The sequence below is a fragment of the Puccinia triticina genome, chromosome 7A (genome assembly GCF_026914185.1).
Source record: "Puccinia triticina chromosome 7A, complete sequence".
NCBI lineage: Eukaryota > Fungi > Basidiomycota > Pucciniomycetes > Pucciniales > Pucciniaceae > Puccinia > Puccinia triticina.
In genome coordinates this window covers 1999070-2069612 of record NC_070564.1, presented here as the reverse complement: position 1 = coordinate 2069612, position 70543 = coordinate 1999070, and the positions used below count along the sequence as shown (strand labels likewise).

The window sequence follows — 70543 nt, the reverse complement described above, 5'->3', positions numbered from 1 at the left end:
GTTGACTCTAAGGCTGACAATGCACCGCTGTAACTTCCAGGGAAAAATATATACCACAAGCCAGCACGAAAACATTGTATTTGTTAGCTCAAATGCAGACCTTTTTGGATCACATGATGTGGTAGCTTTACCTGCACCCTGAGAAGAGTATAAGCAATGGTAGGTGCACTGCAAAAAAAAACTGGATCAACTTTTTGCAGTTTAAATGTAGGATACTCAAGCCAAGCTGCCATTTTATCTCCACCTGAATGCACATGTGCCTTTGTTGGCACAGTCACTGCGCATTGAATCTTGGTTTGAGTCAAACTTTCAATAAGGCTGACGTAACTTTCCGTAACACCAGAAGCTTCCTCAAAGTTACCACATGCCAACTGCTCATGGTGGACACAATTTTTTCTGCAGTGGTGGATATTGCTTTGGTAATCCTTAAAGTAACAAGAACATAATGTATTTGGCTGTCACCATTGTTGTTACTGGTAATGGTGGTCCAACACTGATATCACTGAACACCAAGAGGAGTCTGAGGAGAGCTTATCTTTCATTAAGTCATCATTCAGGTTTCTCAAAGTTGAAAACATACAAATGTGACATACTGCCATACACACCGTTTTTGCAGGGAAGCATTTGACAGTCCCCACAAATAAGGTTGTATGTTTTCATGACATATGCCACTATGTGGCAACTTTGAGAACCCCCATTATATCTGTGACTGGAGGATCATATGTACATTTAGGCTTCTCAAATTTGGGTGACATGCAATCTTTTCATCATTTACTCTGTAACTAAGAGTAACTAGCTGCAAGCGCACTAAAGAAGTTGAACTGGACGATGTCGACGCCGAAGACGTTCACCCGACATTGCAGACAGAGGTTTGCAAAGCCGGAGGTGGTCGTCGCCGAGACTTGCCCCCAGACGTTGGTTTCCAAGCCGCAGCCGGCAGAGGCCTGTGAGGTACCGGCAGAGAACTGCCCGGCCGAATGTTCGCCGGCGGAGAGCTGTCCCGGGAAGAATTGCCCAGGATTGAACTGCCGAGAATGTAGCTGGGTACCCGTCGCTGAGGGGGCCATCGTCTTGAAGGCTGAGACGGCAACAAGCAAAGCGACCAGGTTGAGGGTCTGGATGGCTAACATATTTTCCGTTATTTAAGATTTATAAGGAGAAGCGCTGCAGAGTGTAAGAATAAAAGTTCTTTTGATACTGGGGAAATACTGCTGGAGGAAAAACTGCTAGGGGAATATGGAATATATGGTGGCTTTACTTCTGAGAGATGAATGGGTGTAGATTTGGGCGAGGATGGAGAGATGAAAGAGAGCTGAAAGCTGGTGAATTTATACCCACAATTTTCACCCCCCATTTGTCTTTCGAGCGTCCGGCCAGCGTTGGTGAGAGGGCCCTCCTGTCTCTGACCGAACCCAGTCCAAAGAAAGCATTGAATTCTAGGAAGGGCCGGCCAGGGAATCCAGCCTAGCCAAGCTAGGCCCTGTGTGCCAACCAAGCCTCGAGAGAGCGGGCATCAGGATGGCAGGTTCAAGAAGCCCTTCCAGCCTCCTCATCGTCGAAAGTAAGGCCAGCCCGACATTTAAACTGGGGACCCAGAGAGCGCGAAACAAGTGTGTGGGGTGGAGCGACTCAGATCATCCAACAAAGCCTAATCCACGAGACCTCTCTTATGGATTCGACGCCCCTTCATAAATGGGGAATCCTGCAATGTTGTGGTGACGATGCAACATCACGCCAAATTACTCCCCATTCGTAGGAATTATTTCTCTAGATCAGCTCTGGTTTAAGGTCGCCCCAGGCCCACCTTCCGGGCAGTTTGGGTAAAGATTCGCACCGAACTTGCTGAAGTAGCGCCTGGAGGTCACTGTTGTGAGTGCGAGGGAACACAATTGAAGCTATGTTTTCCATCCGTAAGCAAAACTTGATTTCTTAACAGGGAGTTGATAGGGCATCCTGCCAACTTCGAGTTCAACCTGACTGCTCTAGCACGCGCAAGTGCTATTTGTATCAGATTTTTTCGCATCAATTCAGACCTTGAGTCTGACTCAACTCACTATTAATACCTCCCGAAGAATATTTCTTTCGGATAATGATTTGGACATCAAAGAAGCGGCAATCTTGGCTACTCCCTTTGTCTACCAATTTATAATGATTGGTCTATGAAGCGCGCCATCCTTGTGGGAGGAACCCGGGCCAGTCATTAGGATGCCCAGGCACGCGAGGGTCCCGAGGGCGGCTCCAAGACTTGTACCGACCCAGTTTCGGTCATGGGGGCGGTGGGGGGGCGGTGGCTCTTGTATGCGCCACGCCGTGGCAATTATGGGTCACAAGGGCGCCGATTTGGCGTGGCTGTTTTTTCAAAGGTGGTGGCGCCCCGCCCCCTCTCGATTGGCCCCGCGGTGTAGTTTCCCATGCGGGGTCAATGGGGCGCCACGGTCGCCGCCAATTTGACGCCCCACTCGTCCCGCGGTCTATTGTGCCGTGGTTGGAGGTGACGACCGTTGTGGAAGTGTGGGGGCAAATGCGGCGTGTCTGAGGTGACAAAGATTTGGATACAAGGATGGCTGTATTGGGGGAGAGCCCGTACGCCTTGTCATACCTCTGTTGAATGTTTGGGAGGTGGCGTCGGTTGGGGTGGCTTCGGGCATTGTATTGGGGACGGTGTGGCGGGATGGGTTGCGGTTGTGTACACTCGTCGCTTGGATATGGTGTGGTTTGCATCAAGCTTGGCGGGGTGGAACGCCTATAAGAAGGGCAGTGAGTTTGAGGTGTGAGTTCCTCAGGCAACTCACGGGCTGTAATTCCAGCTCGGGGGTCGCCTCACCCCCGTCCGCTGTTGCATTTGCACAGTCTGGCGGGGGATATTCGTGGGCCCCCCTTGTGCTTTAGGGCTGGGGGCCTTCCTCCCAACGCTTTTTAACCCTGCTAGACAGGGATGGGCGTTGGGCCACGGTGCGTCAGCTTGCTGCGCTGGGTGGCAGGGAGCGGGGTTTTTTTTCTCTTGTTTTTGGTTATTTGAATTTTATTTTTAGCTTTTTTTGTGTGTTGTGCGTGAATTGTGAGGTCAATTAGAGCCTGTATTTGCTTGTTTTTTAAAACTGGGAAACCATGGCATTTTTTTTTTTGTAATTGCTTCATGTATAGGGGAAACCCTTGATTTTTTTTTTCATTTTTTTTGTAATTTGCTCATGTGCAGGGGAAACCCTTGAATTTTTTTTCTGCAAACCTGAAGCTTTAATATACTTGGATTTTAAGCCTATTTGTGTTGCATAGAAATGAGTAGAAAAAAACCGGGTACGCACGCGGAAAAGGGGGTACGCAAAAACCGGGTACAAACGCGGAAAAACCGGGTACGTTTAGTAACCCCCTATTTTTAGCAAATTTTATGATTTTTTTACAAGAGAGTTGGAAGTCTGGGCTAAGTTCAGGGGAGCCCCAGATTATCCAGGGTTTCTTAATCACTTCAGAAAATCCCGACAAAAGAATGTGTGTACATATAGGTGAAAATATATATAACTCTTTTAAATATCCAAGTTTATTAAATTCACAGTTTTGCCAAAAAAAAATTCAAGGGTTTACCCTCATCTCTTTCCAAATTGCCAAAAAAACACAATTGATCTAAAATTTTGCCAAAAAAAAAATTCAAGGGTTTACCCTGATCTCTTTTCAAATGGGCAAAAAAAAACAATTGGTTTTTGCAGCACCATCCCCCCATCCCTTTAGCCCCCAAACTACAGCAAAGCTGCGCCTCGGGCTCAGCTTCCAGCCTGCGTCCCCGCGCAGGTCAAAAAAGCTGGGAAGATTAGCCCCCAGCCCAATGCGAAGGCATCAGACCCATGGGGGGCTAATTATTTAACCACTCAAACCGTGAACATGCAACAGCGGAGGGTGTGAGGACAAGTCTTGGCTGGAAGTGCAGCTTCGAAATTGCCTGGGGGAAACATTGTTCCTTATTGCGCCTTCATATATATGTAACTTCACTCCGACACGAACGATATTGACACGTGTACTTGTGACAGACTCGTCAATCTGTTTCCGCCCCTTCACACAATACAATACAGGAATATTTATATACAGCTTCTGCGGCCTCGCCCAAATTAGACCGTCGAGCAGATTGTTGCCCAGTCCGCACGATCCTTGCCATACACTTTCCGCAACCCTAACCCGCAACACGCATTCAAAAATACATTCTCGCTCACTGGACCCTCACCCCCGACTTATCTCAATCTGTCAACTAACACCTTCGAAATATCCGTTCCGACCCCGATGAGAAGCTATGCCAACGCGGCTGGCCTACAATCGTCAATGAAGCAGACCTCCATACGCCTGAGTATTCACCGCCTTCAGGGTTTATTACTCCGAAAATACAATTCCGCTCACCGGACCCTCACCCCTGACTTATTTCAATTCGTCAACTAACCCCTTACAAATATCCGCCCCGACCCCGATGAGAAGCTATGCCAACGCGCCTGGCCTACAACCGTCAATGAAGCAGGCCTCCTACGCCTGAGTATTCACCGCCCTCAGGGTCTCTTACTCAATTCAGCCTTGCCAGGCGCTCACAGGTTTTGCAACCACTGATACCTCAAAAAAACATTCCGCCAGCTTACCGCGCTTTGTATTGTTACACAGTAAGCACTTTACCAATCTCTGACAACTTCTGATTCTCAAACCCTGACAGAGCTGCGTGCTCCCTACTTATATGGGCTAAAGTCTTTTTTTTTTCAACCCTGACAACCAACTCAATTTTATTCTCATTTCAGGTACCGTCTTCCGCCTCTTCCAGCCCAATTCACGACCTACCTATCGATATAACTCTTGACACATGGGTATTTAAACATACCCTTTTGCGGTCTTTCCTTTTGCTCGTCAGTCCACCTAACCCAATAGCTAGCTTCATCTTACTATTAAGTCAACAATCTACTCCAAACTAAACCTTACTTTTTTCAATATCTCTGACTAGCTCAATCTAAACTCAATTTCGTTCCACACTTTAACTTCCCGTCAACTTTCATCGCACAGCGCAATGTCTATCACTCAAACCCCAAATCATCCTGCTGCGTTCTCTGGACACTTCAAGCCACTTGCCGAGGTAAGTCGATAAGACTTATATCTGTAGAGTATCTTAATGACTTTGCTCCATTTATGTTATAGTCCACCTGTGAATCAACCCGCGCCAACCAGTACGGTTATGTCAAGACCGCAAGTTATGTAAAGTGCGGAGGAAGTCTTGACGAAAAGCGGGAAAATTTTGAGGTTCAATTGGTTACTAACACCGCTCTCAACAATATCCTCGAGCCAAATTCTGTTTATTTCCTAATTGGCAAGCTTATTGCGACAAAAAATGGGACCACTCCGATCATAGTGTACAATCAAGAGTCTTTAATTCGAACTGGCGACGCAGGGACTGAATCACCTGACTTTACGAACAAAGCCGTTGTTACTGGCCTTGGCCTCGTATCCAATAGACAAGAGGTAGTCTCTGATAATCCTGACGTTGGTTCACGTCTAGAGGTGGTAGTTTCACATTGCGATTGGGATGGAGAGGTGTGTTTATAGCATTCACCATTCACCCAACTCGTTAGGCTAATTTCTTTTTTTTATATATTAGGAGCGAGCACACAAACGTTTCAACATAAAATATATTGTCCCTGGCACGAAGAACTTAATCAAAACCCACTCACTTTATCAAGTGGGACGCGAGGTCAGTATTACTGGCCGATTAGTTGATTTTGATATGGATACGCATATGGCGGTCGTGCTGGTAAGAGAATTATCGCAATCCCCGCTGCATATACAATAGTTCTGACACCGTGATGTCCAGGTTTCGTCAGTTAGTGTCACGAATGGTCATCAGATCGGGCGAGCCAACACCAATCACTCAAGTAACCCTTCGTCGGCATCTGGTGTGAAATTGTGAGCAAACTTATCAATTCAGCCCTGTCTATCGCCGACGAGCGCGCTATATTAACAGATTTAATTAGCACAAAATTCACACCTAGCCCCAACAAACAGTCTAACATTCCAAAAGCGTCAGCTCACACACCATCCGCCTCACCCTCGGCGAAAGCCCTACACGAAGCAGAGGCTAAGGTCAACTTCAGCAAGAAAAACGACTCAAACACAATCCTGTCTCGCGCGTCTTCTTCAAAGGGTAAGGCAAAAGAGGTCGAAGTGTCTGATAACGAAGATGATGAATACTCAGATGAAGAACAAGACGAGGAAGACGAACCAGAGCCAGTGGTCAAAGAAGCCCCCAAGGTCAAGCGAGGACGTCCCCGCAAGCAAATCCTCAAAGAAGCTGCAAAGAGGATGAAAAAATTCTAGGTTTGGTTTGTGCTTTGCCGTTACAAACCAGTTCATCAACTTTTATTATTGTCTACATGATGATAAATTGTCAACACCTACCTTTGTCTACAACTCCAATTAACCGCTTTGTCATTCTCAAGCACTCACCGCATCTATCATAGGAAAGATTCAGATAAAAATTAAAAATTTGTTACCTCTTACGCCCACACTTCTACTAATTAGTCATGATTACTATCCCCTTTTTTTCCCTTTTTTTGTCTTTTTGTTGAAATTTAGTTCTTGCATTCACTCACACGAAGCCTAAGCACTGCTGTCTGATTCTCGCGAGCGTTACATTTACCAGAACACCTTGCTTTGTGTTTATGAGGTGTTAAGGATGAGAAGCGGAGGCTTGTTGATGAGTTGAGATAAGGTAGTGTTAACAGTTCTGTCACGTAACACTCTTTCAGTTAGCTTGAAAATGGTCATGCAAGTTGTGTCCAATTGTATTCATTTGAACAAACACTTATTTTAAGATTACAGGGTCTAATCGTCAACATGTATTCAAATAAGTGAATCATGAATGGAGTTTAAAAAAAATCCTGGTTGTGTCAGATGGTACAATCCGTGAAATATTCAATTGCGCAAAACAGCCAATAGGAAATGATCATCATATGAAAGAAAGCAATGAAGTATTAAGGCATTAAAAGTCGTTGTTCAATTCGCTTGAAGACGATTCTGAATCAGTTACTAAGATGCTGGCAAAAGAGACAGTTGCCTCGGCGACCTGGTCAAACATGAAACAATGATTAGCCTTTTGGTGAAAACATTTACAAGAGGAGACAACTAACCTCAATTATCATTCTTTTTGAGGTTCGGCCCGTCCCATCAAGTACACCTTTGTAGTAAATTCTACTCCCAATAAATAGGGTTATATCTTCAGGGATAACACAGAAGCTTGGGCCAAACAGACATCTAACCCGGAACGTCCCTCCTGGCATGACCTTTTTCAAACGCTTATTGTCAGTTGTAGGAATAGCATTGAATGAGGTGTTTTAAACTTACGTGTTCAATGGTGAGTAAACAAGTTATGACTGTTCATCAGGCGTGAAGTCTTGACTATATGGCCTGAGCTTAATCAGGCACTTTGGGATGAAGAGACGTAACAATTAACATTAAATTGTTAAGATGTGTTGATTTATTGATTACATAAGACAAGGTGTTCACGTTTTGCAAAATATAGATTTGCGTGCACGGGATCTTTGCCTTTTGAGATTAGAAAAACCAATATTCTTCAGCGCCGTAGTTTTTGAAGCAGAACTTTAGCCAACCATCAAGAATACGCTTGAAACTTTTTCCGCAAGTGAATCCTCATAGGCTCCATCCTGGGTAAGTTTCCATGTAGATCACATTTGGTTCCAAGTTCATGACGGGTAGAATACTTATGAGGAAATCAGATTACACCTAGGCAGGACCGGAGGGAGTATCAATCACCAGACTTTAGGACGCACGCCTTAATGTTTATTCCTTCGGTGGCAAAAGTAACAACAAGCACTCAACCGGATTATGAGGCAAGATTACCATTGATTATTGATTATGTTATGCCGAATTCTTTGGGACGGTGCAATTTCTTATGCAATGGATGTGGTGCACTCCACTGGAAAGACAAGTCAACCCTTGTCGATAGAAACAAGTCGACAAAGCTCTATACGATGTGTTGCCAAAAAAATAAAGTAACTTTGCCGTTCATGGCCGCCACGGCACCCAGGTATCCGTCGAAGGTCTTGAGGAAGTTGTTTACTGGGACTGATGACCGTGAGTTATTCTCTCAAGCTAAACTCGAGCGCTTTTAAACTTAAGTGACATGAGTTATGTAGGCTCTTTGAATTTCCAACAATCAACGCGAATGTACAATAACGCGCTATCCTTCACTTCGTTGGGAGCAAAGATTGATCACACGGTTGCAGGACAGATGGGTATCAATGTTTTCAAGGTCTCTGGGGGCCTCACTCATCGTATCTCAAGCGTGCTCCCGACAGGCGACAAGCCAGGCTTTTCTCAAATCTATGTTGTAGGCGACAAAGGCCTAGGAGAGGCGCAATATAGGGTTGACCAAGCTCGAGGCAAAGGTGGGGCGGCAGGTCGCGGAGGGTTAATTCAATCGGAAATCGTCCTCGAGCTTATGAACTTGTTAGCAGCAATTAACCCCTACGCTAAGGTTTTCCGTTCAGCGTTTGATGTCCTGAAAAGGACCACGTCAAGAACACTCAAACTCATCGGTGTGCCGACAGCTGGTGGAGATCCTAAGCGATACAATTGTCCAACTGTCAATGAGGTCGCCGTGGTAATTAAAGGCAGCAGTGATATAATTGGCGAGCGACAGATAATGCTTCATCGCTGTGATGAAGGACTTGATTTTATCTCAGACATGCATTTGTCTTATATGGCATTACGATATCCATTACTCTTCCCATACGGCGAGCAACAATGGGACGACCTGTTTGAGGCCAGCACAGAAAGAGGTGAATCTTATATTAAATTTAATTTCTGCCCGCGTTAACATTTTGTCATCATTCCTTTTAGTAATGTGCCGGAAGGTCGGTTCCTTGGAATGGTTTGCCTATATACTATTTCGGCGTCAAAAAAAAATCTGTCCCATTTTAGCCGGCCGCGCGCTCCTTCAAGAAATCCTTGTTGATATGTATATTTGTGTAGAGTGGCAAAGACTTAAATTTGTTACAGCAAACCAAGCAAAGCTGAAGGCAAACCAGTACAATCGGTTAATAAAGTCGTTAGAAAACGAAGGCACGCCAACTGGCCGTCGCGTGATTCTCCCGTCTACGTTTATTGGAAGTCCGCGGTGTATGCAACAGCTTTACCACGATGCAATGGCAATTGTAAGACGCTACGGCCCGCCTTCCTATTTCATCACTATGACTGCAAACCCAAACTGGACCAACATCATAAATGAAACCCCGGTTGGAGAGCAATCATTTGACCATCCAACAGTAGTCGCACGAGTATTCTATTTGAAGATGAAAGAATTGATCTCACAGTTGGTAAAATTGGAGCAATTTGGGCGCGTTATTGCGTACATTTACACAGTTGAGTTTTAAAAGCGTGTCCTACCACACCTTCACTTGATGCTCACCGTCGACGAAAAGGATCGGCCTGTCACCCCAGAAGATATCGACAAAATGATTACTTCTGAATTGCCTGACCCGGAAACTTCGCCTGTACTACACGCTCTTGTCAGCGAATTCATGCTCCATGGCCCGTGTGAAAGACGCCCATGCTGGAACGGCAAGACCTGTAAATTAGGTTTTCCAAAACCTTTCTCAGACCGGACGATAAACGTTGATGGCGCCTATCCGGTTTATAGGAGGCGAGATGATGGGAAGAAAGTCAAGAAACACACATCAACATTTGATAACGGTTCAGTGGTCCCATATAATCCCTATCTAACAATGATGTTCCAATGTCATATAAACGTGGAAGTTCCAGTTAACACAACAGCTATCAAATATTTATATAAATATATAACAAAGGGTCACGATAGACTCTCTTTAGGTGTCGACTCAAATGAGAACGACGAAGTGAAGACTTTTGTTGAGGGACGGTACATAAGCCCGGTAGAAGGTACTTCTTTCGTCATTTTGAAATCAATATTTATGAGACTGACAAGTCCAATCTTGGGAAAAAGCCGCTTGGAGGCTATTGAAATTTCCGTTGTCTGACAGATGGCCGCCGGTTACAAGATTGGCAGTCCATGATAAGGACGAGCAAGTCGTGTATTTTGAAGCACAAGAAGATTTGGAAGGGCAAATCAACAATGGAAAGGCGAGCATGACGAGTCTAACAGGTTTCATGCAGCTTAACATTGACGATGCAGTGGGAGCCAATGGGCGCCGGGCAAGGGATCTCTACTATGAAGAAATTCCGACCTATTTCTGGTGGAATAAGGCAAAGAAGGTCTGGGTTGCTTGCAAGACAAAGGACGAATGCGTTGGGCGTATCTTCTCCGTTTCGTACTTAGCCGGGGAAAAGTTTTACCTGCGAGTCCTGCTGCTCCATAGGAAGAACATTCAATCCTTTTGTGACTTGAAGACTGTCGACGGGGACGTCTACGCGAATTATCAGGACGCTTGCAACGCGCTTGGACTTTTAGTCAATGACTTTTTATACGATGAGGCATTGGCGGAGGCTTCGCTTATCCGGCCAGGTTTTCAGCTAGCGTTGATGTTCGCGATGATTTGTATCCATTCGCCGCCCTCGGAGCCGTTGGTCCTCTTCAATAATCATTATATGGCGTTTACGGATGACGCAAGCCGTGTTGACATGCGCAAGCGGTGGAGCCAACGTTTAAATGAGGACGAACGGAAGGCAATGGCTCTCTTTCGCTTGCAAGGGATTTTAGAAGGGATGGGGGGGTCACTCAACTCATGTGGTCTCATTCCGACGAAGCGTCAGTCAAAAATGTTGGCTTTTATGAAAGATGATGATGAAGAATCCGAAGATCCTTCAACAACAAATCAACGGCTGTCGTCAAATGTGAAGATATTTAACCTTCGCCAACGGGTGTTTTACAATAAATTGAAGAATGCATTACGAAAATCTGGTGGCAAATTGTTTTATCTCAATGGTCCCGGCGGGACTGGGAAGACGTTTTTGCTAAATTCCATCATCGACTTAGCAAGTATCACAAATGTTCCGATGACGGTCGTTGCGTTGTCAGGCGTTGCAGCCCTCCTCTTACGCCACGGGCAAACAGCGCACTTGGCCTTCAAAATACCTATAGACGCAGGCGAGGATGTTGAATGTCCAATCAATCACGATACCCTTTTAGGCATTCAATTAAGAGCTACAAGATTGATCATATGGGATGAAATTGTGATGATTCACAAAAATTCAATTGATGCCGTCAACAGAACTCTCAAGAGATTATGTAACTCTACTGATGATTTCGGAGGAAAAGTCGTTGTCTTCTCTGGCAATTTCCGGCAAATTTTGCCTGTCGTTAGATACAACGAATACCCCCCTGCCTACAGCTCAACCATCAAGTCGTCTCAAATTTGGGATTCAGTTAAGCCTTTTTGTTTGGATGAAAACATGCGACTGGCTAAGGCTCTCGAAGGTCCAAATATCATCAAAAATATCAACTTCACGAAGTTCCTGCTTGCTCTCGGCGAAGGAAAACGTCAAAAGAAAGACTACTCTGTTGTAAAAGTTGACGGTATAAACATGATGAGCCTTGCCTCACGTGCGGAAATGCGAGAGGCTCTCATTAGCTTTGTTTACGAAGGACTTAATGTAGTTCGCCCAGATGCCGACGCAAACAACTACCTAAATGAGAGGTGTATCCTCGCTCCACTCAATAAGGATGTCAACAAGCTTAACCAGGAAATACTCGACAAACTGCCAGGGAAGAGTATTATATTAAAATCGATTGATACTCCAGACCCTGATGGTGTGGCAAGTTTACCGGAGGAATGCTTGAACAAGCTTTCATTTTCAGGTTTTCCAGAACACGAGATAACCGTCAAAGTTGGGATGCCACTTGTGGTCATAAGAAATATGGCCATCGAGAAGGGTGTGTGTAATGGGTCGCGGATACGGGTTATTGATGTCGGCCTTTCCTTTATTGTTGGGAAACTGATGTCTGGGCCCCTCCGAGGAAACGAGATAACGCTCCCTCGAGTCAAACTTCAAAATAAGGCAAACACGCGGTCAGGTTTATCATTTTTTTGTTACCAATTCCCAGTTGCACCTGCCTATGCAATGTCGGTCAATAAATCGCAAGGCCAAACCCTTAACCGAGTCGGGGTATATCTCGAATCAGACATCTTCTCTCACGGACAGCTCTACGTGGCACTTTCACGTGTATCTGATGTTCAGAATCTGCTTGTTGTTAAGCAAGAGGGCCGGCTCGGTCTGATAAATGTTGTTCACAAGAAGATTTTTACAACTAAACGTAAAAGGTGGGAGCGACTTTGTCTTCATGACTTTAGTGCCTATGCTAACAATATTCTCATCTTCGCTTTCAGGAGTCCAGTTTTGGGGGCTGACCTCGTCCATCTTGCCTCTTTGAGCAGTAACGTTGACTCAAGTGTTTGAGGATTACCTTTTTCACGCAGTCATATTTATGACGACCATTTTTTCATTCTTGCTCCCAACCAATTTGTATTCCCATTTAACTCAAGACAAGTTAAAATTGACTTGCTTTATCTTAAGTGTGATTAACAATACCTCCTTTCCCAGACTCAACAAATGGCGTAGCTCTTAGCACCATTCACTAATAGTGATGCTCGTGCAATGATAAGATGCGGGCCACGTCTGTTATTAACACGATTTTATAAACTCATAATAAAGCTTAGTAAAAGGCCTGATATGTAATAAATGTGGACGATGGTCAATGGGCAGTTTATTGACGATGAATTGCTCGTGATTTTTGGTCATTTATAGCTGGGCAGATCTGTGGGCGTTGAGGAATAGCGGGAAAGTGCGTAGGTTCTCGTCGACGGTGACCCCGGCGGCGGAAAAGCAGTCTTGTAACTCACTGTGGCTTCGCTAAGCTTGAGTTTATCATTTGTGATCAATGATACTTGTGACAATAGGTTTTCTCAAGTGTTTCGGAACACTGTTGTTGTCAATGCTTGACCTGAGAAGCGACTTAGCTTCCTGTGCATGTGACGCTCGTGCGTTTAAGCGTTTGAGGAAAATTGTGCCTAGGTCGGCGAGCCCCCTGTCTTTGGCAATGCGAACCAATACATATATGTTTAATTAAATAATGCAGATGCCCCATTAATTAAGAGGGTTAACATGAGATTTGATTTTTTGAAAGTTCATCGTTTGTTCAACCAAACGTAACTCCTCGCTTTGAGCCATTTTTGTCGTGTTTAACAATCATCACCGCGCCGCCTGATAACTACTTCTCGGCATACTTAATCTCATCTTCAATGTCTCAAAGACTTGACATTGCTGTTACTTACGACGAATTCACGGCTCCTGATCGTGTCAAGTTTGAAGGCGATTTTTTCTCGATTGCAAGTGTGAGTCCAACTCAGTTTAGCCTTTGTCACCATACAACAATTGTCTAATAATGATTAGTTTGACAAGCCTGTCTCCCCTGGGAAGGAGGACGGACGTAACATTGCACGCTGTACTCGTATTGTCTCAGGTGAATCAACACTGTTGGCGCACGCGTATAGCGTTGATCTCTCCCCGGTTGATTCCGCAAGTGACGCCCTTAATTTCGGATCAACTTACCAAGCATCGGGATACGTAACCTACAACGATAGCCGGATCCCTGTGTTTTGTTACGATCGAGCAGAACTCGCGGCAAACCAAATGGAAGATATGAATAGTATTCATCCGGCTGTCACAATTGACGCGGTTGGGGTCATATGTGATGTCAAGACGTATAGGTCAAGGTTTTTGGGGGTGTGGTGTTACGACTGAGATCACATTGGCGCATGAGAATACAGTAAGGGTTTTTGCTGGCTACAAACATCAACGGTTAGACTAACGCATTAAATTAGGTTGGCGAAATAAAAACCTTTCTCGGCCGTTACTTAGTCGACGAATCGGTTTGTCACATATCTTCGAGGGATATTTTCCAAAACGGTTGCCGGACGTCTTTTATTGGTGAATTGGACGGAATAAGCCCAGTTACCGGCGAGATGATTGTGAAGGTGAGGAAAATGTTTAACCTTAAGTTGAAATACCTGCTAACGCAACAATTTAGGTTAAATCAGGTCTTGTGGTAGGTGGAAACTCGACTGGAGCAGAGAATTCCTTATGAGTCTTACCAGTACTCTTGCTCCGGGCGGCGATGGATTGTTTTGATATTAGTTTGAGGAATCTCAAACTCTGTTTTAACATGAGCTGAATTCTGCAAATCTATTTGATTCTTTATGAATTGGAGTCAATCACACTCAGTTCACACTCAGTTGTATGGTGGCTTGCGTTGAAAGCACTTACGCGAATGTCACGCTGGGGAAGTTAAGGCTGGTAAGTTGATGGTTGCGGGGGGCTTAGCGCTTTTGATGTTGAAATCAAGGGGGGCTCGGAGCTTTCTTGTCTTCCGCGACGCGCATGCTCTGGCGTACATATTAAGGGGGGTTGGACCTTGGCCCTCAAACAGAACCACAACTTTCTTAGTGGTAACAAGGCCCATCCGCGTGGGGATGGGTGATTTTCAAAGGGGTCACAAGTGGTTTGCCGGGTGTGAGAGTTTTTGAGTTGGGGGATGGTTGGGGAACCCAATTTTACAGCGGCGCAGCCGCCTTGGCCTCTAGTTTCATCTAATATTCCGGTGTTGTGTGGGCACTCAGCTCAGCATTGCTTGGCTGTGTGGTAATATAGGTGTCACACAAACGTACGGGTGTACGTTTGTGTGACAAATACTTCCAGCTAGCCCCTCAGAAAAGGCACACTAAATTCAAACCAGATTAAAATCATGATTTAAGGAAAACCGGCATATTTTTGGCAAGGATAAGATACCTTCTCCATATTATACCTTGGCCCAAGGGGACCAAGTTCAAGCAGCATTGATAATGACTCTGTCACCTCACACACCTCCTTTTGAATTCTGTGTGCTCTGAAAATTATAAAAAGAATGTTCCAGAGCAGCCTGTAGGATATGGGTTTACACAGAGGTTTAAAATCATCATGGTCAAAAAATTCTTATCTTTGGTCAAAATTATAGATTGAGTACAACTGATCATAAATTTGGGCTGGGTTTCAACATAGTTATTGTGTACATTATACGGTTACATTACACAAAAAATCTGGCATGATTCCAGGTAACATCAGTATAGATTGTGCATTACATGACCTGGTCTTCAAACCAAGATCAGACCAACTTCAAACCGACTTTGAACCAGTAACTAACAAGGATCGGACCAAACCTCGGCATGAATTGTGCAAAGGCACTCGTAAATAGGTGCTGAGCAAACATCCGTGGTGGATTGATGATAGCATTCCAGATTTCTCCTGGTTTGTCTTCATTTTCAATCGTCACGACAGCCTGTAATGTGACTTCGCTAAGGTGGCTGATCAAGATGTTTGTGGTGGTCTTGATCTTTTTGTTGCTCGGAGGGTTGGTTCCCTTGCCCATGACAACTTCCCAGAGGTCCTTACTTTGAAGATAAGTTCTCATTCTTACTGACCACGACGGATAGTTGAGGTCGTCAAGTTTCCCAATGGAAGATTGGCTTGATTTATCTTCAACATCAACGTCCAACGTTTTTTTGGTTTGTTCCTGTTCTTTGGAGCAACCGTACTGATAATGTGAGAAGATTTGGCTAATGAAACATTTGTTTTAGTAAAAAGAAAATAAAATAAAGAAATACAATAGAAACAATTTTACCTAATAAAACAGGAAATAAGATCAAGGATGAGAACAATATATACCAGAACCAAGAATACACACTAATACTTTCAAGCTGTGAACAGCTGGCCTAGACTGAGGACCTCAACAAGCAAACCGCTGACACAACAATGGATAAAGTTGAATGGTTGCGGGTTGAAGAGTGGTGGTTGAGATAAGGAAGGAAAGATTGACAGTGAGGAACTCTGGCCGGTGCTAGGCTGGCAGCAGTTGGCGGAGGGGAATGAGAAAAGAGAATCTGAGATATGTATGCCCTCCGGGGTGATTGGCCGTGAATGAGCGCAGTGAGGTTGTGTAGCGTTCGGGAGGGGGGGGTGATTGTCTGACGGCTGGAGTTGCACGTCGGCGGTTTTTGTTTGAGAGAGAGCCGGGGATACTGCCGGCGGGGTTGTGATCTAAACCAGAGAGTTGGAGGAGATTGGCGTTGCAGGGAAAATGAACCTTAAAGACGTCAGAGTGCTGGTGTAACTATGCCAGGAAAAATAACCTTTAGATTGATGGATCACTAAAATTTTGGTTCAGAGTGGGTCCATGCCGCTCCAAAGCCTGAGTTCGAACTGAACTCAAACCTTGGAGTTTGTGAAATGTAGCAGACATCTCATCACAACCTAGCGTGCACACGCGCGCTACAACAACACAAGACAAGAGACAGAAACAAAACAAAAACAAAAACACAAACCAACCCTCCTCATCCAAGAACCTAACCAAACGCTGTTAGGATCAGCTCTAAGGGAGAAGGACCGGGTCGTGCCTCTAGCGGCAAACTATGTAGATTGCTAGATGAGGAGAGTTTGGGGATCTCTCCTCCGCTCCCCCTTAGGGTGGAGAGCTGTGACATGTACTAACTACAACATGTCCCAGGCGTGACATAGCGTACGGCGCGCGTGCAGCTCATAACACTATCCCGCCCTTAACGCCCAAGCCCCCGGCTCTGCGTTCTCTTCCCCGGGCAGCATTAAAAAAACCTCATGGGTAAAAAAGCTTAACCCTCATAATCTCCTCCTTGTCCTATGTCGCGCCGCCGCCTGTGGAAAATTTTTGTTGAAGTCGTCCAATAGTTGCTTTGAATTTTCCAGATGATCTTCCGGTTCCCACGAGTTATGTTGCGGTTCATATCCCTTCCAGCTAATTAGATACTCCCGTCTCTTTCCCTTTTTTCTGCAGTCCAATATCTCTTCCACTTCCCATTCCTCCTCGCCTTCCACAACCACCGGCGTTGGATGTGCCACTTGTCGGCCCGCGATTTCGTCCTGTTCCTGTTTCCTAAGGACAGAAACATGAAACACTGGGTGTACCCCTCTCATTGAGGGGGGTAGCGTTAGTTTGTACACCGCAGACGATATCTTCTTGAGTATAGGAAAGGGGCCTAGCCATCTGTGAGCCAATTTTGGGCTAGGTCTCGTTGTCGAGATATTCCGGCTGTTGAGCCACACTGAGTCGCCGACTCTCCATTGCGGTGTGTCGCGGACACCCCGGTCGAATTGAGTCTTCATAGCCTCCTGAGCGCTTTCCAACCCGGCGGCCAGTTCTCCCTGAACCTTTGCTAGTTCCCTCAGACGCATCTCCACTTGTGGCAGGCATTGCTCCGGAGAAGGTATCCCCGCGAAGGACGGCTCGAACCCGTAGTTGGCTTTGAAGGGGGACATCCCTATTGACACGTGCTCGCTGTTATTGTAGGCGAATTCAGCTGTTGGCAGTAGGTCGTCCCAGTTGTCCTGCCGGTAGGTGACAAAGTGTCGTAAATACTGCTCTACCGCCTTGTTGACTATCTCCGACTGACCATTGGTTCGCGGGTGATAGGCCGTTGAAGGACAAAGCCGTATGCCGAGGCGTCTATTGAGTTCTCTCGTAATCTGGGACACAAATATGCTTCCCCTGTCGGACACTATTGTTTTGGGTGTACCGTGTAACTTCCATACGTGCCGAGTCATGAGGTCCGCCAGTTGGATTGCCGTTGTCGACTTCTTGCACGCAATGAAATGTGCCATCTTAGTTAATCGGTCGACCACCGTAAGGATGCAATCGTTGCCTTTTGACTCCGGTAGATCTGTGATCAGGTCGTAAGAAATGTCGGTCCACGGGCCCGCGGGTATGGGCAAAGGCTCTAGGGTCCCGTACGGTTTCAGCAGAGATGGCTTCACACGCTGGCATGAGCTACAACCGTCCACGTAGCGGTTGACGAATCGCTTTACCGACGGCCAGTTGAAACAGCGTCTAACCAGTGCTAGTGTTTTGGCCCTTCCCGGATGGCCTGCTAGTAGGCTGTCGTGCCGGCTCCGAAGTATTGCCGTCTTGATGCCCTCGTCTGCCGGTACTTCAATTCGCCCATGACGATACACCAGGCCCTCCACCGTAGTGAATCCGCGCTGATCCGGGCGGGTCGTCAGATCATTCATCAGCCCCGTTAATCGTGGGTCATTGGGGTTAGCAAGTCTGATAAGACTTATCAATTCCGTGTCCGACGGTATGGGGTTCTCTTCCTCCACTGATTCGTCTTGATCCGCAAACCCTACCACATCAATTTCAAACCACCTCGCCGCATCCTCAGCCTCAAACGACTCGTCCACGAACCAACCGTCGAATTCCGCAACCTCCACGAATGTTTTAGGTGTGATGTTATCCGGTCGTAGTAATTGTCCAAAGGACAACTTGTCCTCCTTCGCCGGGGCAAGATCCGGGCGTCTGGACAGCGCGTCTGGTTTGGCGGCCTGTCTGCCGGGTCTGAAAACAATCTCGAAGTCAAAGCATCCCAGCGTCTCTGCCCATCGAGCTTGGCGCCTAGTGAGTTTCTTTGTTGTCATGAAACTCTCCAGATTACGGTGGTCAGTGTACACTATTGCCTCTAGTCTGTGGGGGTTGCCCTCCAGGTAGTGCCTCCATTCCTTGAAAGATGCCACGATTGCCAGTAATTCCTTATTGAAAATCTCGTAATTACGCTCCGCCTGGATTAAGGACCTGGATAGGAACGCTACAGGGTGTAGCTCGCCGTCTTTTGCGCACACCTGCGACAACACAGCTCCTAGCGCAAAATCCGAACAGTCACACTCTAGTATAAACGGCCGGTATGGGTCGGCGATTTTCAACACTGGCGCCGTAGTGAATGCCGTTTTTAAACGCTCGAACGCCAGTTGGCATCGGTGGTCCCAATGGAAGGTTCGATCCCCTTTTGTCAAGTCGTGTAGCGGCCGGGTAGTCCCCGAGAAATGGTCGATGAACCGTCTGTAGAAGTTGGCAAACCCAATAAAACGTTGGAGTTCGGTGACGTTGGTGGGTGCCGGCCAGTCAGTCACGGCGGTGACCTTTGCCGGGTCCATGCGCAGTCGGTTGCATGAAATCAGAAGTCCCAAGTACTCGACCTCGTCTCTCCCAAATTCACATTTTTCGGGTTTGAGCCATAAGTGATGCTTGCCCAATGTCTCGAGGACTCCGTTGACCGCTTCTTCATGATTGGATCCCTTCTGGGTGTAGATCATGATGTCGTCCAAGTAGGCCGCCACGTCCTTCCCGATGCGTCCAAGTAGTATGTCCTGGATAAAAAATTGAAAGAATCCTGGTGCCCCAGTTGGGCCGAACGGCATAGTCAACGGTGCGAACTGTCCAGCCTTGCACACGAATGCAAGTTTGTCTTCATCCCCTTCAGCGACGCGCAAGTTGCCGTACGCGTTTCGTAGGTCAAGCTTGGTGAATCTGTCCGCGTCGAGGAGGCTGTCGACGAGATCCATGGTCAACGGCAGCGGGTACTTATTCTTGACGGTAACCGCGTTAAGCTTCCGGTAGTCAAAACAAGGCCTCAAGTTCCCGTCCTTTTTTCCCGTGAACAGCACAGGAGCCGCCCACGGAGATGTCGTCCGTCTGATGGTCCCATGTTGAAGGCCTTCGCGGATCAGGGTGTCCATTGCCTCATTCTCTGCGGGTGATAAAGGAATGATCCTGCTGGCCTGCGGGGTGGCGCCCGGTATTAGATCCACCCGGAAGTCGTATTGGCGCCTCGGTGGCAGTCGCTGAGCGCCAACCTTCTGGAACAAATGTAGGTACCGATGGTAGTGCTGTGGTACCATCTCCTCCACCGTCCTCGTTGGCCCCACGCGTCGTGCCTCAGCCGCCAATCGGGCCGATGTGGACCAAGACGTCTTAGCCGTATCGATGATTGCTTCTGTTGGATGTCCTAGTATGGGCAGACGCTTGCTAGCTGCTTCACTGGGGTTAAGGGATAGGTGTGCTGGGGACTCACATCGCGGGGGCGTTATCCCACTAAAAGTGCGCACCCCCTCGTCAAATATCCTCACTTGCCTCACGGGCCCTCCCCCGTCTAACGAGGCTTTTGTCGGATAAGACGACGTTGCATCAGCAACTGCGATGTTCCCGACCCGGTTCGACCCGCCCGAGGTGATGGTGTGGTTCGTCGGTGTCCTGTCATTGCGGCTTTCTAGGAGAGGATCCTGCTTGCCAGTTGATTCTCTCGGAATGTCAAGGGATGGGAAATCGAGCTTACATTGCGGGAGTGCTAACGTGCTCGAAGCACACACCCCCTCGTCAACTATCCTCACTTGCCTCACGGGCTCCTCCCCGTCTGGCGAGGCTTTTGTCGGATAAGACGATACCGCCACCGCGGTCGCAATGCAGCCTTTGTCCCGTCGTAATGAGTCTCCCGATGTCCTGTGGGATTGGCTTTCTAGGAGAGGATCCTGCTTGCCAGTTGATTCTAACGGGGTAAGGATCAAAGGGAAATCGAGCTTACATTGCGGGGGCGTCAACGTGCTTGAAGCACACACCCCCTCGTCAAATATCCTCGCTTGCCTCACGGGCTCCTCCCCGTCTGTCGAGGCTTTTGTCGGATATGACGAAACCGCTTGTCAGCTGGCTACTATGGCAGAGCCACCGTGACATAAAAATATACAAATAAAATATGAAAAGTAGTTTTACATATGAAAGAGACATTATTACTCTTACATATGTAAAACTACGCAAAAAACATTAAAAACACTTATAAATAATTAATTACTTAGCTTTGTGTAATTAATAAGTAAAATATTATGAAAGATTCTGATTCTACGGGTAAAATAACCTAGGGTACCTCACTTACATGTACCCTTAATTATTATCCCTTCCTTGTGTAAACTAACTTCAAAGTTTACGCAAGTGCATCACGCCCCGCGTGGATGCACTTGTATGCACATATATATATAAGTACATATATTTACAACCATTTTCAGTGACATAACTGAGGTGTTGTGTACAGTTCAAAAGATAGCTTTATTTGTTGCGTGGCGCACCCAAGCCCGCGTGCTTTGTTGCCTAGAGCTCAAGCCCGCGCTCCTAGTGTAAATATATGCATAATGCATAAACTAGCCCGCAACCAAAGCGCTCAGGTTACCAATAAGTAAGAATGGACCAGAATACGCCCCAATAACAATATTACATGTGTTATAGGGCTTGTACACATGTAATTAATCACCAAACAAGATGTAATTACCACGTCATTCAATATAAAAACATTCTAGACTGAAAAGAGCTCTTGCAGCGTGCACAGGAGACACTAGAAAGCGCCCCAGCTTCTCCCAAGCCTCACTACACGTAAATTACAACTGTAGTAAATATGTAGAAGGGGTCAAATGAACTGGAGCAATCAATAAGCGCCTCCAGAACATGTATAAAGCACTGCTTACACGTGTACTAGTACACAGAAGCCAGTTCTAGTACCTTCTGTGGCACATTTTCACGGAAATGAGCGTCACAGAACCCCCAAACCAGCCCCCATGACGTGTAAGGCACGTGTAAAATCACGCAGAACCTCTGTAAAAGGTCCTTGGCAACCCTTGTATCCAAGCCCCAAGGTTCCACGACCCACAGCGCCTTCTAGCGCAACCAAATTGCCTCAGAATGCGCCCACAAGTGTCCCCATGTCCCCTGGGCGCCCCTGGAGGCCTGCCTAGGCTATATAAAGGGCCCTTTCTCCGCCCAAAAGGAGATTCCCCAGCTTTACATTACCTATTAGAATTTTACCCGCCTTCAACAGCCTCATTAGCCTGTGATTTGCCAGGTAAAATACCTACTTTCGTGATTTTTAGCCCCAATTTCCGCCCTGAAGCTGCCCAGTAACCACCCTGCCCTCAAGATTACCTCCTCTGAGCGCCTCCAACTGCCCAACTTCACGCCTGAAGAACCTCAAGTGCCTCTAGGGTCTTATACTAGTAAGTTTAAGCCCCTTCTCTTGAGATTCTCTGCCATTTCTTTCTGGGATTTAAACCACACCTGTTTACAGGCCCCAGTTCTTCATTCTAGAGGGATTAAACACCCCTGATTTATCAGGCCCCTCTTTAAAATTAATTATATTCATTTCATTACGTCAAATTGGCCCAAATTGGCCCAAATTGCCTTATTCTTACGCCATAATTCCCAACAATTACGTTGGAATTAACCCTTATAACCTTGTCTTAGAGTTTTATAACTCTAATCTTTTGCTTTGCACCACGTGTAGCTAGAAGGATAATATCCTTGGCATCACGTAGGCTGACAATTGGGGGTCTGGCCGGGAAATTTCCTTCAAATTCATTTGAAAGAAAGAGCCCTTATAAATCTTAAATTTTCTACGTCAAAAATTTCCAAAATATACTCTAAAAAATACCTAAAAATATTTTCACTACTCTCTGAATTTTTTTACGCCTTTAAAAACATTAAAACTGACAAAAAAGTCACCTTTTTTTCTACCTTCTACGCCAAAACCAAACCAAAAACCCTAAAAATTCATCCAAGTTAGTCTTTTTCTTCGTCAAAAATTCAACTAAAATTACAAAAATATATAAACAAAATTTTAAGTCTAATTTCTGACTTTTGTAGCGTGTTTTTTTCCAGTGAATTTACAGGAAAACGCCGAATTAATTCAGTATTACCTGAAATTGCTGCGCCTGCGCAAAGAAGCCGCACTCCGCGACTACCAACCCACCCCGTGGGAACAGCTCACCCCCGAGGAACAAATCATCCTCGCCGCCTACCACGCCCATATTCGCGAAGAAGAGGATCTCGATACCCTCCTCAAGATCCAACGCTACCGCCGAGCAGCCAAAGCTAAAAAGAAAGCTTTCTACGACGCCAAATACCGCGCCAAAAGTAAGTTCCTTTTTTCTACAGCTCTCAATTCTCCCGATCAACTTATTTACTCAAAGCTGATCTCACCATCTAATCTCATCTACCCTACAGTGTCTGCTAGCATAGCCGCCGAGACTACTGTCGATAACCCGACTCCCGCCCCGACAGCTTCAACCGCTGACAAGACTACCACTAGTAAGTTCCAACCTTCCCTTTCAAAAAAAAAAAACCAAACCTCTCCTCAAACCAAGTACAGTAGCTGACAATGGTCAACAACAAAACTAGGTCAACTCGTCCCGAACTACGAGGCCCACTCCCGCCTCCAACGCGAGCTCGCGGCGGCAAAGGAGCTACAAGATCGGGTCAAGAATATGCAGGTGACCACGATCGCCCGCAAGGATCCGATGCCCGCTACCCCGGCTTCCACCCCGGCTCCATCCGACACCCCTCCTCAATCCAAGGACGGCCCTTGTCCGACCGAGCCGAACGAGTCCGCTATGGAGATCGACGAGATCGACGAGCTTTCCCCCAGCTTATCGGTTCCTACCCGTACACGCCCTATCACTCCCGAAATCAAGACCCTTTCGAAGGAGGAGCAGATCGAACTCCGGGCCAGAGAGCACGTGAGTACTTGGAAGCAGTACCTAGCGATCGCGAACGACGGAGCGACAGCCGGGCTGCGAGCTTTGCTCACTACGGCTCAAGAATCCCAGAAGGCCCTCCAGAAACTCATGGAGAACCACGAAATCGAGGCCCTCGTCAAGGGCTGGAACCCCTGGGAAGCGAAAAACTTCCACTTCCCAGCCCCGCCGAAGAAGACGGTGATGAAATTCAAGAAGATAGAAGGCGGCAAGAATCGCAGTTCGAGCTCGAGTTCGATCAACTTCGACGACCCGGCTCGGTGGAAGAGAACGACCGACCTCCTTCAAATCGCAGCGAATCTCTACAAGAACATCGATTAGATCTTGGTATACTCACTTCTCTTTTTGACTCCCTCGACGCTATCAACGTCAACCTTTCCACTTTAGATCATAATAGCAAAACCAATTTAAAATCTATTGTAAATAGTATTGATAACAGCTTAAAAGAAATTAAAGAAGCTGTTAACTCGAGAACTTTATCTGTCCTCCAAAAACTGGAGAGGCCACTGCCCCTTGAGTTGCCAAATAAGCATTGTGAGCTTATTGTTGAGATTGGAAAAGATTGTGAGAGCCTCAAAAATACCACCCATGACACTAAGTATGATGTGTCTGAGATCTTACAGTACTCCAGGAATTCTGCTGCCGTGCTCAATTCTACCGCTGATCAGATAGTGACCAGATTGGAAAAGGAACACTTTGCCAAACAAAAAGCAGAGAACTTTGAGATTAAGGAATTAATCTTACAGCTCAATGTTAACATGGATGGGAAAATTCAGGCTCTCACTGAGAATTTTACGTCTCAGATTTCTACGCTTTCTGCGGAAATCAAGAATTTGAAATCAACATCTGACATCAAAGTCCAAACCCCTTGTAATATTCCCCATATTGCGGAAAATTACGCTCCCGTACCTGAGTTGAGATGCAGTGATGGTACTCAGAGAGACATTCCTCCACATCTGAAGGGTGCCAATAATTATCTTAGTGATAATCAGTCTCCTCCCCCAGTGGCCCAGGAGTGTGGCAAAAATGCCTCATATGGCAGCCAAGCTTATCAAGAGAGAAAACAACAGTGTGAACCACACTACACTCCTCAAGCAGAGGTTCCCAGACATAACAACCCCTTTATGCGTAACTCTGTTCCTCCCCAGAATAATAATCCACGCCAGAACACTCCTTACAGAACCCTTGACATGGTTGAGATAAATAAGTTAATGCCTCCAATCAAAGATTGGCCCAAGTTTGACGGCAAAGGAGAGTATGATCATATGAACTTTATCAGGACCATTGATCATATGTTAAGATCCTACCGCGCAGATGAGGAAGCTGTTATTTCCAGGATGCCTAGACTCTTTGAGGGTGTGGCGGCAGATTGGTTTATCACCAAAGGAGAAGAGGTAGGTGAACAAAGCTGGAAGGCATGGAAAGAGCTTATCAAAGAGGAATGGGGAACCAGAATCTGGAGAACTGAAAAGCGCCAAGCTTTTGAAACAGACTACTTTGACCCAACCAAAGAAGCTGCCACAGAATGGTGCTTGCGCCAGAAAAAGAGGATAGATTGCATGTACAACAACCCATCTAAAGAAGAAGTTAATGATAGACTACTTAATCAATGTAGAGGACAAATTGAGAGCTTAATGAGATGCAGACTCAGTGATATGAATGTAGACCTAGCCAAATTTATAGGTATATTGCATGAAACTGTAGTACTGAATGGTCTTAACAAAAAGTACGTGAGAAATGGTGTTCCGGAAAAAAGAGATCTCCCCAAATCTGAAACACCCAAGCCTCCTACAGGAGATCCCCCTGTGAAGAGGACTGCAATCCCTGAATGCTACAATTGCGGGGAAAAGGGCCACAAAAAACCTGAATGTCCTAATCCACGCAAAAGGATTAACAATGTGGAAGTAGAAGAGGACTGTGACAGTGAAGAAGATACTCAATCTCAATTTGAGGTTGTTACTACTGAACCTGCAGACGAAGACCAGCCTAGGATACACGTAATCCAAGCTGATATTGGTGATGAATTGTCCATTAATTCCATTCATGGAGACTCCAATTTACCTCAAAAATGGGACTCTTCTATGAAAGTTGGCCATGTTTCTGACGCCAAATTACTAACCAACAAACCTGAATCAGGGATGAGTTATACTATGGGTAAAACCAGCTATACCACGGTCTTGTTCCGTGACTCAGAGTTGAGAGCTCTGCTAGATATAGGCGCCTTCTGCTCCTGTGTCAGTAGTACCTTCTTGGATGATTGTTATCCAGAATGGGGAAATCACTTGCTCCCCATGCCAAAAGCCAAGTTCAGCAGCTGCAATTCTGCTATGAAACCAGTAGGAGTAGTAGTTATGCCACTAATCTTCCCGCACTCCAAGGGCTCCCTTAGACTAAATGTGGAGTTTGTTGTTTTACAAGATGCTGTGTGTAATTACTTGATCTTGGGTAATGATACATTCTGCATGTATGGAATAGACATATTTCAAAGTAAAGACAGATTCTACACCATAGGTGGAGACTGGAAAAGAAAGTTCCAGATTTGCAATATTAATATTAAGCTCCTGGACCAGCTTAATACTAATAACGTAAAGTATCAAGAGGAACTACACTCTTTTAAAGAAGAGTACTTGTCCCAAGCTGCTGTTAGTGAAATCCTGACGGAAGATCAAAAACTTGATGTTCTGAAATCTTGTTTCAAGCACAAAGAAGCCTTTTGTACTACTGAAGAACCCATTGGTAATATTAAAGGTCATGACATGAAACTAGAACTCACGGTGAGCAAACCTTATCCGCCTCAGCTACGGAGGCCTCCCTATCCTTCAAGCCCCAAGTCCAGAGAAGCTCTTGAAACTCACATCAAAGAGCTCCAGGAATTAGGTGTCTTAAGGAAAGTAGGACATAATGAGCAAGTTGAAGTTACAACACCTGTAATAATTGCGTGGCATAATGAGAAATCTAGAATGGTTGGAGACTTCCGTGCTCTTAATAATTACACTAGACCTGACTATTATCCCATTCCCCGCATAGATCACTCCTTGCACAACCTGTCCAAAGCTAAGTACATCACCACTATGGATGTGCTTAAAGGTTTCCACCAGATCCCTATAGACCCAGAAAGCAGAAAATACCTCAGGATTATCTGCCACCTAGGAATCTTTGAATACCTAAGAATGCCCTTTGGTATCAAAAATGCGCCCTCACATTTCCAGAGGATGATGGACTCTGTATTTGGATCCTTCATCAGACAAAGTTGGATGATGGTGTACATAGATGACATTATAATTTACTCTGATGATTGGGAAACTCATTTGGAGAAAATTAACCTAGTGCTGTCCAAGGCCATAGAAGCAGGTTTAAAGATGTCCATTAAAAAGTGTAACTTTGGATATGGGGAACTTAAAGCCTTGGGACGTGTAGTTTCCGGACTATCCTTAGCCATTGATCAGAACAGAGTAGCTTCTGTCTTACTTAACTCTATGCCACAGAATAAATTAGAAATGATGTCATTTCTAGGTTTCTGCAGCTATTACCGCCAACATGTACCAAGCTTTGCCCATGTAAGTAAAAGTCTTTATGCACTATGTAATAATGACACCATCTTTGAGATGACATATGACAGAGTGCAAGATTATGAAGAGCTTAAAAGGCTTGTCACATCTGCCCCCGTACTGTCCCAACCAGACTACAATAAACCCTTTATATTGTACATTGATGCTTGCTTGGATGGTCTGGGTGCCGCATTACACCAAGAATTTGTCATAGATGATAAACCTGTTGAAAAACCTGTTCTGTTTATATCAAGACAAATAAAAAACTCAGAAAAGAGATATGGCGCCAGTCAAATGGAATGCCTAGCACTGGTGTGGGCCTTAGAAAAACTTCATTACTACTTGGAGGGGTCTAACTTCGTAGTAGTCACTGATTGTACCGCTGTAAGGACCCTCATGAATATGAAAACTCCTAATAGACATATGCTTAGATGGCAAATTGCAATACAACAGTACAGAGGACATATGACTATAATCCATAAAGCAGGAGCCAAACATAAGAATGCAGATGGTCTAAGTAGATGGGCTTTGCCAAATAACCCAGATAATCCAGCATATGACCCTGAGGATGAAGACATTTTTCCAATCTTAGGGATACATGCCTGTGACTTAGATAATGCTTTCTATGACTTGGTCCAGAAAAGCTATGACGAGAACAGTGAACTCCTCCAATTGGTTGAAATCTTGAGAAATGACAATAGCCCACCAGAACTGATTGCTAGCTTACCAGATAATTTAGCCCAACACTATAAACTGGGAAAATTCACGTTGCTAGATGGACTTCTTTACTTCAGACATAAACACTCTAGTGTTTTGGTACTAAGTAATAAAGATCAAATCAAAGACATCCTGAAGGAATGCCATGATAATGTGAACTCTGGCCACTTCTCTGAAGAGAGAACAGTGGAAAGAATCAAACAAACTGCGTGGTGGATTGACTGGAAAGGACAAGTACATGATTATATCCAATCTTGTGATGCGTGCCAGAAAGGAAACAAACAGACTGGTAAAAGATTTGGATTACTCCAGAAAATTGCAGAACCCACAGAGAAATGGGAAATAGTCAATATGGATTTTGTTACAGGCCTGCCCCCAGGAGGACCCTATTCTTACAACTCAGTCCTGGTTGTTGTAGACAGGTTTTCCAAGAGGGCCAGATTCATCCCTAATCACAAAGATGACACAGCTATGGAAGTAGCTATGCTATTTTGGAATAGAATCATGGCTGACGTAGGAATTCCAAAGATTATCATTAGTGACAGAGATCCTAAATTCACTTCAGAATTTTGGAGGAACCTTCACGACATGCTAGGCACTAAACTGGCATTCTCTACAGCTTATCACCCCCAGACGGATGGATTAGCAGAGAGAATGATCCAGACTCTGGAGGATATGTTGCGCAGATTCTGCTCCTTTGGTTTTGAATTTAAAAATCATGATGGATACACTCACGACTGGGTAAGCCTATTACCAGCCCTTGAAATTGCATACAATAGTAGCAAACACTCCTCTACTAAAGTAGCTCCATATGTACTAGAAAGAGGATGGATCCCACGTATGCCCAAAGACAATCTTAATGACAAATTACCTCATCTGCACCCTACCGCTCTTGACTTCAAAAAGATGCTGGACTCAACTCACCAACATGCCAGGAAGTGTGTAGATGATGCTGTTGAATATAACAAAGGAAGATGGGATAAAAGCCATAAGGAACCGGAGTTCAAGATTGGAGAAAAAGTTCTATTATCCACGGTGAATTTTAATAATTTAGGTGGTAGCAGAAAACTTAAGCCTCCATTCATAGGACCATTCACCATTAAGCAATTGCATGGTAAAAACGCAGTGGAAGTCATTCTTAGTGAAGAACTATCTAGGAAACATCCTGTCTTTCCTGTGAGCCTGATCAAACCTTACAAAGTCAGGCCGGAAGAAGAATTACCCCCCCCGCAACCTGTCCCAATAGAAGAAACTCCACCCTCAGGACAGTTAAGAGTACATAAAATCTTGAAGGACAAGAAAGAAAGAATACAAGGTAAAGACACCAGACTCTACTTGGTCAGATATAAAAACTTATCCGCGGATAGAGATGAATGGCTACCAGAAAGTAATATACCAGATGGACCTATTCACCTGAGAAACTACAGAGCAAGTAAGAGATCAACCTGAGATGGCCAAAAATTTTTCTAGACCTTTCTTTTTCTGAGCAGAGACTCATCTTAGGGGTAGGGAATGTCAGCTGGCTACTATGGCAGAGCCACCGTGACATAAAAATATACAAATAAAATATGAAAAGTAGTTTTACATATGAAAGAGACATTATTACTCTTACATATGTAAAACTACGCAAAAAACATTAAAAACACTTATAAATAATTAATTACTTAGCTTTGTGTAATTAATAAGTAAAATATTATGAAAGATTCTGATTCTACGGGTAAAATAACCTAGGGTACCTCACTTACATGTACCCTTAATTATTATCCCTTCCTTGTGTAAACTAACTTCAAAGTTTACGCAAGTGCATCACGCCCCGCGTGGATGCACTTGTATGCACATATATATATAAGTACATATATTTACAACCATTTTCAGTGACATAACTGAGGTGTTGTGTACAGTTCAAAAGATAGCTTTATTTGTTGCGTGGCGCACCCAAGCCCGCGTGCTTTGTTGCCTAGAGCTCAAGCCCGCGCTCCTAGTGTAAATATATGCATAATGCATAAACTAGCCCGCAACCAAAGCGCTCAGGTTACCAATAAGTAAGAATGGACCAGAATACGCCCCAATAACAATATTACATGTGTTATAGGGCTTGTACACATGTAATTAATCACCAAACAAGATGTAATTACCACGTCATTCAATATAAAAACATTCTAGACTGAAAAGAGCTCTTGCAGCGTGCACAGGAGACACTAGAAAGCGCCCCAGCTTCTCCCAAGCCTCACTACACGTAAATTACAACTGTAGTAAATATGTAGAAGGGGTCAAATGAACTGGAGCAATCAATAAGCGCCTCCAGAACATGTATAAAGCACTGCTTACACGTGTACTAGTACACAGAAGCCAGTTCTAGTACCTTCTGTGGCACATTTTCACGGAAATGAGCGTCACAGAACCCCCAAACCAGCCCCCATGACGTGTAAGGCACGTGTAAAATCACGCAGAACCTCTGTAAAAGGTCCTTGGCAACCCTTGTATCCAAGCCCCAAGGTTCCACGACCCACAGCGCCTTCTAGCGCAACCAAATTGCCTCAGAATGCGCCCACAAGTGTCCCCATGTCCCCTGGGCGCCCCTGGAGGCCTGCCTAGGCTATATAAAGGGCCCTTTCTCCGCCCAAAAGGAGATTCCCCAGCTTTACATTACCTATTAGAATTTTACCCGCCTTCAACAGCCTCATTAGCCTGTGATTTGCCAGGTAAAATACCTACTTTCGTGATTTTTAGCCCCAATTTCCGCCCTGAAGCTGCCCAGTAACCACCCTGCCCTCAAGATTACCTCCTCTGAGCGCCTCCAACTGCCCAACTTCACGCCTGAAGAACCTCAAGTGCCTCTAGGGTCTTATACTAGTAAGTTTAAGCCCCTTCTCTTGAGATTCTCTGCCATTTCTTTCTGGGATTTAAACCACACCTGTTTACAGGCCCCAGTTCTTCATTCTAGAGGGATTAAACACCCCTGATTTATCAGGCCCCTCTTTAAAATTAATTATATTCATTTTATTACGTCAAATTGGCCCAAATTGGCCCAAATTGCCTTATTCTTACGCCATAATTCCCAACAATTACGTTGGAATTAACCCTTATAACCTTGTCTTAGAGTTTTATAACTCTAATCTTTTGCTTTGCACCACGTGTAGCTAGAAGGATAATATCCTTGGCATCACGTAGGCTGACACCGCTTCCACGGTCGCAGTGCAGCCATCCCCCCGTCGGAATGAGCACGTCCTCCAATCAATAAGGTGCCCAAACAGTTTGATCCACGGCATCCCTAATATTCCGTCGTAGGTATCCTTCAGTTGAGTGACGATGAACCGAGAGGGTCGGGTCATCCCCTCGAGCTGGAGTTCCAGCTCGTACGAAGATTTCTTTGTCGATCCATCAAAGCCCGCGATCGTCCTTGTGCACGAGGACGCCAGGCCTAATAGCCCATATTTAGCCGTAAAAGAGAGGCTCAACACATTATGCGTGGCCCCCGAATCCACCAGGAATTTGGCCGGACGAGGGGTGGTAGTCGTGGTATGCTCAAGGAGGGTGTGCGGCGCGAGGTTAAGAGGAATAAACAATCGGGGGTCGAATGCATTACTATCAACCAAATCGCTAACGCCAACACTAACTAACAACTCCTTGTTTGAGCTCGGGAGGGGCATACCCATCAGTCCCGAGCTCCGCCTTTTTTTGACCCCTCCGCAGTGCCCTCCTCTCCAAACCGCTTCGCTCCGCTCCTCCACTGGTCCAGTTCCTCCATTGCGGCCACTCGTACCGCTCCCTTCCCTTTGCCCTTGTCCGGGCACTCGCGTGATCGATTTCCTTGCTTCCCGCATCGAAAGCACAAGCCCTCTCTCATCATACGGCTCCTCTCGGATTCGGACAATTGACCTCGTATCGCCGAAATGTCCATCGCATCCGGGTCCGCTGCCGAGGTCGAGGGGACGTTGTTGGACTCGACCCCATTCAACTCGTTATCGATCTTGAGCGCCAAGTTCGAAACCGCAGCCAGGGTATCGAACTGAGTGCGGGACAGGACCAGGGCCACCCGGACTTCCTTTTTTAGGCCCTGGGTGTAGAGGCCGACCAGGGTTCGCGGTTCCCATCCCGTGTCGTGAGCATAGAGGAGGAATTGGTGGGTGTAGTGGCCCACCGTTTTGGTCTGCTTCAAGTGTCGTAGGGATCGTTCGGCCTTGCTTTGCTTCTCGGTGTCGTAGAACATGCTCTCAAACGCCGCCGTGAATTCGGCGTAGGTGGCCGCTTGGTTGTCGCAAATCTTGTGCATCCAAGGTTGAGCCCAACTACTCGCCTGTCCAGTCAGATACGAGAGCGCAAAGATGATCCTCGACCTGTCGTCCGGAAAGGCGGCAACGTTCGCAAGGATGTACAGGCTGACTTGGCTTGCATAGACCTCCGCTTTAACGCCACAAGAGCCGTCGTATTTGTCTGGCACGCCGATCTTCGGCGCTCGAATAGGTTGCTGGGCTCCTGGTATGTTGGCTGCTGCCTGGGCGTCCGGAGGAGGTTGGGCGTTCTCGGCTTGCTGGCGGGCGGCTTCGGCTGCTTGGCGGGCGTTCTCGGCCTCTTGTCTGGCGGCTTCGGCTCGTTGACGGAGGCCGCGTTCTTCATTGACGACGGCCATCAAGTCGGCCAGTTGTTGTTGTAGTGCGGCGACGGCGGCGGCGTCCATCTTGATTACAGGGGTTCAGGTTGGTTTCTTGGTTCGTGTCTGTTCGGTTGGTTCTGTCTGGGTCCAGCGAGTCGGTCTCTTCTGGTTCGGTTTCTGGTTCGGTTTTCGGTTCTAGTCGGTCCTCGTTCCTTATTTATAATGGGATCTAGCAATATGTTAGGATCAGCTCTAAGGGAGAAGGACCGGGTCGTGCCTCTAGCGGCAAACTATGTAGATTGCTAGATGAGGAGAGTTTGGGGATCTCTCCTCCGCTCCCCCTTAGGGTGGAGAGCTGTGACATGTACTAACTACAACATGTCCCAGGCGTGACATAGCGTACGGCGCGCGTGCAGCTCATAACAAACGCGCGCAAAGTGAAAGAAGAAAATAACCAAACATGATGAAAAAGAAACTGACAGGAGAACAAAACCTTCAACACAGAAAGGAGAGAAAAGAAGGGAAAAAAAGACCTGAAACGCCTTGAGGATGCGCGCCATGCCGCGCCATTGCAACTGAGAAAGCCTTGAGGTTTGAGAGCTTGAGGTCTTGATGTCTTGAACCTTGACGTCCTCCGGCGCGCCGCGCGCAAAAAAGAAATCCTCAGTTTGCCGCCTGTACTGATCTGTCCACCACAACGGACGGTCAACAGAGTCCTAAGGAGGACGGTCAACTGCTCTAGAAATGGATTATGAGCACTTGTGGCTCTCTTGAATTCATTGCACTTGCTGCGCACCGTGACCGTAAACCGTAAGGGAAAACAGAAAGGGACCAGAATCCAACAAGGACTACGCTTGATGATAGTGTTTTCTGTGAATTTGGGGACTTTGAGCCTTTGACACTATGGTCTGGGAACGAGTTATATGGTTTGAAATGAGTTATATGGTTTGACGTGCTTGCAACAAAGAGGAGTGTGAATGAAGAAGTGTGGATTGATATTGGGAAATGTGATAAAGATGAGAAAGAGAGAAGGAGGTCTGAAAATTTGCAACTCTGAAGCAAGTGACACTGGTGATCTGGGGTCTGGGGGGAAGTCTGTGGCGATGTGCTTGCAGCTTCTCCTCTGTCGGGGGGTCATATATGAACCACTACCCTGAGGCTGACAAAGTCTGCGCATGACACGGAGCTTTGTCCCGATCACCCAGGCGTCACCCGCTTAGCCGCCTCCATGGACAGGGGGGGACTTGTTTGTACCTTCCTCAATCCCCTGCAATTCTAGCCGGTGGAGATCTTGCCCTTCACATCTCTCCCGGCTAGGTAATCTTTCCCCTTTTTCCTTCCTCTCTCTCCTTTCCCTTCTGATTCCCTGAGTTGTACATACTGAGAGATCTTGCACTTCACATCTCTCCCAGATAGCCCTCACTTGATGCCCCAGTAATACAGACCCTTGATCTAGAATCTGCCTCTTGAGGCTCTTACGTTCCCCTTTGTTCCCCTCTCGACGACCAGCGAAGAACTCCCAACTGGAGTCCTTACAATAGGGGGGTTCAAAATTGATCCAGGAAGCTGTCCAGGTCTGAAAATCTAGGAAATAATTTGGACCTGGAAGCTCTCCTGGGGACCTGGGGGCCTGCTTAGCAAGAGGCTCCAGGAGGGTCTCTCCAGGTCCAGGAATCAGGCCAAAACAACACAAAACAAGTCCCATCAACACATCTTTGCACACCCCCGGCCACCCCTTGCCACCCCCGGCCACTAGGGATGAAACCGGGTCGGGTTCGGGTCGGAAAACAGTGCCCGAACCCGACCCGCAAATAATTGCGGGTCGGGTCACATTTTGTTTAACACAGCCCAAACCCGACCCTGCTTTTGATCAATTCGGGTTCGGGTCGGGCCGGGTTGGGTCTTGGGTCAGATAATGGGTCAATCCATAATATGCATTTCTGTAATTTCTTTGTAAGGAGTGGAATCTCCTTCACTGTTGAAGTGGCTCGAAAGGGGCACAAGGGCAAAGTTTCTATGACCAGGGACTGTATTTCAGAATGAGCGGGAGCTAGCTCAGAGAGATGTGTCAGACTACAGGGATCTCTGTATACAACTGGTGAGAAGAGAGAAAGAGTGGATAAAGTGAAAGGGGTGAATGGCTTACCTAGCTCAGAGAGATGTGTCAGTCTACAGGGATCTCTGCTGAGCTAGGGAAGGAACAGGCTGAGACTAAGTACCAATGGATTATGTAATCTAACAATGATAATTGTGACAGCTTTGTGAGACCCCAAAGGAGGGGGCTTACATTCTTATCTACTCAATAGCTTCTTGTATGTTTGTTTTATTGAAAATAAAGCACCTATTCATAAAGAAAGAAATTGAGGGGCCTTTCCGGTGCTTTTTGCAATTGGGCGCGCGTCCTGGGCATGGTGAGTTGTAGGGTTGAGTGGGTACGTAAGTGTTTTGGGTGATGGGTAAGTAATAAACTGAGGAACTACAAATGGGGGGGAGAGAGCTCCTTATATAGAAAAATGTGAGGGATTTTGGCTCCAGGGAAGCCCCTGAGTGAGGTATTTTAGCTGGCCTGGGCTGTACAACATGAGGGAGTTAAGAGGGAGTGGCTGTGTACAATTTATGCAAGGGGTGCATACATGAGGAGGGGCTGTGCCAGATGATGTCATAATTTATGCAAGGGGTGCATAAGCTGTGCAGGGAATGATCAGGTGATGTAATAAGGCCAAACAAAGTGGAGTTAGAAGGAACTAGAATGCGGGGAACCGTTCAGTTGAAGGGGCACAGCCTGCAGGGGCAGTGCTGCATATTGTCATGTACATAAAAAACAAACCCAAAACAATATATGTAGTGGAGATAGAATGGTGCGGGGAATGTTACTTGAGGCGCCTGGCAGGTGGTTGAATGGGTGCTACAGGTTGTCCAAGGGGTCTAACTTCCAGTGTAGTGGGGCTCCAGTGATGCTTCCAGTGGGGACTAGGGGTTAATTTAGCCGTGGAGTCCATTTATGGTGTCCAATGGATGGTATCTTGAGGCCTTCTGTATGTACATGAGAAAAACTTTTGATTTTTCACATTTTGTGTCCCACACCGGTACTGGTAAGCCACTGCCTTTGCTGAGTGAATTCAGTGCTGATGCCCCCGTGGACTAGAGTGTTGGCCTCCCGCGGGGGCTAATCAAATTCGCAGCACCGCAGTTTTTTTGTCCGATTACGCATAATCGGACAAAATCTGGACACCCGCGCCAAAAATTCGCAGCACCGCAGTATTTTTGTTGCGCCCGCGGCCTGCACCTGCCAAATGTGACCTTTCAAGCCGCGCGGGTCTGTAATTGGGTTGGTGGGTCAACCCAACAGCCAAAAGGGCTGCCCAAACACAACCCAAAAATCTAGCGGGTCTGTGGCGGGTCGGGTCAAAAACTGGTTTTTGAGGCAAAGGCCGACCCGAACCCGTGCCCAGACCCGACACGGGTCGGGTACCCGCCGGGTCGACCCGACCCACTTTCATCCCTACCGGCCACAACTCACTAGACCTTGGACCTTATCCTCAACCGGTGCATATAAATCTGATCATACCATACATACCACGCATCCGCCACCTACACTTCTAGTCTACCCCCCAATCCAACCATGCCAACCAAGCAAACCAACTCTATCACAACTACGCCTTGTGCTACCCCAAACGCTTCACCCGCCAACAATTTTCAGGCAAAAACAAAGAGAGCACTGGTCGCCTGGGAAAAAGATGGCAAATATGGCAACACCAGCATTCAAATCCTTCTTGACTGGCTTGCTGCTGATGGAATGTGAGCCGCGGCTCCCGCGAACTCACAGGAAGTATCACAGGAGGTGTCACGAACCACCATCAAGCGTCTACTTAGTCCCTCCAGTCCCGCCTCGCCTAGCTCGGCAGGGAAGTACGGAGACTTCCCCCGAGCTAGGTGAGCAAAACTTCCTCCTTTCCCCTTTTTCCCCTTTTCTCCCTTCTCCTTTCCCGCCCCAAAGTTGTATGTACAGGGAAGTACTGAGACTTCCCCCAAGCTAGCTCCCTTGCCCCCATCTGCAATACAAACGGAGGTTCTAGAACTGCTCTGCGCCCTCGTGCCCTCGTCCTCGCCCTCTTCCCCTCGCCCCTTGTCCTCGCCACTCGTCCCAGTGAAGCTCTCCGTGTCGAGAGCTTACATGGAAACTACAATTGATGGCGTGGCAATACAAAGACTGGTTCGACCAAGTCAGCTTTGGCAAATGAGATCTCAGCTGACATGGCTGGCGTTGGTATCACCCACTGTGATAACAAGGGCATCCAGACCAAGATGCAGGAGCTTCAAATTGCGTATGGAAAGGCTAGCGACTTCCTCCGGAACACTGGTTCCGGCCTGTTGGATGATGACATTGCCAACGTGACTAAAAACCTTGACAGTGAGTAAAATCCCCATCCTCAAGAATTTAAACAACACCCCTGATGCTTTATTATCCCAGGCGCACTTGTCAAGATATGCAAGTACTGGGATGAGTTGGATCCCATCATGTCAACAAGGACATGTGGTTCAAGACCAATGGTGGGCCTGTCCTTTTTGGAGCATTGTGCGTTGGTGCTGGCTGAAGCTCTCAACATTCCAAGAGAAGTCAGCCGTCATGCTTCTACCGGCCAACATGCAATTGGCTGGTTGGGAAACCTTCCTCAACCCTTTCATGAGATTGTTCCCAGAACGTTAGTAGAACCCTAACCTCAGAAACCAATTGGTGTATCAATTGTCTTGACCGCATGAGAACATTGCTTGCTGGGCAGGAGAAAATTGTTCACCAAACAGTCCCACCCCCCATTCTCAGGTTTTTGAGATGGGCTGTGGTGTACAGTCTTTTTGACCCAACTGATCACGTTACCTTATGATGCAACTGGAAAACCGGAAAGTAATGGAAATGTCAATCAATGCAAGGAAGGTAAGCAGTGGTGGATCAAGCTTTGTTGCACAGATTAAGAGGACACTACAAACAGTGTTGGGTCCAATTATCTCTAGTCTCTTATGCATATTTTTCATGGGTACCAAAGTGGTTGGAGCAACTTGAGATGCTTGCTGTGGTTTCAATCTGTTTGTCACAGGAGGGCGTGTTGCTTATCAGGACTTATTTGTTGTATGAATAGCAGTGTGTCATGCTAAAATTTGGACGTGTTTTTCCTACTGTTCCTCCATCCAACTCATTCATGATGGTGTTCCTTGCAGGATTAATAGTGCAAGGACACTTGGTGTGATGGTACTCGCACCAGATCAAAAACCACACCTCCAAGCGGCATAGGCAGCTGGGAGTGCATTGTCCCCTCAAGTCCAACACCACCACAATGTCTCCTCCGAGTAGACTTCAAGCTACTTCCAGTTCTACTTTCAGTCATTGAGATCCGGGCAAACCTCCACAACCCCCTTCCAGCTCACCAACAACACCTGAAGAGGTGGCGCAATTTTTGTACTTTACTGATGCATGCATAAAAGATGGTATGTACTTACAATTGGTTTCATTTATTTTTACAGGCAATTGATCTGCCTCTCTTTTTATGTCATCCATCCAGATTCTGCAAATCTGCAGATGTGGAAGAAAGCAATGTGCAAGATGATTCAGACATACATTAAAGGCATCTGAGCTGATGGTGAGTCAACACTTCAACCACTTCAAATATGCTGAGTGGGATATCCAGTAAGAAATACAGGATACCTTGTATCCCAAAGCAGACCCCTATAACGGAGTGTGCTTTGGCACACTCATAATAACGGTCACTGCATACATTGTTCATTTTTCCTCAAGGTATATTGATCAAAATTTCAGGTATATTGATCAAATTGTCTTTCTTCAGATAAAAATATATACAGGATTATTAATTTTAGCTGGAAGTATATACTGAATTAAATGAATTAGAGAATGTAAGAATGTAAGAAAAGAAACAGTAGGGAAATATATACAGTCAATTTATAATAATAACTCAAATGATTGCCTCCAATTCTTTAATTAATTCTTTCACGTCAGGTTTTGACCGCATTTTCAAACCATCTCTTCTGTGTGCAGTAATAGAATCCAGCCATTCCCGGCTGTAGCATGCTTTTGGCATATTAACCGGTGGTTTCAACTGACTTTCTGTAGGGGAAGAAACACGGCGCCGTATCCTGGGAGCGGCACCGGAGGCGCCTTTGGGGGTTGCTGCGATTGAACGAGCTTTCAACTGATTGATCTTCACCATTGCATCCGTAATTCTACGGTGCCGCCACGGAATCGATCGAGCAACACATTGTTTAGGCTTACTCTTCTTGTAAGATGTTTGGACAGTTTGCGAAGCTTTGTCATTGGTGTCATTGTTGCTCGTATATGCTTTGACAATTGGAACTAAACCCAACAGCCTCGGATACTTGCTTAAGACTGCGACACGTGTATGTCAGAGCTGGATAGACTTATTTAAGCTACCATGAATGAACTGTACAATACACAAGGTTTAATTTGCTTACGTTTACCAATCGTGAATGACGTCTATTATCTTTCGCAGCAGTCGCTTGTTGATCTTCCGTCCACTTGTTTTCTTCTCGATATCTAAAAGAGGAAGTGATCAGGATAAGATATAAGTAGATGGGAAAAAAACAGTAACTGACCTTCTCCTCAGTCGCTGAGTAACATGGACGTAAATAGCATTTCGAATTGTTTCTTCCTTCAAAATTTCAGGGTCAACTCCCGTGTATTCCTTGCATCTCACCAGCTCCATGAAAATCTTAACGGCGAGGTCGAGTAAGTGCTCGTTATCAGGGCTGTCAATGGGTTGTGTGAAATCAGGGCGGAAGGAGCGAACGCCGGCTTCGTTCATCATTCTCCGCATAATAGACAGGGTTTGCGGCCCAGCAGCTGGGCCACCTGGCCCGTCAGGATATGGATAGTCTGGATCACTGATCTCGGCATCATCTGAAAGTTCATCGATGTCCATTCGCGTGTCATCGTCGTGATGAGGGAGCTTCTTGCTTTTCGACCCTAGGAGAGTAGCGATGTGTTGTCGGATCAAGCGCTGTGAAAAAAGTCAGTTTGCAAACCGAACACATGAGGAACAATATCAAAAAAATATCATGGACGTACAGGAAATTCCCCGCCTTGCGGTGTTTCGGTGTCGGTAGTAGCTTTTGATTTGCCTTTGCCATTGTGAAGTGTTGTTGAAAGAGCACCACTGGAAGAGGCCTGCATTGATATACTTAAATCTTGCATAGTCTCAATCATTCCATCCATCCGATTGATTATCTTGTTGCCAAATTCTGAGGACTGGCGGACGTAAGATTGGATAAGATTGAACATTTTTGAACTACCTTGATCTGCCTCACGATTATCCAAAGGTTCTGAAGTTTGCCATCTAAATAAATTGGATGGTTCATTGTCGAGATATTCATCATGCGCGGTGGAATCTTTGTCGATAGACATGTCTTGAGGGGGTGATTGAATTGGGGAAGATCGTAGACCAGGATTTTCAGGATAGTTATAAACAATAGATTGCATGGATGAGCGGCTGGAATCAGGAGTGCCTGGGACTACTCTTTCGGAGAATAGTAGAGGGGGTGAGGTTGGAGGTGAGGGGTTCTTATCTGGATGAGTGTGATGGTTCTTGCGTGCGCGTGATCGTTGTTTGAGCTTTGTTGGTTTAGACTTGAGGCCATGTTGAGACTTGTTAGTGTTTTTAGGTTTGTTAGTTTGTTGTTCGGCCAATTTACTGGTTGGTTCAGCAGTTTTGCACCTTTGTTCGGAATCGTGGCGCTGTTTGTGACATGCAATGGTTATTAGACGAGTTCTCATGGCATCATACAACTCGACAATGCGTGCTCTGTTATCCTGAGTTTTATAGGTTACTTGATGTTGTTTCAAGCGGGCCTTCATTTGCTCAACGTTGAAACGGCTTGAAGCTAAAATAGGCATAAAGCATCAGAATCCCATTAAGGTTGCGAATTAAGCAGTTTACTCACGTTGTAAATCGAGAGATGAATCATTAGCACGGGGCTGACACTGGATGTCTTCGTCGTCATCTTCAGGTCGTACATCAGCATTTCCCTCAAGATCGCCGTGGTCTTCAGGTTGTTCATCAGGAAAATATTCAAGATCATCGTCATCTTGAGCTACATCAGGGTGTTCATCGGGAAGATACTCAAGCTCGTTGTCATCTTCGGCATTGGCATCATCGTCTTCAGGTAGTACATCAGTGTGTTCATCGGGAAGATACTTGGCATTGTCGTCATCTCCAGGTCGTACATAAGCATTGCCCTCAAGATCGCTGTGGTCTTCAGGTTGTACAGCAGTGTTGTCATCGGGAAGATATTTGAGATCGTCGTCATCTTGAGCTGCATCAGGGTGGTCATTGGGAAGATACTCAAGCTTGTCATCATCTTCGGCGTTGGCATCAGTGTAATCATCTGGTAAATATTCAAGGGTACCATCATCTTCAGTAGCGTGGCCATCGGGAAGAGACTCGAGACCGTTGTGGTCTTCAGGTTGTGCAGCAGCATCGTCATCAGGAAAGTACTCAGGATTTTCTTTGTCTTCAGGTCGTACATCAGTGTGCTCATTGGGAAGATACTCAGCATCGTCGTCATCTCCAGGTCGTACATCAGCATTGCCCTCAAGATTGCTGTGGTCTTCAGGTTGTACAGCAGTGTTGTCATTGGGAAGATATTCGAGATCATCGTCATCTTGAGCTACATCAGGGTGGTCATTGGGAAGATACTCAAGCTCGTCATCATCTTCGGCGTTGGCATCAGTGTAATCATCTGGTAAATATTCAAGGGTACCATCATCTTCAGTAGCGTGGCCATCGGGAAGATACTTGGGATTGTCTTCATCTTCAGGTGGTAGATTAGCGTGGCCATCGCGTTCAAGATCATCATTGTTGTCAGTTGCTACGTTGTTGTCTATGCCACGTGCCGGATCGTGGGATTCATGTTCGGGGTCTGAGTCATTGTCCTCAATGTCAGAAGTGGATAAAACCACGTTGCTGGCCTTGTAAGGTTTCCTGCGTCAATGTCTGCATTGATAGGTATAAGCCTCGACATCAAGCTCGGTATCCAACGTTTCCTCCTGAGTTTCAATAGAAGGATCCTTGTGAATGTGGGTGGAGCTGTTGGAGGTTTGATTGTCAGTCACATTACCGTTAGGCACTGAGGAATCTCGGTGTTGTGTATCATCTTCTTTGTCGGATTTTGCGTTATTTGCAGAGGTTGAAATGGACGTTGACGCAGAGGGATGCAGGGCAAGGTTGGCATGCTCAATTGCAACAGAACGGGCAGGGGCATGAAAGGCAGAGGTATTGACAGTATCCTGAGATCTTTCCGTGTGGGTGAAATGACCGGTTGATTGTGTCGTGGCTTGAGCGGGTTGTTTACCAAATGGAGAAAGCCTGGCCAAAAAGTTGAAATCAGATTCATCTGGCAAGCGAGCACTCCTGGGCCTCCGACAGCCTAGACGAATTTTTGACCGGGGGGGGTGGCATTAAGTCGTCGCTTGTGGGATGAGGGTTCAAACTCGTGACTTTTCATTAAGGAGCGGTATAATCTGGACAGCGTAATTATGTCATTGTCTGGATTGAAGTTGACACAATATCTAATCAAAATCTCTTGAATCTCATCTGGAGAGAGTGTTGATGGCCCTAAATTATTTAGTCGTGTCAGTGCTAGAAATTGGTGGTGGAAATGGAAACACCTGATGATAAACGTACTTGGCCACTCATCTTGTGCATGTTTCCGTTTGTGTTTGCTCAACTCTTGTTCAGTCGTCGTAACATGTTTGGTAGTGGCGCTGAGACTGGATGAGGCTGCTGGTTGAGGTGATAGCCGTAGGCTTGCCGAGCTGGCAACAAGAGGCGGTGGTGACTTGCGATGCTGGGGATTGTGATGTGTAACAATGACAGGTAACGGGGCTGGATTAGAAGGTCTGCGAGCGGGTCTCCGGGATTTTTTATGGCGTGGTAGGGGTTTGGGCGGAGAGATCATATGATTTATTCGCTTCTTCTTTGAGCTCAGCTTTGACTGAGGGCTACCAGCAGATTCACGCTTGCGCTTGTCAACTTTCTTCTGTACCTGATTGCGGGAAGATGATCGTTCAAATCTTGCCGGGTGATTTGTGGCAGACAGCTCTGGGTCCAATGGCTCGACATTAGGGGTAGGAGGGATGGCTACTTTTGGTTCAGCGGAGGGATGATCTGCCCGGCTTGATGGGAGTATGAGAGGAGAAGAATCAGATGGTTCTTTTTGATTATCCGGAAGGGCACCACTGCAGAGGTCTTGGGGGACAATTGGGACGGGCAAAAGAGATTCTGCTGGTTGAATGTCGGCTTGGTGATTACGCTGGGATACTGGAGGAATTTTGGGAACAAAGTTGAGCTCGGGATCTCCTGCCTGATCAACGCCTTTCTTGGATCTCTTGCGTCGGCTGTGGCGTTTAGGTTCAACTTCAGTAGTATTTAGCCGTTTTTGACATGGGAGTTGTGGCTCGGCGGTTGTACTTTCAATAAAAGACCGATATATTCTTGCGAGCATGATCTTCTCGTCTTCACGGTCAAAAGGTACTTGATGTTCGGTCAGTATTTCTTGGATCTCGGGGCCAGACATGTTTGCAGGTCCTGAAGGGATAGCAGTCATCAGCGCAATGTAGGTAGACCAATCGGAATATAGAAAAACATACTTGGCCAGGTGCCTTTTGGACGTTTTCGTTTGACTTTGCTACTTTGAATGCTGGGTGTGTGCAGGCCAGATGCTGGGTTCTCAGTATCCGTGATATGAGTAGCGTTACTCGAAGGGTTTGCATTTGTACTGGTCGAGTGAGTAGTCTGAGTGGGGGGCGGGAGATTTGAAGCCAACACAACAATTGAAGTGGCGGGGACGGAAGCAGGTTTTAAGGGTATCTCGGGGCCTGTCGCGATGGAAACCACGTGGGCTGATCGAGTATCGGCAATTTGAACATACTGGATTGGGTCCGACGGAATAGGGGGAGCTGGGCCTTGTGCGATGGTATTAATCTGAGCTGATAGGATTGAGGGGGACGAGCAGGGGCCACATGGGACAGCCACGTTATTGGCCGCTAAGGTTGCTGCGACGGGCAGGATTGGATTGGAATCAATGGCGGGGGGGAATGTGGCTGTGACCTCTGAACGAGAAGCGATGTGGGTGGACAAGGGCGCTGGGGCTGGTAGGTTGGGATGATCGATGTGATGATCGATGTGAGCAGAATCTGAGGGGCAACTAGCTTTTGTTCGTAGGCGCTTATTTACAGTTGCCAGGGGTGCTGAGTTGGTGGTTGTCTTTACATTGGCTTTGATGAGGTGGCCGTGGTAAAGGGTGACCAATGTAGCGTGACGTGCATTGGCTCGATGCTTGATTCCTGCTGTTTTCAACAACTGCTGAAGGCGCTCGCTGCTGAGACTTGCCAAATCGGATTTAGACCTAGGTTTGGCGACATCGTCTTCACATGCTCTTTTAACGTCACCGGTGTGATATGACGTATTTGAAGAGATGGTGGTGGTGCGGGTGGTAGAGGGGTTGTTTGGGCGGTTGTTGGGTTCAGCCAACTTGTGGGTTTCAAGGCTTGGCGGGTTGTTGGAGATAGAGGGTTGAGCGGCTTGATTGTTCGGGGTAGGCAGAGTTGATTGTGGGTTGTTCAAAGCGGGCAGACTTTTTTGAATGTTGTTCGAGGCGGGCAGAGTTTGAGAAGCTGAAGAGGTACCGGGCTGGCCGGTGGCACTATTTTGCAATTGAGAGTTTGAGATTTCCGAATTGCTGGCTTGTACTGAAACGAGGTGACTTTGGTACAGCTTGAGTAACGTTTTTCGATGAGCTTTTGGGTTAAATGGAATCCCAGCATCTGTTAAAAATTTCTTCAAGTAAGCGCGATCCATCACTGTTGCTAACGGGCCCTTCTCATTTGTGTTGGTAGAAATAAATTCGTTGTAGACGTTCATCAAGGGGATTCGACGAAGGGAATCGTCAACCGGAACACCATGTTCCGAGAGGATGGCGCGCATTTCGGTCATATTCAGTTGGTCGGCCGCTGCAAAATAACTCTGGACATTGGTTACAAGGACGCATATGATTTGGTGAGAGAAAGAGATGAATAAGGGAGGAATACACACGCTTCCATCTTGCTGGAGCTTTGGGCACTTGATTTGAAGAGACCGATATTGGTGAATGTGGTTTGGATTCATCTAAGGAGGCCGAAGTCGTTTCGGATTGATCTGCAAAACAAACTTGTGAATCCTCGGCGCCATGTTCAGAAGAGTGGAGTGGAATTACTTGGCATAGTGAGCGGGTCCAGCCGCTAGTCGAAAAATTGACCGCAATACACTTTCAAGATTAAACTGTAGCAAAATCGGAAATCAAAACATGAGATAGACACGGAGTCGTCCAGTGAGCTTTCAGGGAGGATGTGTGCTTATGGATGGGCTTACCGGTTCAATTCTCAACGTCTAAGGTGAGAAATCGAGCTAGATCTGAGGTGAGAAGTCGAGCCGGCCCTCTGATGTTAGTACAATATAGAATGTGGGCCCTTTGAAATGATCAAAATATTTTACTGGTAGTCGAAATAACGCTAGCCCTTTGATATTGACATCCCAAATCCACTGGAATCGGAGGAACACTTGCGGCCCGCCCATTGTGATTCCCACATCCGACAATGTCAAAGGTTTTCGAGGGGTGAGTTGTTGGAACTTGGAAGTGACGCGACGGAAACAAGGCGGTGTGGTTGATAGTTCTTTGTAGGCTGAGGTTGGTTGCGGGCCGTAAGGTAAGGTGGTTTTTGCTGGTTAAAGGGACAAGATGGTGGTTGGCGGTTGGGGCAGTTGTAGGCATAGTAACAGGGCGAACTTTGTATCTTTTGAATTTTCTATTTCGATACTTCTGTACTGTATTCCAATAGCCCATGAATCTTGTTCATACATATGAGTTCTCTGTCTCTCTATCGGCTATGTACTCCGGTGGGAGGCTCACTGTGGTTGGCCGCGAAGCGGCCCCTTATCCTTCCTACGGAGACAGACCCTCCGTCGCAGCATGTATGTACCATTGTTCCATCTTCTTACAGCAGTTATGTAGCTTCGCCGAGGCCTCTAGGGCCGAATGCATATGTAGTTGAATATATGAAAGCTGAATGGGAAACTTAGCGAAATTCACGGACAATGGTACTCACAACTCGAGTCTTGAGCACCTCACTTGAACGCGCCAAGGAATCAGCTTTAAGTCCCTTCGTGAGATCAGCTCTGCTCTATTCTTCACCACTCGGAACCGCGAAACCGACTCTTACCGCTTCCCAACATCTAATACTTTTGCGCCATGCATTCCAACTGTCTCTCGGAGTCCAGTGCTGATAGAGGTAAATACATCATACATTTGTTATTGTCAATTCAAATCTATGACATCAGCGTGACCCGTGACCCTTTTTATGTCAGAATACGTGCTGGTTGCATCTGCCAATGTCATTTCCAATGCCCAAATGCCATCCAACTCTGACAAAAACGGTATGTACATATGTCGATACTCAGGGTTCCGATAGATGGATTGGTAAATAAATATGTATCCTTTAGAATTTGTGTTTGTCCCATCTGCGTCATCTGCGACTGCCCAAAATCCCGAGGCCAGGCCCAAAGAAGGTGTGCATATATTTTTTTATTTGCATGCATGCCTACAACATCAGCCTAATTTTATTTGCCTTGCGTGCATGTGCATAGAAATCCGCGCGAACTCTGTCGACTTGAGCGAGTCTGACCTCAACGCGTTCTTGCCTGACGAAGGTGCGTGATTTACTATATTATGTTATCACATTCTACCTATTTACATACATATTATTACGACACAAGCCTAATCTTCTTCGCCTTCCATAACATGTTCATAGAAATCCGCGCGAATTTTGATGAGCACTTAAGCGAGTCTAACCTCAACGCCGTCTTCAATAGCTTTGTGACCAATGGATCTTACGAAGGATCCCTATTGCCAGCCCAGTTTGACCAGATTGTGGACCAGCTTTCCACCAAATACGGCTTTAGCATCCCCGTCAGCATAGACCACGTCCAAGGCCCCAACGGGCCTGTTCCAGCCAACTATTTGATCCGCGCGACTCTGCAAGAATGGACTAGAGCCCGGCAAGAAAGCGGGCACGTCGACGGGCACTTTCCAGATTTTGTGGCCTTCAGGGGAATGGTGCTTCATGATGATAATCTCAGCGAAGGCGGTCAGCAAATCCCTAATGCAATAAATATTTCTGACAACTAACACTGACTTGCCCTTTTAACATAATAGCTTTTGTCGGGTTTTTCAGAGGTGACAAGCCATCGGATTGGAAACTAGTCTACCAAATTGTCATTTCTAGAATCTTCGATATGGGTTTTTCATAGATACTTCTGACATACTTTAGTTGTAACTGTTAATGACATATACATGTAGAAAGTTTTGTTTCATGAAAGTTTTGTGATTAGTCGAAATCAAAACGTTGGTTTCTTCCAATCAACATTTCTTTTTTGCTCCGCCTCATGTGGGACCGGAATTTTGGTCTCTCCCTTGCCTGCAGTGATAACTTGGGGCTGCACGGCTCACACTGGCCTCTTATCATATAAAAGTGAATGCGAAAAATATTAATGAATTGATGTGCCTTTTTTGGGATGTAAGACGGCGTCTTATTTGAATAGACGCCGTTTCAAGGAAAGGAAAATCGCATGAAACAAGTAAAAAAATAACATCAATAAAAACCCGTAGCTGGGGAAACAGGGGTGGAGAAAAAAATCTAATGTTCTAGTTTCTGTCCAGCAAAACAACCGCAATTGTCTCAAACGAAATGTCATGTGAAATTTCACCTGGTTTAAATTTGATCCAAGCGCAGTGAGAGAGGATCTCACTTTCATGAAAAACCATGGCGTGTGTCTCAGGGTGGAACATTTGCAGGGAAACTTGCATCTCGTAGTCAGCTAGCTGCCTGAATGGATTGCTAGTGATCGGAGGAACCGCTTTCAGTGGCTTAATGGCGAAGAAAACATCCTTATAAATCTCGTCATCAGGCCTGATACGGGCGTGGCGGAAAATTGAGTCTATTCGACCATAAGTTGCCTTAGAAAGATCTTTGAGTCTGACGATCGAGTTGTTTTGGCTCACGTGAAAGGTTGAATAGACCTCGCTACGAATTGAGTGATGCTTAAGAAAGCTTGCCCGGGATGTGACAGGAGTATAGTTTGAACGATCCGTCACTTCCTTTGCAGAGTAGTCAGTTGAGGTAATCCAAACATTGCCATAGAGGGGAAATTTATCGTTGATTTTGTGAATCAAATTGTGATAAAGTTGATCATCGAGTGAATCATCATATCTTCGATGGTTGGTGACTGGAGTAAACGGGATGGGATCGTAATAGGATTTCAATTGTTGAATGAAAGGCTGCATTGATGGAGGAAGCTGCTCAATATCAAGCAGGGCCTTGAGGTTGCCCACTTCGCAGAATTTTTTGAGAAAAGTGATTTCCATCTTGCCTTAGAAAAACAAGAATCCAATCAGAATCGAGTAACAAGTGCGGAAAATAAGGTGAAAGTCTTACCTAGGCGGTTATTATTGCATGCTTTCAGGATTTGAACCATGACACGTTCCATGGGGAATGACCAGTATGCTCGTGTTGGCCCAAAACGTTCCATACAATCGGCCAAATGGATTGCCATATGATGATTGGGGGCAAGCTTGACGTTTTCGAAGATGATCAGTGAGCTTTCGAGATACGAGATGATGTGGTGACGATAACGACTGATTTGTTCCTTGCTTGTTGACCGTTTCATTGCTATATTTACCAGAGACACAAGATGCGCAAAGTTGTGCAGCAGCGATTTTGTTCGAGCAGTAGAACCTTTCCAAAGTATCGGTAAGAGGAGGGGCAGTTGCATTGTGAACAAGTTTCGCCACTCGTCTGCCTTGAATTTTCCGAATGCTGCTTTTCCAAGGACCGGTATGGCCCTTTGAATCCAGGTTGGGTAACGAATTCGGGGAAGCATTTTATTGATAAACTGTAAACCACGTGAATCAATGATTATCTCGTTGGGGCCTGTTGTCCAATCTCCGTTCCATCCATCATCGAGTGGATCAAAAGGCAAATTGGCTGGATCTGTTGCGGTGATAAACTGGAACAGCAGAATGTGATGATGATGTTCGTGGAAGGATAATCATTGCATGAGAAAAGGAAAACAAGGAGAGAGAAGAGAGAAAAGAAAAGACAAAGATACACTCACCTGGAACAGCAGAATGTGATGATGATGTTCGTGGAAGGATGAGGAAAGGTCCTTCCACGTCTGCTGCTCCAGGTGACTACAAAGGTGAAATGTCACGAGCTGTGATATGTACACGAAAGGATTGAAGCACAAGAACTTGAGAAAAAGGGAAGAAATGACTACACAACCTCAACACCCCCCCTTGCTGAAAACCTGAGAGAAAAGAAAAAAAGGAAAGAAAGAGAAAGGAACAACAATGATAGTGAGAGAAAGAAAAGAATTAGAGAACTCCAAAGCGCGCACGATGTTCTTCCAGTAGGGTACGACCAAGAGGCTTAGTGAGCATGTCGGCGAGCATATCCTTTGTGGAGACATGCAGGACCGAAATTTTTCCCAGTTTGACACATTCGCGGGAGAAATTATAACGCGCATCGATGTGTTTGGTGCGCGCGTGATGTTCAGGGTTCTTGGCGAGAGCTTCAGCACCAGCGTTGTCGACGTGTAATGGGATCGCAGTCTTTGGTCGGAGTTTGAGTTCAGTCAGAACGTAGAGGAGCCAAAGACCCTCTTTGCAGTAGTCAGAAAGAGCCTTATACTCCGCTTTGGTGCTCGACAGTGACACTGTTGCCTGCTTTCGAGATTTCCAGGATATCGCCCCGTCGCCTAGTCGAAATGTGTATGCGGAGGTGGAGCGTCTGTCGTGGCGATCTTCAGCCCAATCAGAATCTGAGTAGCCAGAACAAGTTAAGGAGCCTCCCAGACGGAGGCGGAGGTGTTTAGTGGAGATGAGATAGTTGAGAACGCGGACGGCAGCTCTCCAGTGAGATTCGGAAGGATCACGGAGAAATTGAGACAATCGATTCACCGCAAACGCAATATCCGGGCGGGTACATTGGGACGCCCAGAGAAGCGCGCCAATGAGCTGCGGGTAAGGACCGGAGGAAGTTTGTTCGGTCTGTTTCTGTGGCACAAGATCCTTGAATAACAGATCGGTGGGTGTTTTTACCAAGGAACCGTTGTTGTATATCATCTATGTAGTGAGGTTGAGATAGGTGGATGGTATTGTCTTCCAGGTTCCTGTCTATTTTCATGGACAGGAAATGATGGAGGTCTTCATCCGCACCGATTTTGAAACGTTTCCCGAGATTCTCAATGAGCGGGTCCACAAAAGTCGGTTCGCCGACTATCGCCAAGTCGTCTACATGCACAGTTACCGCTCCGACTAGAGATTGATTCCTGATTTCGAAATACAAGGTAGGGTCGTATTTTGATTGTGTAAGGCCTGCTTGCAAGAGACCGTTATGCAATTCAAGATTCCATTCGCGTGGGGATCGCTTTAAGCCGTAAATCGACCGGTGAACCTCGCAGACCCAATCTGGATGGTTGGGATCCTCGAACCCTGGAGGTTGTTCCATGTATATAGGCTCTTCGAGGTGTCCGTTGAGGAAAGCTGTTTTGAAATCCACCTGTCTACCCTTCCATTTCTTGATGGCCAAGAGACTTAGAATCAGTCGGAGAGTCTCTAGTCGGAGGGTGGGTGCAAAGACTTCCTCGTAGTCAACACCCTGCACCTGAGTATATCCCATTGCCACAAGCCTGGCCTTGAGTTTTTGTATGGACTTGTCGGGTCGTCGTTTGACCTTGAAGACCCACTTGGATTTGATGATTTTCCGTTTGAGAGGTCGGGGAACCAGGCGCCACGTTTCCATGCCGAGGAGAGATAAAAATTCTTCTTCTGCCGATTTAAGCCAGCGAGCCTTGTGTGGCGACCGGAGAAGTTGTTTCCAGGTCTTAGGTGTGTCGACTTCGTCGTCGGGGGAGGTAGACTTGGCCCAAGTGCCGTAGCGTTTGGGAGCACGTAGCTGACGACCGGAGCGTCGAGCTGGTGGGGATGAAGGTCGAGGCGGCGGTGGTGGCTGAGAAGCAGAAACGGGTGACAGGGAAGGCGGGGAGGGAAAAGGAGGTGGCAAGAGGGGGGCGGGGGGAGGAGGAAGATTTTTCTGGGGACTTGGGGAGGGAGGAGAAGAAGGAGGGGGATTTTGCGGAGAAGCTGGGGAAGGAGGGGAAGCATTGAGAGAGGGAGGAGAAGATGGAGGGGGGGAATCTGATACGTCCCTGGGAGCGTGTATGGATGCAACAAGGCGCCGATCAAATCGAGGTTTGAGTGGGATATTAAGTGGTGGGGAATCTAGAATTGATGGAGATATAGCCGGCGCCGGTGGAGCTGAGGACTTCGTCGAGGTGGGAGAAGGGGAAAGGTGCGCCGGCCACGGAACGTCAACAAATAATGGAGAAGTGATAAACTGGAACAGCAGAATGTGATGATGATGTTCGTGGAAGGATGGCGTTTTAGCTCGGCTCCGTAGGGAAATGAATCGTCGTCGAATAGGACATCCCGGGACTTTATTACTGACTTCTTTTCCATGTCCCAGAGTCGATAGCCGTTCCCATCGCCGAGATAGGAGAGAAGAAGAGCTGGACGGCCTTTTGCGTCGAGTTTCTGTTGATTGGCTTCTGGTACCTTGTACCACACCAGGCAGCCGAAAGGGTGAAGAGTTGAGAGATTAGCCAGTGGTTGTCGGAGAAGTTTGTTTGGCGCCTTGAAGCCTGCGGGAGTGTAACATGGAATGGAGTTTAGCGTGAAGGAGATATGACGCATCGCGTCTGCCCAGAAGAGTTTTGGAAGACCAGCACTCTGGAGGGAACAGCGGATAAGATTGCCAAGTGTGCGATTGGTCCGCTCGGCAACACCATTTAATTCAGGAGAGTGAGGGGGGCCCGGTTCATGGGAAATTCCAGCAAGGTCGAGATAAGAGGTAAACTCAGAGGAGATATACTCCCCGCCGTTGTCCGATCGCAATGCCAGGATCCTGTGAGAGCCATCCTTCTCAAAATGGGCGCGAAAAATCTTAAAGCAGGAGAAAACATTCGATTTGGATTTCATGGGAAAAAGGGAAACAGCTTTTGAGAAGTCGTCGACAAAAGTAACAAAGTATTTGTATCCTTCCCTGGATACCACCTCAAACGAACCGAAATCCGAATGGATAAGCTTCCCGGGGGCGTCCGACCGATAATTCGAACGAGACTTGAACGAGGATCGATGCATCTTTGATTGTACACAGATCGTACACTTTTGAACGTCCACTTCGTTCATGACGCTCGGTTTGACGTTTAGGATTTTGAGTAGGTGTTTTAGAGGCCGGAGGCCTATGTGAGAAAGGCGCCGATGGTAACCCATGAGAGTGCTGTCAACAGAGGACAGACTGTGGGTCGAGGTGGAAAGCGACTTTACCTCATTGGATGGAAGGTAGTACAAACCCCCTTTGCGGTAGCCGTGTCCGACAATCTCACCATCCACGGCGAGGGAGTTGGATTTGACGATGTCGCACCCATCCTTTTGGAAGATACAGGTGAGGCCAGCATCACACATCGCCGCGATTGATAGGAGCGGTTCGTGTAGATCGGGAACCACCAGAGTCGGGACGGATACGGTCGTGGCGAGGGGAAGATCGGCAGTCCCGTGATGAGAGGCCTTCACGGTTGAGTTGTTGGCCAGGCGAATGGGAGTGGAGTCGGGTTTGATGTTTTTGACATCCGCACGGTAAGGGGTCATACAATTTGAGCACCCGGAGTCAAGATTTGCATCCTTGCGGGAGACTGCGGCAGAATTTGCAGCGTGGTCAGTAAGAGCTACAGCGTTACCTGCTTTAGCTGAAGGATGGGCTGAGCTGTCGACGTCCGAGCCTGAGTAATCGGAGTCATCTTCATCTCCGTCACCACCGAGGTCCACGACGCTTGTTTGGCCTGCTTTTGCAGGAGGTTTTTGACGGAAACGATTTCCTGACGACTTGCCTGTGCGACCCCCGGCTTCAGAACGGCGGGAAGAGGAGTTTCGACGGTCATGTTCCGCAAGTACCCTCGCGGCGTTCTTGCAGATTTCGAGATTGTGGCCGGATCTCTTACAGAAAGAGCAGAAAAGAGAGTGATTGGCTGGTGGTCTAGAGGATCGGGGCGGGGCCTGGCGAGAGAGTGAGGCCTTCGCGACGGACTCCACGAGAGCTTGATCTTCGTTCCTGGTCTTTCTACGAAGTTCTTCCGCTTTCAGGGCATCCAGGATTTTGACGGGAGGAACTCTGGGGTTGTTCATCATTGCGGAGACGCAAGACAGCCAGTCAGATGGCAGAGAGGTGAGAATCGACGACGAGTAGATGTCGTCCAGAGTGAGCGGGGCATCAGCGGTGATGAGAGCTGAGAGGCTCTCGAACGTTTTGGCCATCTCGTCCAAGTGAGCGGTCAGGTCATCGCCCGTCATTCGGGCGGTCGTGAGTTTGCGAAGAAAATAGGTAATGCCCCCAGCAGATGAGTCCTGATGGGCCTCCTTGAGGGCTGTCCAGAGAGCACGAGCGTCCGTGGTGATGTGACGAACCTTTCGGACATGCGCTGCGTGGATCGTGCTGGAGATAGCTCCGAAAGCGGCTTTGTTGTCGCGAGCCCAGTGTGGATTTGCTCTGGCCTTCGCGATATCATCGTTGATAACGTACATGACATCGGTGGTGTTGAGATGGGCCCGCATAAACCAGGTCCACTCGTTGTAGTTGGAGCCTGGTCCGGGGGGCTTGAGCCGCTTGATGGTGGTGGTTTTGAGAGCTGGATGAGTCCAGGTTTCTTGGTCGGGTTTAGAAGACATAGTCGGAATCGGTCGACTAGTGGACGAGTTTGTCAAAGACTTGGGTTCGGGTTCAGATTTCGGTGGTGATGGTGTCATGAACCGGAAGCTTTATCAAGAAGCGTACGGATCCTCCACGCTGATAGAGATGTTGCGGCTTTAGCGGCAAATGGCGCTCATAACCTGTTGCGGTGATAAACTGGAACAGCAGAATGTGATGATGATGTTCGTGGAAGGATAATCATTGCATGAGAAAAGGAAAACAAGGAGAGAGAAGAGAGAAAAGAAAAGACAAAGATACACTCACCTGGAACAGCAGAATGTGATGATGATGTTCGTGGAAGGATGAGGAAAGGTCCTTCCACGTCTGCTGCTCCAGGTGACTACAAAGGTGAAATGTCACGAGCTGTGATATGTACACGAAAGGATTGAAGCACAAGAACTTGAGAAAAAGGGAAGAAATGACTACACAACCTCAACAGGATCACGTTCCACATCTTCAGCATCTGAGTCATTGGCCTCGGTAGAATTATTGGGTTCTCCCCCAACATTGTCTTTGTCAGACATACACCAGAATTTGTGACAGTGCCACTGTAGCAAACCAAGAAGCAGGTTGTGCATGGAGTCGACAACATGAAAATCAATTATATTCCAATATTCCAGCTTGAGAAGGGCCGAATAGCGTGAACCGTGATCCTTAAGAAGAGCTTCGCGTGCGGCGTTAGATGTAGCATGATGGTATTTCAAAGCCCAGAACTTGTGATTGTCTAGAGTTCGTTTAGGCCAAGTGGTAGAGTCGAGGTTGGTGATTTCCTGCCTAGGTAGCATGCAATATGAGCACATAAGGGTAGCTTTGGGGCTGGCAAAACCTAGAGAGCGGCGTAAGGCGGGTAGATCAGCAAAGAAGGGTAAGAGAGCAGCAAAGATCCGCCTTCCACGACGATGTCGATAGGTCTGAGATAAGAGGAGCCCAGTTCGCCAGAGAGTACGCAATTGATCTACAACTGGTATTAGGATCCAGTTAAATAGGTCAACGGGAGGTTCTTTGGGACCGGGAGCAATTCCGACTATGAAAACATTCTTGGGTAAGCGGCGTAGTTCAACGGGCAGACTAAGACAGACTAGTATGATGAAAGTAACGGTGACACTTTTGCCGGCTGTACGATTACCGTAAGGGTTGATTCCGTCGGTAAACATGCCGAATACAAGGTGATTGCTCTCACATGTGAACTGCTTGCCGTCGGGACCGCGGAATTCTTTCCAAACACGAGAGTCTTGAATATCACAAACGCGAGACGAATCATAGGGTTGTTGTGACCTTGTGGCTGCTGAATCCAAAGCATCTTCGACAGTGGGTCTTGAAAAAAAACGTGCAATCCAATGGAAAAGATCCTGTGTTGCATATTGGCGAAGAGGGGTGCGATTCGAATCATTGATGGGACGATGAAAGCGATCGGTAAGGCAACGTGAATGATTTTCGCCATTGAAAAGGAGATTTCCACATATTTGGGGACCGGTATCCAAGGCTTGTGAGTTGCGAGTATGCTCCTTTTTACTTCGAATGTACGAATTGGTGCAATTATTCGGGGCCTTCTGTTCGTCAGGATAAATTGCATAGCAGCTGGTACAAAAGACAAAATGGTTGAGGCGAGGTGCAATTTGAAGCCAACGGAGGACGGTATGAATATCCCGAGGAATAGTTGCTAGAGTTGTCTGTTCATGAGCTGATAATTTACGTGGCGATTGATTGTTGAGGCCATGAGTCAGACTTAGTGTGAGAAGATCGGCCTGAGTTTTCAAGATGTACGAAGATGTCGTGCGAGAGCAATGTTCTAGGACATGACAGATAGCCAAAAAAATACATAAGTGAAGAATGGCCGGGTGGGAACCACTAAGATGATTCACATAAAAACAGCCTGCATAATCAAATGATGATCAGTATCAGCGTCTGTTACAGTGGAAGCAGAACTTACTGCAGTCGTAATATAGATCACAGTTACCACCACCAAGCTCAATCAAGCTATCGTTACTGCCACGCAATACACCAAGCCTTGCAGAGTCCTGTGATTCACTCGGGCTATTTGATTGAATGTCACTATTGCTTGAACCTGGTCAGAAAACAAAAGTCAGAAGATTCAGTTTTAACACTTCTTACATAACATACTCAAAAAGGAAACAGCAAACTAGAAGAGCTGGATTGCGATTCCGATTCTGATTGTGAAGATTTCTGCTCCTGAGATGCGAGGGCAACCATATCTGCGACAGTATGCCGTTGTCGCGTCCCCACTGAAAGTTCAACGCCGCACTGCCGTATGCCATCGGGATCAATAAAAAAAAATTTGTTGCATCCGTAGCTGAAGCAACAACAGGCGGCCCTGGCGCCGCGATTCTTCAAAGGCATGGTAAGAGTAAACTTGGACAAACTGGAATCGCTTGGTGAGTGATGGGGGGATGGATGGACCAACATTTTGAGAGGTTCCAGCGTCTTGAAGAGGTGTGAACGTGCGAACAAAGGGCAAAGGCCAAGTTGCTGAGCTGGTGAATCGGCTAGTCAATCAATCAAAGGGAAGCAGTCAGTTCAGTGCTTAGGGTCCGCGGGCTTTGGGCGCAGTCCTGTCCCGGTGTGTAAACTCAATTGGGCGCCGCTTTGGGTTGTCATTACAAATACACAAAGACATGTAGATTCAGATTTCAAGTAAATCAGACCTATTTATAGTTACGCTTCTATTTACAACTATGTACAACTAATCCGGGGGAGGGGCACAGCTTTGTAAACAAGAGAAGTGATAAAAATACACAAAAAGGAGCTAGGAGATCACATCTCAACAGGCCGAGGCCGATAAGTCTTCAGCAGAACCGTCTATAGTTTTGGCTTGATCTGGTTGTACCAGTTGGAGCGGGTCAATTTCTGGTTGTGTTGAACATTTGGTGAGGTCAGTAGATGGATTCACAGGTGTCTTAATGGTTTCCGGGATTTGGATTGCGTTGTTTTCAAGGTTTGCTGGGTTTGTCAAGTCGATGCAAGCGGGCAAATTTGGGGGGTCATTCGTTTCTGGGATTCCAATCGCATTCTTTTTGAGGGTCGTAGGGTTTGCCAAATCGATGCAAGTGGGCAAGTTTGGGGTGTCGATGGTTTCCGGGATTTTGGTTGCATTCTTTTCGACGTTTGCAGGGTTTGCCAAGTTGATGCAAGTGGGTAAATTTGGCGTGTCAATGATTTCCGGGATTCCGATTGCATTCTTTACAAGGGTTGCAGCGTTTTTGGAGGCAATAAGAGCGGATATATTGGGTGTCTCAACAGTTTCCGGGATTTCAATTGCAGCCGTTTTGACGTTATTTTTCAAGTTGATACAAGCAGGGAAATCGGGTGCAGTTGGATGAGTAGCAGCACTGCTAAGAGTTTTGGGCTTATCACTGTTTTCAGACTTTGCTGAGACTGGCTGTGTTTCGATGGTTGAAAACATTTCAGCGTTTTGGGACTTGGGCATGATCTTGTTGGACGGAACAAGGTTTTCAGTTTTTTTTGTGTTGATGCAACTAGATGACTCAAGAAGGCTTTCAGTTTTTTTCGTGTTGATGCAATCAGACAACTCAAGAGCAGGTGACGACTCAAGAGCAGGTGTGGTGTTTGTAACACTAGGAATTGTTGTGGGGATCATAGTCTTGAGCTTTTTCGGCAGGTCGGGTGTCCCAAGGGTCGCAGGATTTTTGGCTTTCATCGCAGTGTTTTGCAAGTTGCTGAAACCGGGTGACTTAGGAACAGTGGCTGAATCTGAGGGAATGGCAAGCTTCTTGCTATGTTTACGCTTCAAAACTGGAGCTTCAGTAGCTGGCAAGCTGGTTTGGGTGGTTCGCGCCGCGGGTTTTTTTCCAACCGGAGGGGAGTCTTCGAGTATAATGCTTGTTTGGTTGTTGATAGACAATTGACTAGAGTCCGATGTGGTACTGCTCTTTGAGTTCAAGCTCAGAAACGTCATTGGCTTATGAATGGGACGGGAGGAGACGAGAGTTGTATCCGCAACTTTGGGTTGTAAGCTGCCTGGAATTTTGCCCGGCAGAGAGAAGTTGAAGGGCTGGTGGCCACGAAAAAAATTGTTGGAAGGGTTATTAGAGGTTTCACCGTTGAGTCCAACCTGCGAAAAGCTGAATGGTTTGATGGGCGTAGCCGGGATAATGCTTAAATCATCAATGGCAGGTGGAAGGGAAGTGCCAATTGACTTTGAAAAAAGGTTGGTCGTTTTTGGAACTAATTTGGTTGTTTGTGGAGTGAAGGTATGTAGCGGTAGCGTTGATAGTTGGGGGGGTCAAGAAGATTCAAGCGGTTGGAGCATAGATGGCTGAAAAGGTTGTAGTGGTCGAAGCTCTGAGGATTGATTATTTGACGATGGCAAAGTTTGCGGCGGATCTTTTTGAGATTGAACCAGACTAGTTAATAAAGCTTCAAGAGTTTGTAGGCAAGAGTCCACTCGGTCAGGATTATAATAAGCTGTTTGTTGGCTTGGCGTCGGAGCTTCTTCCATGCTAGTAGTAGGATCTACCAAAGAATCAGGGGCGGGTCCTTCTAGGAGGGCTTCTTGGTGTATGAGATCAGTCAAAGGGAGCCGAGTCCACAGCTTTGGCGTCTTAGGTTGGAATGCTGGTCCTGTTGATGCCAATGGTGTTTCAGTCAGGCGAATCCATTTAGGAGTTGGGACTTCAGAGGGGGTAGGATGGGATACTGCAGTAGTCAAAGGAAATGCAGCCGAAGAGATCGTTGGTTCCTTGGAGGTCATTGGCGCGTTAGAAACTTTGGGGGTAATTGGGTCCTGCGGGACAAGAGTAAATGTGCCTGCAAAAAAAAACAAAAAAATGTGAGCACTACGCATTTACACACCAGAGCTAGCAAAAGAAGCCAACCAATTCCCGGAATATGAAATGTGAGTGGAACGTTTGGGGCAGCAGTCGCGTGTTGGGGTGTACCGCTGGAGAGATGAGACATTTGCAGTGGAACGTTCTGGGCAGTAGTGGCGTGCTGGGGTGTGCCGCTGGAGATGTGCGAGATTTGCTCAAATGCTCCGGATGTTGTGAGATGAGGCTGCGGGTGGGTCAATGGCTGCCCAAGGTGAGGCTGCGGCTGGATTGATGGTTGTCCAAGGTGAGGTGTTGCAGACTGCATGATTGGCGGACAAGATACTTTGGTGGAGTAAACATTTGAGGGGGCTGAATCTTATGTCAGCTTTAGACCTTTCACTTTGTGATGAGTAGCGAATTTGAAAACTGACCATATCCAGGCATATACTCGTGCAGTCGTCCTGCAGTCAAGCCACTGTGGCTAGTTGCTACTCGAGAAATTGTATGTTGATCTTGAGATACATTGGACCTGTCTTTCTGCTGAGATCGGGTGGCGGCATTCGAATTGCAAGCTTTCTTGTGATTCTGATGTACGGAGGGGCTTACTGGTTGGGTGGTGGCATTCGATTTCCGAGTTTTCTTGTGGGTCTGACGGAGGCCTTGCGTGGAGGTGTTTGCCGATGGGGTAGTGGAATTTGATTCACAAGCTGTCTTGTGAGTCTGGCGGAGTTTGCGGATTGGACGGCAATATTCATTTGACGAGCTTTCATTTGGCTCTGCTGCAACAGTGAGCTGTCAGGTTGGCGTTGACTTGAGGAGCCTAAGAAAGTAATTTGGTTATGAGTACTCGTCTCTAGAGCTAATAATAAGTTAATGAGGAATGTACTGACTATGATTGTGTAACACATCGACACTGGAGTTCAATCTCTTAATGACTATTGGTTCGTCGTCTCCAGCCTGACTACTCGCGTAAGAGTGATTGCTTGCCTCATAACTTGAACCGCTCTCCTCAGGACGAGTATCGCTTTCTTGAATTTCATCAATCTCCCATTCGGCACATTCAATTCCACTCTCTACTTCCACTTCTTCATCCTCGTCGTCTTCCTCTACGTCTTCGTCTTCTTCATCCTCCTCATCATCTTGAGTGTTAGAATCTCCGGATCTGCTGTCAGTATGATCATCTGATCCTTGGGAATCAGAAGATTGAGATTCAGAAGCTAGGTCAGATGGTGGTGGTTGACGAGTTCTTTTACGATCGGTTTCTGCAAAGTGAACGCTGGCCACTCGTTTGCGTTGGACAGTTTCAGGAGGTACTTGGGCACGCGGCTTGGTGACAATAGGCTGTGACACAGCTTTTGCGATAGCAGGCGTATGCGATCGGAGGGAGGGTTGAGGAACTGGTTGAGTAGCGATTTTCAAGGTCGTTTTTGGCATAGCTGGCTTCTTGGTTGATTTTGGAACCGATTTCGGGCCGACAGGCTCGGCATTTGAGCGAGTAGCCTTGAGTTTTTTGAGAACTGGTTGCGCAGGAGAAGGCGGTCGACGCTTCAAGACAGGTTTGGTCACTGTTGGGGTAGTAGGTCGAGTCGTGTTTTTTGAGGTCTTAAATGCCTGGGCCGATCCGTTTGAAGTCAAAGTAAGCGGTCGAGTAGTCGAAGTTGCCGGAGGAGCACAAGTATTTGACGCCTTCGACACGGCTGGCGGCGGAGCTCTAGAGACAGGTTTCGCCTTTGGACCAGGTCTTGGTTTTTGAATAGCCAGGGGGGGGTTTTGCTGAGGGGCTCCGGCTCGCAAATTGTTGTCAGCTGTATTCTTGCGGGTTTGACGTGTGACGCGGGTGTCAGATAATTGTGCGCCATTGCGTTCGAGGATTAACCTCATTGCTATCTCGCGGTACTGTTCAATCTTGGCGTTTGATGCGATAACTTCATGGGGGTTAAGACGATAGATAAAAGCGGAGAGGTCAGCAATCTTCCATATTTTGTCGTATGGATCGAAGTACTCGTGGCTGGACATCTTGCTGGGGGTATACGTAGCCAATAATGAGAGACAAGCTACCAGCTGATCAGAGAGGAACGCCTCCGGAATAGCTGATGCATATGAGGGTCAAAAGAAATATCAGAAATGAGGTGCAAAATCCAACTACAAAGGAAAAGTCGGAAAAAACCTGACCCTTTGTTCACCTGGATTTTCCACGCGTCTCCAAATCCCGACACATCAAACGACACTCCAACGCGAATCACCAACAATAACATTATGAGACGAGTAGCCTCACTGTCTGGAGCTTCCCTACGAGCCAGCATCTTCAGCCTTAGACGTTTTCAACGCCTTCGTAAGGTAATTCAAGATGTCAAAAACCAACTCACCGCCAAACAAGTATCAAACCGTGACGAGGCCTTTGGAAAAGTACGTACTGCCCTCCAATCCGACGATTACTGGACGGCTGCTTTAGAAATGTCGCGATTCGAGAAATTGTACGGGCACGTGAACAACGCGGAAATGGCCTGGTTAGTAAATTATCAACAGCACATTCACGAAAACATCAAGGAGCACGCTAGAGCCGCAGTCGTTGTGTCGAAGGAGCAAGCTCGTAATGATTTCCGTGACTGGTTGAATCTCGGAATTCCTGTCGAAGTCGTAGCTGCACAAAGCAGTACATCGTTCCAAAACTCGGCCAAGATTCAAACGCACTTACTGAGAATCAAGGCTTGGACTCGTCGAGCAGGATGCTTGTCCGTGATCATCGAGAAAGGAAAACAAGCGGTGAGTGCTGATGGTGGTTGATAGTGAATAATCACTGGATAACTAATGCCGTTGATTTTCACGCAGGAATCTATCTGGAAATGAGGATGACGGATTGATGATGACATCAGGTCAGGCACCATCCCCAATGTAAGTTTCTAATTTTCAGCCTTGCCAACATACTGCGTTACGTGTTACTCATGTGATAAAGCTTATTATCCAGCTTGTCTTTCTCGTCTGCAAATCAATATGTATTTCGAAACCATGACTGTTTTCCTTGAGTCCGACCTTATGTACTCAGAGAGCATGAAGAGCTTGTGTCTTTTCCCCGCTCTGGCCTCACCCGTAACACTCTATCGTTGCCTGCTTTCTTGACCCCAGAGGCTCTTTGACCTTCCTGTAGCTTCAAAGTCCGAATTGAAAACCTGGTCAGAGGTCTCTCAGCGCAGCGCAGCCTAAGACTAGCTGAAAATGTTGTGCTGCATAGCTTTATGGAGAGTTTTTGTGTTCAGCACATTTTGCAGCCTCTACGCTAAAAAGGCATAGCACAAAAAAATGAAAATGACAATTTGATCAATATACCTGAAATTTTGATCAATATACCTTGAGGAAAAATGAACAATGTATGCAGTGGGTGTGCTTTGGCACACTCCTGTTAACGGAGTGTGCTTTGGCACACTCCTAATAACGGAGTGTGCTTTGGTAATAACGGAGTGTGCTTTGGTAATAACGGAGTGTGCTTTGGCACACTCCTAATAACAGAGTGTGCTTTGGCACACTCCTAATAACGGAGTGTGCTTTGGCACACTCCTAATAACAGAGTGTGCTTTGGCACACTCCTAATAACGGAGTGTGCTTTGGCACACTCCTAATAACAGAGTGTGCTTTGGCACACTCCTAATAACGGAGTGTGCTTTGGCACACTCCTAATAACAGAGTGTGCTTTGGCACACTCCTAATAACGGAGTGTGCTTTGGCACACTCCTAATAACGGAGTGTGCTTTGGCACACTCCTATAACGGAGTGTGCTTTGGCACACTCCTATAACGGAGTGTGCTTTGGCACACTCCTATAACGGAGTGGGCTTTGGCACACTCCTATAACGGAGTGTGCTTTGGCACACTCCTATAACGGAGTGTGCTTTGGCACACTCCTATAACGGAGTGTGCTTTGGCACACTCCTATAACGGAGTGTGCTTTGGCACACTCCTATAACGGAGTGTGCTTTGGCACACTCCTATAACGGAGTGTGCTTTGGCACACTCCTATAACAGAGTGTGCTTTGGCACACTCCTATAACGGAGTGTGCTTTGGCACACTCCTATAACGGAGTGTGCTTTGGCACACTCCTATAACGGAGTGTGCTTTGGCACACTCCTATAACGGAGTGTGCTTTGGCACACTCCTATAACGGAGTGTGCTTTGGCACACTCCTATAACGGAGTGTGCTTTGGCACACTCCTATAACGGAGTGTGCTTTGGCACACTCCTATAACGGAGTGTGCTTTGGCACACTCCTATAACGGAGTGTGCTTTGGCACACTCCTATAACGGAGTGTGCTTTGGCACACTCCTATAACGGAGTGTGCTTTGGCACACTCCTATAACGGAGTGTGCTTTGGCACACTCCTATAACAGAGTGTGCTTTGGCACACTCCTATAACGGAGTGTGCTTTGGCACACTCTTATAACGGAGTGTGCTTTGGCACACTCCTATAACGGAGTGTGCTTTGGCACACTCTTATAACGGAGTGTGCTTTGGCACACTCTTATAACGGAGTGTGCTTTGGCACACTCCTATAACGGAGTGTGCTTTGGCACACTCCTATAACGGAGTGTGCTTTGGCACACTCCTATAACGGAGTGTGCTTTGGCATAATCCTATTACGGAGTGTGCTTTGGGATACAGGGTATCCTGGATATCTGGTAGTGGTTGAAGTGCAACCTTTTTCCTGCAAATTTCAGATTTCCCTTGCCTTCTAGCACTGACTCCATTGTGCAATGAATTTTTAGTACCCATGGATCTGCTTCCATCCGTCTTGACTCAGTAGAAGGCGCGTGCCACTGCAAGGAAAAAGCATTTTGAGAAAAGAATCTTGAACATCATCTCCTCCCTCAACACCAACATTGCCAATATCAAAACAGACATTGCTGGCCTCAAAACCGATGTCGCAGGCCTCAAAACCAATGTTGCAGGTCTCAAAACCAATGTTGCGGGCCTCAAAACTGATCTTGCGGGCATCACTGACCTGAAAACCAATGTCTCCGGCATGAAGGGCTCGGTCAAGCGCAGTGAGACAATCATGTCAAGAGCGGGTGCAATATTTTTGAAAGTCAACAAGCCACTCAACACATCGGCTGCGCAAGAAAGCAACAAGAAGCCAGTCACCAAAACCTCTCAGAGACAAATGTCAAACAGAGATTGATCCCAGTCCAACAGAGGATAATTATCCGCATCAGTTATCCTTTGCCAAAACCTGTGTTATTTTGCTCCTCTCTTAATTTCTCCCATCACTACAAAATGCAAGAAAAAAATATTCTTTTCAATTCACATTATTTACCATCAGCTTCATCCATGTTTTTTTTTTTGAAAATCTCTGATCTCAATTTCCACATGCCCTAACATTTCAAGGATAATTAAATTTCCCAAAAAAAATACTCAAAGTTTGAGGTTGGGAAAATCATTCAAAAAAAATCACTCTGTACTGAAAAAAAATGCAAACTGAGCGTGCTCAGCCAAAAAAATAAAAATGTGTCAGACTGAGTAAAAAACAATGGGGCACATTTTTGGGGTGATTTGTTGGACGGGCCTGCACAAGGCCCGCATGGGCCCCTAACAGGCCCGTTGGGCCCATTGAAAAAGTAGTATTTGTTTGGAATTCCGATGCTCTGCTAAAATGTGAAATGGGTCAAACTGAATAAACAACATGGGAGTACATTTTTGGGGAGATTTTTTGGACGGGCCTGAATGAGGCCCACATGGCCCTCACAAAGCCCACTGGGCCCATTGAAAGAGTAGCCTTGGTCAAGAATGCCTATGCTCAGCTAAGAAACAAAAATGTGTCAACCTGAGTAAAAAAACATGGGGCCACACTTTTGGGGAGGGCTTATTGGCATCAGGCCCTTCAGGGCCCACCCAAAGCTGGTTTGGCCAACCCAGAAGTAGTCTTGGTTAAGAATGCCCATATGATGTTTCAGAACAGTACCAATTGACCACTAATCAACAGAAGATATTGAAGGGCTACTGACATCTGTATGACATTTGTGCACTCACAGAATGTATGTCCAGGCCCTTTCCTTTTACTTGGAACCCTGTTGGCCCGTACGGGCCTGATGCAGGCCCATCCAAAAAGCCTCCCCAACAATGTGCCCCTAGGGTTTTTACTCAGTCTGACACATTTTATTTCTTAGCTAAGCATATGCTTTCTTAACCAAGGCTACTCTTTCAATGGGCCCAGTGGCTTTGTGGGGGCCATTTGGGCCTCATTCAGGCCCGTCCAAAAAATCTCCCCAAAAATGTACCCCCATGTTTTTTATTCAGTTTGACCCATTTCACATTTTAGCAGAGCATCGGAATTCCAAACAAATACTACTTTTTCAATTGGCCCAACGGGCCTGTTAGGGGCCCATGCGGGCCTTGTGCAGGCCCGTCCAACAAATCACCCCAAAAATGTGCCCCATTGTTTTTTACTCAGTCTGACACATTTTTATTTTTTTGGCTGAGCACGCTCAGTTTGCATTTTTTTTCAGTACAGAGTGATTTTTTTTCAATGATTTTCCCAACCTCAAACTTTGAGTATTTTTTTTGGGAAATTTAATTACAGACTTACTTCGCGCACTGCGAGAAACTCTTCGCGCACTGTGGGGGTTGTCGTCTCGACGTCCCGCCCCCAGTGCGCGCTTTCGCCACGGCTCTTTGCGCACTGTGCATTCCCCCGAAAAAACGGCTTGCATTTCTTGAGATATTTTTTGATGAATCAATAGAATGACTTTTTATGATCCCCCTCAAAAATAATCAAGTCATTTAGGGGTCTCCTTGAGCCTAGAGAAAATTGACATGAAAAAATCATATTTTAACGCGGCAGGGACCTGTAATATCACTTCCTGTGCCCCAGTAGCCCCAAAAATTTCACAGTATCATGGTACATGTGCAAATTCATGACCTGATAATTTTCAGAATTTTCACCAGCTTTCCTGTAGCCCAAATAGGTATTGCGTTTATTATTTTGCGTATATGTATAACTTTTTTGTTACACACACCAAAGGCACAAAATTTTGAGAGCACAGAGAAATATGCTTCAAATTAATTCCCTGAAATTCCTAGCAATAGTGTGTCATTATAAAATGAGATATAAGGGGTGCGCAGCAGGCTTAGTAGGAAAATTACTGCTAACTGTATAGCTTTTTTGTTACACACCCAAACAGTCCCAAAATTTCAGAAATGTTTTCATTGTGGATATTCTCCGCGCCATAAATTTCTTGGCAATAGTGTGTCATGATAACATGAGATATAAGGGGTGCGCGGAGGGCTTAGTAGGAAAATGGCTGCTACATGTATAGATTTTTTTTACACGCTGAAACAGTCTGAAATTTTCAGGAATGTTTCAATTTTGCATATTCTCCGCGCCATAAAGCTCTTAGCAATAGTGTGTCATTAAAACATGAGATAAGTTAGCAGTCATTTTCCAACTAAGCCCGCCGCACTACATCTCATGTTATCATGACACACTATTGCCAAGAAATTTGTTGCGCGGAGAATATCCACAATGAAAACATTTCTGAAATTTTGGGACTGTTTGAGTGTGTAACAAAAAAGCTATACAGTTAGCAGTAATTTTCCTACTAAGCCTGCCGCGCACCCCTTATATCTCTAGGAAAAATTCTGAAAATTATCAGGTCATGAATTTGCACATGTGCCATGATACTGTGAAACTTTTGGGGCTACTGGGGCACAGGAAGTGATATTACAGGTCCCTGCCGCGTTAAAATATGATTTTTTCATGTCAATTTTCTCTAGGCTCAAGGAGACCCCTAAATGACTTGAGTATTTTTTAGGGGGATCATAAAAAGCCATTCTATTGATTCATCAAAAAATATCTCAAGAAATGCAAGCCGTTTTTTCGGCGGAAAATGCAGTGCGCGAAGAGCCGTGGCAGAAGCGCGCACTGGGGGCTGGACGTCGAGACGACGACCCCCACAGTGCGCGAAGAGTTTTCCGCAGTGCGCGAAGTAAGTCCGTTTAATTATCCTTGAAGTGTAAGAGCATCTCCACCTGGGGAGGTAAACTGGTTTCTATCGCGCGTTTACCAACTCAAACCCAAAAAACACCACCCACCCGGGGTGGCAAACAAGTTTCCATTTTGGCTCCAGAGGTAAAAATCAGCATTGGGTTGCTACATCTGGCAACCTGCTAGCAACTCAATAGCAACTCCTCCCAGCTCATCCCCCCTCCAAAATTACCACCTTGGGTACATACAACAACCATACAGTACAGCTACAAAAAAAATTGATAGAGCTCTCAATGACCAGTCTAGCCGGTTGTTGGTAGCTTGCAATGTTCTCTATGTTTGGTAAATACAGCCAGTCATTGATAGCTGTTAATGCTCTTGATGACCGGGAAGACATTGAAAAAGTACAGTCAGTCATTATTGAATCAAGAGCTCTCTTGATGACTGGCTATACCGGTAATCAAGAGAGCCTGGTCATTGAGAGAGCTTGGTCATTGAGAGAGCTTGTTCATCGAGAGAACTTGGTCATCAAGAGAGCTTGTTCATTGAGAGAGCTCGGTCATCAAGAGAGCTTGGTCATTGAGAGAGCTTGGTCATCAAGAGAGCTCGGTCATTGAGAGAGCTCAGTCATCAAGAGAGCTCGGTCATCAAGAGAGCCGGTCATTGAGAGCTCTTGGTCATTGAGAGCTCTTGGTCATTGAAAGCTCTCGGTCATTGAGAGCTCTTGGTCATTGAGAGCCCTTGGTCATTGAGAGCTCTTGGTCATTGAGAGAGCTTGGTCATGGTCATCAAGAGAGCTCAGTCATTGAGAGAGCCAGTCATCAAGAGCTCTTGGTCATTGAGATCTCCAAGAGCTCTCTCAATGACTGGCTATAGCGGTCATTGAGAGCTCCATCTCTCAATGACTCGCTATACTGGTCATGGAGAGCCCTCTTGATGAATGGCTGTACCGGTCATTGAGAGAGCTCTTAATGACTTGCTATACCAGTCTGGTCATCAGAGCCCTCTCAATGACTGGCTGTAGTCTCTCAATGAATGGCTACATATACCGGTAATCAAGAGCTCTGTTGATGACCGGTTGTATGTTTGATGACTTGGTTGCTTCTGGGTTTGTATGTATGTATTATAGCACCCACGGGTGTGTGCCAGAGCCGCGCAGGTTGTCATATGCCAAAATTGAGTTGCCATCCCGGGTTTTTAGCAACCCAGTTTTACCTCCCCGGGTGTGAGCCTGAGTCTCTTATGTGACAGCAGGACACAAGAAAAAAGGAGGGAGGAATGTCTGGATTTCTTGGGATAAAGTAAGGCTGGGACCCAAACCCCGGCTTTCGGGACATTCCCCGGGGTTAGGGCATTGGGATGGGAATCAAGTCATGCCCCGAACCCCGGGTCATGACAGGCTCTGTGGATGGGGGCAAGGGTGCATCTTTTTTGTCAAGTTTTCAACTCTTTTCTCTGCTCAAAACTCATTTTATTTACATTCTACTCGTGTATGTGTGACTCAGACTGAATGAAATGATAAAAGCAGTGGGATTACAATGGGTCATCAAAGGCTCGGTACCATTCCTTGAGGCAAATAAGTTGCTCCACGCTTTTGGCCTTGAGGGAGGATCACTGCCAGGAAACCACCCGCCTCCCCTTAGAGAAAACTCTCTCTGACAAGGCGCTGGTCGCAAGAATGGAGAGGTATTTGTGTGCCATCTTCAATAAGATCAGAAACGTTATTTGACAATTTGACCAGTATTGAAGAGTCTTCCTTTCAAGCTGTAAGACTCAAAAGTGGTTGTGAAACCCTTTTGCTGAATGGAGAAGGGGATGAAGGAGGTGCAAGCTCTGCCCTTCTATACTACCAGCTACAAGACCCACCAAGGTAAGCTTGGCAAGTTTTAATAAGTGATAGGAGTGGTTAGCTCAAGATAAGTTTCTCGTGACACAGTATAAAAAGGTTGTTATTCAGTATGCAAGGGTTGTTATATGTAAGTAAGAGGGTTGAGTGGGTACGTAAGTGTTTTGGGTGATGGGTGAGTATAAAACTTGATGAGTAATAAACTGGGGAACTACAAATGGGGGGGAAGAGATCTCCTTATATAGACAAATGCGAGGGATTTTGGCTCCAGGGCAGCCCCTGAGTGAGGTATTTTAGCTGGCCTGGGCTGTACAACATGAGGGAGTTAAGAGGGAGTGGCTGTGTACAATTTATGCAAGGGGTGCATACATGAGGAGGGGCTGTGCCAGATGATGTCATAATTTATGCAAGGGGTGCATAAGCTGTGCAGGGAATGATCAGGTGATGTAATAAGGCCAAACAAAGTGGAGTTAGAAGGAACTAGAATGCGGGGAACCGTTCAGTTGAAGGGGCACAGCCTGCAGGGGCAGTGCTGCATATTGTCATGTACATAACAAACAAACCCAAAACAATATATGTAGTGGAGATAGAATGGTGCGGGGAATGTTACTTGAGGTGCCTGGCAGGTGGTTGACTGGGTGCTACATGTTGTCCAAAGGGTCTAACTTCCAGTGTAGTGGGGCTCCAGTGATGCTTCCAGTGGGGAATAGGGGTTACTTTAGCCGTGGTGTCCATTTATGGTGTCCATTTATGGTGTCCAATGGATGGTATCTTGAGGCCTTCTATATGTACATGAGAAAAACTTTTGATTTTTCACATTTTTGCGTACCACATCCTCCCCCAACTTATTGTCTGTCCCCAGACAATTCCGCTGTGAAGAGAGCCGTATCTTGAAAATTTAAGCTTGAAGGTTGATATGTATATCTGTGGTTTTTCCAGAATCCTTGAAAAGTTGGAGGCCAGACGTCTTCCTGATACTGTGGGCTGAGAAGCTTTGTGGAGTAAAAATTGTCCAAAATGGACTTTTGTCACTTTTTGGGCTTTTAACTTAAGGAAAAAATTTCTTGTCAATGAGGGGGTCAAAAAATGCTGCGCGTGGCTGCGCAGTAGTGTTTGCTGTGTCGTCGTGGGGTCGTAGCGGCCGCAGCTGTTGCGCTGGGCTCGCATGTAGTGCGCGCACTTCAATCCGCGCGGCCTGGGTGTTGAGTACTGGTCGGGGACCCGATACCCGTCCGGTTCCTTCGAGTTCTGGGTTGGCTCCCGGCTTGCGCTGCAGCGCCGCGATCCGTGTTTGGTTCCGAACAGAGGTGGAGTTGCCTTGGCCCCGTGCTTGCGCCGCCGTCGTCCTCCGATGTTTGGTTCCGACCGGAGATACCGCATGGAGTTACCTCGGAGGCGAGGTAGCCCAGTCACCCATATTCAACCACCCGCCGCCTTGGATCGGACTCGATTCAACTCGCCGCCTCGTTGACCCGTTCCATTTCCTGCCGCTGTCAGGTACTTCGGTTGGCGTGCTGGACTCGAGTTGTCCATGGAATCAACCTCTGCGATCTTCTGCTGCTGCCGATTTGAATGAGTCATTTGAACAGGCTCTTCTTATTTCGTCTATCCGAGGCCGGATTGTCGGCATCGAGGTCGTAATGAATGCCCAGCCGTTGTTTGCTTCCTTCGGCAATACCACGTCATTTTGTCATCCAAAGAGCTGGAAGCCGTCGACCAGTAAGTTCTTCTAGTTCGATGGCTGATTTCGCGAGTGTGTAGGTAAGTTCTGAAAGGTATAAAACAACCTCCTCCCCCCCCCCCCAGTTTGTTCCCATCATCTCTTCATCGTTCCAGCCTCGAAGAACCTGTTCGCTTTATTCTTTCCCAAGATGATCTCCCCCTCCAGACGAAGTCCGTATCCTTATCGCTTGCGCCCTTGGGCTAGTTCCGCCGCTGTTCCGAGCCAGGTGAGAATGATCTCTCCTTGTTTATTCTTATTCAACGATGGTGTGCTGATTGTTATAACTTTATTTTCCAGCGCCTTCGTTGAGAGTTTCCTAAGGGGTAAAATCGCCTCAAAAGCCAAAAAAATAGCTAGATAATAGTATTTTATTTTTTTATGTATGTTAGTCTGAAATGAATCCTCCAACACCCCTCCCCCAACTTAAAAGGTTGTCCTCAACCTCTTGAGAGAGTAGTAAGTGTTTGTAAGAGAAAAAGGTAAGCTTTTTTTTTTTTTTTAAAGGAGTGAGTCAGAAAATAGAAAAAAAGTGAAAGGAGGAAGTCAGGAAAAGGATGACTAAATAAAAGAGTGAGTTCCTCCCCCAACTTAAAAGAATGATTGATATGATAGTTGTGTTGGCTTCAGCAGTTTAGCATCATGCCTAGGAGGTAGTTTTTTTTATTTTTTATTTTTTATCTTTTTGATAGATTTTTTTTTTTGATAGATTCATTGAGAAGACTTTTAGGGGGGAAATTAGTAAGATGTTCATAGTGCTTGAGGGAGGATGGTGATGAAAGAGTGAAGTGTAAAAGAATGTGAGTTCCTCCCCCAACTTCAAATATTCTAGCCCTGAGAGTTTCAGAATTTAGAACTGATATTTAGTCTTGATGACTGTAGAAAAGAAAAAGAATGATAAAGTTTAACCAATTCCAACAAGGAGCTGTGGGTGGGTGAAGCTTTTCTGAGGTTGTCCTAACCGGTCTGGCGGAATCTTCAGTGGTAGTTGAAACATGAGCTTCCTGAGTAAGTAAAATAAGAGAAAAAATTGTTTAT

General features: G+C 46.5%; 9 protein-coding genes across 9 annotated transcripts; 3 read left to right on the top strand and 6 right to left on the bottom strand.

Moving 5' to 3' along the window:
* Positions 1-470: 470 nt before the first annotated feature.
* On the bottom strand, positions 471-1130 carry PtA15_7A244 (uncharacterized protein; the record flags this gene model as incomplete). The annotated part of the gene is made up of 2 exons (XM_053170831.1): positions 471-502; positions 794-1130. The coding sequence occupies 2 exons, from the start codon at positions 1128-1130 to the stop codon at positions 471-473; spliced, it is 369 nt and encodes a 122-aa protein (XP_053022073.1).
* A 3896-nt stretch (positions 1131-5026) lies between these two features.
* Positions 5027-6327, top strand: PtA15_7A243 (uncharacterized protein; the record flags this gene model as incomplete). The annotated part of the gene is made up of 2 exons (XM_053170830.1): positions 5027-5092; positions 6016-6327. The coding sequence occupies 2 exons, from the start codon at positions 5027-5029 to the stop codon at positions 6325-6327; spliced, it is 378 nt and encodes a 125-aa protein (XP_053022072.1).
* A 32348-nt stretch (positions 6328-38675) lies between these two features.
* Positions 38676-44900, bottom strand: PtA15_7A242 (uncharacterized protein; the record flags this gene model as incomplete). The annotated part of the gene is made up of 11 exons (XM_053170829.1): positions 38676-38681; positions 38746-38827; positions 38887-39290; positions 39359-40170; positions 40270-41270; positions 41328-41654; positions 41780-41903; positions 41973-42875; positions 42938-44299; positions 44382-44566; positions 44836-44900. The coding sequence occupies 11 exons, from the start codon at positions 44898-44900 to the stop codon at positions 38676-38678; spliced, it is 5271 nt and encodes a 1756-aa protein (XP_053022071.1).
* Positions 44901-45573: 673 nt separating this feature from the next.
* Positions 45574-46509, top strand: PtA15_7A241 (uncharacterized protein; the record flags this gene model as incomplete). The annotated part of the gene is made up of 5 exons (XM_053170828.1): positions 45574-45613; positions 45690-45758; positions 45825-45890; positions 45969-46031; positions 46133-46509. The coding sequence occupies 5 exons, from the start codon at positions 45574-45576 to the stop codon at positions 46507-46509; spliced, it is 615 nt and encodes a 204-aa protein (XP_053022070.1).
* A 516-nt stretch (positions 46510-47025) lies between these two features.
* PtA15_7A240 (uncharacterized protein) lies at positions 47026-47745 on the bottom strand (the record flags this gene model as incomplete). Its single annotated transcript, XM_053170827.1, has 1 exon — positions 47026-47745. One exon carries the CDS (start codon positions 47743-47745, stop codon positions 47026-47028), a length of 720 nt encoding a protein of 239 aa, XP_053022069.1.
* A 6973-nt stretch (positions 47746-54718) lies between these two features.
* PtA15_7A239 (uncharacterized protein) lies at positions 54719-55393 on the bottom strand (the record flags this gene model as incomplete). The annotated part of the gene is made up of 5 exons (XM_053170825.1): positions 54719-54732; positions 54810-54927; positions 55002-55030; positions 55113-55247; positions 55324-55393. 5 exons carry the CDS (start codon positions 55391-55393, stop codon positions 54719-54721), a joined length of 366 nt encoding a protein of 121 aa, XP_053022068.1.
* A 568-nt stretch (positions 55394-55961) lies between these two features.
* PtA15_7A238 (uncharacterized protein) lies at positions 55962-57116 on the bottom strand (the record flags this gene model as incomplete). The annotated part of the gene is made up of 1 exon (XM_053170824.1): positions 55962-57116. The coding sequence occupies one exon, from the start codon at positions 57114-57116 to the stop codon at positions 55962-55964; it is 1155 nt and encodes a 384-aa protein (XP_053022067.1).
* A 327-nt stretch (positions 57117-57443) lies between these two features.
* Positions 57444-59985, bottom strand: PtA15_7A237 (uncharacterized protein; the record flags this gene model as incomplete). Its single annotated transcript, XM_053170823.1, has 4 exons — positions 57444-57944; positions 58013-58311; positions 58401-58748; positions 59223-59985. 4 exons carry the CDS (start codon positions 59983-59985, stop codon positions 57444-57446), a joined length of 1911 nt encoding a protein of 636 aa, XP_053022066.1.
* A 240-nt stretch (positions 59986-60225) lies between these two features.
* PtA15_7A236 (uncharacterized protein) lies at positions 60226-63137 on the top strand (the record flags this gene model as incomplete). The annotated part of the gene is made up of 2 exons (XM_053170822.1): positions 60226-60732; positions 62763-63137. The coding sequence occupies 2 exons, from the start codon at positions 60226-60228 to the stop codon at positions 63135-63137; spliced, it is 882 nt and encodes a 293-aa protein (XP_053022065.1).
* Between the last annotated feature and the right edge of the window lie 7406 nt (positions 63138-70543).